This window comes from Nicotiana tabacum, chromosome 8, assembly GCF_000715075.1.
Source record: "Nicotiana tabacum cultivar K326 chromosome 8, ASM71507v2, whole genome shotgun sequence".
Taxonomy (NCBI): Eukaryota; Viridiplantae; Streptophyta; class Magnoliopsida; order Solanales; family Solanaceae; genus Nicotiana; species Nicotiana tabacum.
Window position 1 is genome coordinate 1,465,814 of NC_134087.1, and position 72,089 is coordinate 1,537,902.

At 35.6% G+C, this 72,089-nt stretch overlaps 1 protein-coding gene and 1 pseudogene across 1 annotated transcript; both read right to left on the reverse strand.

Moving 5' to 3' along the window:
* Positions 1 to 2,722: 2,722 nt before the first annotated feature.
* On the reverse strand, positions 2,723 to 40,055 carry LOC107811490 (immune-associated nucleotide-binding protein 9-like; annotated as a pseudogene).
* Positions 40,056 to 42,070: 2,015 nt separating this feature from the next.
* On the reverse strand, positions 42,071 to 46,466 carry LOC107764722 (FACT complex subunit SPT16-like). The gene is made up of 2 exons (XM_075218877.1): positions 46,125 to 46,466; positions 42,071 to 45,539 (listed from the first exon to the last, which is right to left on the reverse strand). Exon 2 carries the CDS (start codon positions 45,510 to 45,512, stop codon positions 42,324 to 42,326), a length of 3,189 nt encoding a protein of 1,062 aa, XP_075074978.1. The 5' UTR covers positions 45,513 to 45,539; positions 46,125 to 46,466; the 3' UTR covers positions 42,071 to 42,323.
* Between the last annotated feature and the right edge of the window lie 25,623 nt (positions 46,467 to 72,089).

Below are 72,089 nucleotides of genomic sequence, written 5' to 3' on the forward strand. Positions count from 1 at the left end.
CTCCGAGACATCCTAGGACCCTTTTAAAACCTTAGGCTCTGATACTAAGTTTGTCACGCCCCAAAATCGAGGGGCGCGACCGGTGCTCGACCGGGCAGACCCATACAAGCGGACCTGGGTGCCTTTCCCATTTCACGTGTTACCCCGCGTTTCCATTTCCCATTAACCAAGTGAAATAGCCATTTATAAATTTAAACACATTCTTACGAGATTTACATAGCATACATAGTTACTTAGCGTGGTTTACAAGTTATACTGCCCGAAATACATAAGTACATAACCCACATTTCCTGTCTACGGAGCCTTTAGGGATACAAAAGAGTGATACAATACTTGCCGGTAACAAGGCTCCGGCTATACCTTACACCAAAAACCAAAACAAGACTCCAAAATAAAAAGCGGCATGAGCCACGCAAGGCCCGGGGAGGAAAAGGGCTCACCAATGCTTCTGGCAGAAAGTGAAGGGGAGCAACGGTCGGTGGACTGGAGTACCTGCTATGGATCCACCTACAATCATAATACGAATGTAGCGCCCCCGGCAAAAGGGACGTCGGCACATTTGAATTGTACTAGTATGTATGAATAAACTTGCCCTAAGTAAACTCAAACCATACACAAGTAACAAGTAGTAATGGAACCAACAATCAAATACACATGAAAGAAAACCATCAAGCCAAACAAGTTACAATCTCTCCATTTCCCCTTCAACATTTTTACATCAATGATTTCACAACTTTTTCATATTTTCATTTCAATAGTGATTTCGATCAATTTTCCACCCTTATTACCTCAGCCACCCTTATCACCACAACCCACACCTTATTACTTTGTGTTGCAGCGCGCAACCCGATCCCACCGAACAATCACAATTCACAAACAACACAACAACAACAACAACAATTCACAAAGAACAACAACAACAATTCTCAAAGAATTTCTATAGCCATCAATACTATTTCCATCATATTCAACAACTCATATGCATTTTATGTCAACGCGATAATTGCCAATACAAGCCATATATGTTATTACCACAGTTGTTCCAACTGCATCATTTACGATTTTCTTCCATCATTTGTTTCTCAACTCTTACCACATAACACATTCACAATCACACATTTGGTTTATTGCCAATTATGTACACCATTATATCGGGAGACTTAACCGCGAACAATCAAATCATACCAATCACAAGAATTCCACAAATAATCCACGTAGATATCACATACCAAATATTCGTACACCAAAAAAAGTGACTTTACAAAGGTCAAAGTTAGCCATACATATCTCGTTTGAGCTTTCCTTAAGTTACTACGACGTTTCGAAAATTCTAGCAATCCCAATCTACTTGAGACATAACAAAATTAACACAAATTAGGAAGGTATTCATGGTTTCAGCTCATTTGAACATTTTATCAAACACTAGTTGAGCATCTTGATTTTAAATTCCTTTTACAAGATTTTCTTCTTTCCCCAACCCAGTCTTTACTTATTTATATTCATCAATCTTCCCACAAACCTAATTTGTACATGCATGTATACATAATACTATTACCCCAAGAATTATACCCCAATAACCCACCTCACAATCTCTACAATACCAACACAACCTAGGTTAGGCACCTATGACTTCCAATCCCCATCCCATGAGTTACAATACTTAATCCATACTCATATTTCCATAATAACTCCATATATGTAAGTCTAAGGTGTAGGATTACCTCTTGTAGACCAAATCTTGAAAGTCAAATTTGGGGTGTTCTTGAGATTTTGAAGAAACCCAATCAAAATCATGTTGTAACTAGTGATTGAGAAGTGAAATCACCATGAAAACACACTTAAAAACTCACCTTAGATGTGCAATTGGATGCCTTGGTCGAGTTGGGGGTGTAGAGGAAGCCCTAAGCTTGAGAAATGACTTAAATTCTCTTATTTCCGCTCTTTAGGATATTTAAAAACCTTCCAGGCGTGCGAGCTCGCTCTATGTTCGCGCGCGGGAGGCTGAATACTCAGCATAATGCGCGACTTCGCGCTAATGTTTGTGCTAGAGACACCTGCCCAGTAAAATGGTCATAAATTTCCGTATATACCTCCAAATGACGAACAGTTTATTGCGTTGGAACCTAGACCCAAAGGGCTTTAATTTGATAGGTTATGCATCACACAACTCCGTATATAACTGGAGATATGATCGTTCAAAGTGGGGTCTTGTGCTCACTCATTTACAGATTTCGTCTTAATATGAAACTTTTCTAACTTGGCTTAGACTTAGGCCTCTCCTTAGACCTCAATTCACCTCTAATATGACTTATACACTTCTTAACATATCCAATTGATATCCATAATATCCTTAATCCTCATTTGCACGCAAGATAAAATATTTGGCCTACCTTGGCACCACGAAATCTTAAATTACTAAGCAAATTTTTTTCTGGGGCTTTACGTTCTCCCCCGCTTAAGATCATTTGTCCTCGAATGAGGATCAAGTTTCATCCATTAGCCATCCTTACGTAACTTCTGCTTTTTCACATTATGAAATATATCATCAGCCCCAAATTTGGCTAACTCCTTAAATTTCCGAGAATTTCGCCAGAGTAAGATCCCAAAAACAGAAAAGAATCAACGCCGTTTTCATCGACCCTCCCCCCCCCCCCCAACGTCTTGTGCTTCATCATACCCTACGAATTAACCCCTAAAACCCAACGACCCCACCTTACTTCACTCAGCACCAGAAATTCCTCATGGATTCACTCCAAAATCTACAGCCGTAGACCTGAATTAGCATCGCAGAACACCCATCGTTGCCTTTTCTTCTCTTCAACACCTCAGCCGTTGAACACACAACAGAGAAGGCCCCCATCTTATCATCTAATGCTTCAACCATCTCTAACCTTGGACACCCCTGTTTCATTAAAAACAACCAGCAGCGATACACACAAGCAGCTGTTGTTGTTGTTGAGTTTTGTCACAGTTTCGGTGAGTTTCTGAGGTCTGGATCGGAGGTTCCGTTTCTGAGGTCTCGAAAAAAACAACGTTTTGTTTGCATCACGTGCATTTGATTTTGGGGACTCAACACAGGAGTTGGGTCCGTCTAGGACAGGTGTACCCAAATTGAAGGACTATCCTGGTGCATCTTATGTGCTACTTGCATATCTGTCTGTTTCAGCTTGCATGTTGACTGGCTTCTAGAATAGGGAAAGAAAAAGAAAAAAGAAAAAGAAAAAAGGAAATGAGAAAAAAAACAAGAGCGAGTAATAGGTATTTGAAAATTTTCGAAACTCTGCCAAATTTTGAAAAAAAAGAAGAAAAAGAAAGTAAGTCAATATTTTCAAAAGTCATGTTTCCTCTATTCCGTCAAAACTGCTAACTACGTGGGTCTGATTCTCACCGGATGTGAGATACGTAGGCAAACCTCATCGGTTCCGGTCCACAATTTTCAAAAAATCCAAAAATATTTTTCATTACTTGCATTTAGACCCCAATTTTTTATAAAATACAAAAATATTTTCTTTTAATTTCTTCTCACAATCCAAAAATATTTTCGTTTTTCTTTCAAAAATTGAAAAGAAAATTCAATATTCAAAAATAATTTCTTTTTTCTTTAGAAGTATTTCTTTCATAAATTCAAATAAAAGTCCAAAAATTCAAAAATATTTTCTTTCTTCTTTAGAAGTTTTTCTTTCGAAATTCCAAAAACAAAAAGTCAAAATTCAAAAAAAAATCATTCTTCTTTAGAAGCCTTTCTTTTCAAAAATTCTGGAAAAAAAAAATCAAAACTAAAATCCAAAAATATTCTCTTTCTTCTTTATAAGTCTTTCTTTCGAAAATTTAAAAGAAAAAATATTCAAATTCAAAATCCAAAAAAGAAGATTTAGTTTATTCCCTTTATTCTTGATCTTCCCGAACTACGCAAGATCTGATTCATGTTCCTACATGATACGTAGACAACCCACATCAGGTTCGATCACCATTAAAAAAAATAAAAAAATGAAAAGAAAAAAAATGAAACAAATGATGATAATAATAAGGACTGACTGAGTCCATTCTAACGTGTCTTTTATTTTGAATTGTAAATAAAGTTTAAGGTGGTTGGTTTTTGGTAAGCTGGCAACAAAAGATCCAAGAAAAAAATGTCAATGACAATTGACATCGAAGTTGTTACATATGCTTAAGAGACTCAGGGTCAGAGGGTTCAACAAGAGTCTACTGTGGTTGAGAAAAATAGAATACTAAAACAACAAATGACCAAAATGTGTCAAGTATGGGCCAATGGCCAAGGACATCCTTGTTATGAGTCACAATTTGCTACCCAGCAAGAGCAGTACCACTCTCCTGAGTACCACTCGTACCTATTTGATCTTCCTGCAAACATTGAGAAGCCTACCCGGAAGATGGCACAAGAAGAAATGACCCAAAGACTGAAAAGCTGAGAAAAACAATTGAAAAACATACAAGTCTTGGCAGGCCAAAAGAGTATTGCCTTCAAGGATCTATGTATGTTCCCCGATGTTCGTTTGCCACAAGGTTTCAAGATCCCCAAATTTGAAAAGTATGATGGACATGGAGACCCCATAGCCCACCTGAAAAAGTATTGCAATCAACTAAGAAGTGTGGGAGGAAAGGAAGAATTACTGATGGCTTATTTTGGGGAAAGACTTACGGGTGTGGCCTCCGAATGGTTTATGGATCAAACAGTTCCAATACAACATCGACATTGCCCTAAACCGAAATTCCCTTTCAAACCTGAAGCAGAAACCAACTGAAAGTTTCAGAGACTATGCCATTAAATGGAGAGAACAAGCAGCTAGAGTTAAGCCACCCATGGATGACCACGTACTAATCACTGTCTTCCTTCAGGTTCAAGAGCCAGATTACTTCCAAAACATGATGTCCGCAGTTGGAAAATCCTTCTCGGAAGCAATCAAAATGGGAGAAATGGTAGAGAATGGCCTTAAGACGGGCATGATTATAAGTCAAGCAGTTCTCAAAGCCGCAACTCAGGCTTTCCATATTGACTCCGATAATTTTGGTAACACGAATGAGAAGGTTGAAGAAATCATGATGACATCAGGGTCGAGAAGAGGTCCCAGGAGAACATCTCGAAGGTATGAGCAGCCTTCTCAAGTTTTCCATGACTCCCCTAAGTACTATTAGCCACCTCAGAACCCTCAATACTCTGTTGCTTCACCTCAGTATGAAAACACCCTAGAAGGCGAGCACAAGCACCGCAAAATCTCCTCCAGCCTCCACAAAATTTTCAAGTACCCTATAAGCCACATCCAAGCCAGGGATATAGAGCGGAACAAAGGTTGAAAGATAATTTTATACCAATAGGAGAGTCTTATGCAAGCTTGTTTGAGAAGTTAAAGCATTACGACATGATTGCACCCATTCCTCCAAATCATGTGGACCCACGTGCAAGAAGTTTTTACCCTTCTAAAAGGTTCAAATACCATTCCAATGCCCAAGGGCACGATATTGAAAGTTGTCGGGATTTGAAAAGAGAAATAGAAAGGATGATCCAGAAAAAATTGATTGTGATCCAAGACAGTAACACCCAGAATATCACGCAGAATCCTTTACCTGTACATTATGATGCACACTTTGTGGGGATTATGCCTAATGACATGGAGTATGAGAATCCTCTCGGGAACTTGCCGACTAAAATCAGAGAAGACCATGGTGATTCTGATGAGAAAAATTTGTGGCTAAATGTCAACCTTAACAATTGAAAAGTCTTTCTCTCATCACTAAGAAGGAATCTTGGTAGTTTGTTTTGATGTTTTTTCTATTATCTGGGTTATTTCAGGGTTGTGATCCAGATTTTATTTGTTTTATTGAGTCAAACCCTTCTATCTCTTTATTTCGTTCGTGTGAATCTTGTCTGCATGTTTTGTAGCTATTTTCATTTGCCGAGTTATTTTAGGTCTATAACTCGGATTTTAGGTTGTTTATCTTGTTGTTTACTCAATAAAATAGAGTTTTTCCTTCTATGTCATTCTATGCTCAGTTCTTTTCCCGCTAGTTCTAATGACATGAAATGCATGCAGAAATTTTGGCCAGATCTTAGAAACTGATTTAACCTGGAATTGGATAACTGAAAAAAAATACTTTTGAGGATGAATAAAGAGTTGAAATTCTTTAGAATTAAGGTCATGTAAAATAAACCTTCAACTCATTATGAAGATCGGACTTGAGGATGTTTAATCAATTAAAGTTTGTGGAAAAGTTTGACATTAAGGGATGGAAAGTGTCTTGTGACCACGACACACCAATAAACATGTTCACCAATACTGTGATCACAAAAGGATACCATGATTGACATTCCCGAGGCTAGGAGGCCCTTTTTCTGCTACCCAAACACTTTATACCCTTTGTCACCCCTTTGAGCCTGTGTTATTTTCTTTGACCACCCTCTTTTGGAATCAAGTTTAGAGTCAAAAGTCAAAAAAAATAAAAAAAAATGAAATAAAAATAAAAGTCCATGCCCCAAGAGTACAAACTAGGGCAGCTTTTAGAAAGTTCTAAGTGAAAAAAAAAAAAAGAAAAGAATTGTCAAAGGTCCATGCCCTCAAAAATAGAAGCTGAGGCAAACAAAAAAAGAGAGAGAAAAAACAAAAAAAAAAAACAAAAAAGAAAAAAAATAGAAAGAAAGATGAAAAATAGTTTAGGTCAGATGTTTGAACTACGTTCGACCTGATTCCTTAAAAAAAGGATACGTAGGCAGCCTCACGGTTCGGTCCAACTAAATAAGAATTCAAATAAATAAATAAATAATCACAAAAAATCCCCAATAGCTGAAACTGGGACAGAGATTTTATTTCACTTTTGAAAGAGTCGATTCCAATAGTTGTAAGTCAACAACCCTTTACTTTTAATCTATTTTGAGCCTTCATGACGTCATTTCTTTCCAACTCTATCCAAAATCCTTCCAAATAAAGACCTCCCGATATGCCTTCAATAATGCCAAAAGAAACATGCAATGAGCAACGGTTGTCATGCAGCATAGAACACTGTTAAGTTGCTCAAGAAAGCAATAGAAAAAAGTGAGAAAGAAAAAATGAGAGTCTTGCTAGTGAAAACCTTCACGGGCACTGTAAGGCGATGGTAAGCAGAGATGAACAAATGAGAGAGACTTTTTGGTGAAAATCCCTCGGGGCACCACTAGTCGAAAGTGAATCGTGAAGCTAATGCAAAGGATCGGCACGAACAAGCCCAACTTCAAAAGGTCATAAGAATAGTAAAAGGGAAGATTGGATTAGTTTGGTAGATCGGCCATTAAGTCCAAAATGCATGTCATAATCATTAAGGCTAGTTATTGAAAAAAAAGGAAAAGAAAAAAAAAAGGAAAAAGAACTCTTCCTTTTGTCCTTCCGACATGGGCATTTCTTGTTAATACTTGTTTTTTGACATCATTCTGTCCTTCACTCTGAGTCAGTCCTTGTCAAAAGAAGCGAGAAAAGATTTCAAAATCTGCTACCAGGTTTTCAGTTGCACAAAGAAAATTTGGCCAGCACACTTAGTTGTTACTGTCAACATGCCTTGAAGATTCATGCAAAGGCTTCCCCAAAATACTCTTGTCAGCCTACTTGGTGCAAGCAAAGATAATTGGTGATTCTCTCTGACAGACAAATTGCTCAAAAAGCAGGAAGTCATTCAAGATATCAGAAAAGGTCATCTAAGCAAAGATATCCAGTTGGAATAAGGCTGATTGAGCCACAAAACAAATGGTACTGGGTGTGAAATAATTAGGGTTGATACAGAGCAAAAGCCTCTTGAAACCGACTCAAGCTAATTGAACAGAAGCCAAGCTGCCTAAGACTCAAGTCCACAAACCGACCACCATTTTCAAAACTGACAATTTTTTATTTCTATGAAACAGGAACAAAGCAATGCAAGGAAAGTGGTTCAAAAAAAAACAAAAAAAAAAACAAAAAAAAACAAAAAAAAAAAAGAAAAGAAGAGAAGAGCCGACAAAAGGAAGTTTCTCAAATCATTGTCTTTATTTGTCTTGCTATTGTGCATAAAATCTTGCCATTGATCTTCACATTTTTCCCCCTAGGATAAAAATTCCTAGTCTAATGGATTTTTCTCCCAATAAAAATCTTAGTCTGATGAATTTTTCTCCAAAGATAACAAAAATAGGACATAGTCTGATGAACTTTCTTCTAGGATCAAAATCTTAGTCTAATGAATCTTTCTCCTAAGATAGGAAACCTAGTCTGAGGAACTTTCTCCTAGGATAGAAATCTTAGTCTGATGAATCTTTCTCCTAAGATAACAAAAAAATGACTTAGTCTGATGAATTTTCTCCTAGGATCAAAAGCTTAGTCTGATGAATCTTTCTCCTATGATAGAAGACCTAGTCTGATGAACTTTCTCCTAGGATAGAAATCTTAGTCTGATGAATCTTTCTCCTAAGATACCAAAAAAGAAAGAAAGAAAAAACGACCTAGTCTGGTGAACTATCTCCTAGGATCAAAATCTTTGTCTGATGAATCTTTCTCCTAAGATAGAAAACCTAGTCCGATGAATTTTCTCCTAGTATAATAATTTTTTTTTAAAAAAGGGGAAGTCTGAATTTGAAAAAAATAGGAGTTAATTGTTAGTTTTCTTAAGTTATCAATGTTTAGTTTTCTTGAAATCAGGGGGCCCGCCTGGATAATAGGGTCAGTCTTTACTTTAGTCAAGCTTAGTTTATAGTTTTCCGCAAGCTCAATCACTTTTAGGAGACGCACATCCAAGTCGAGTCATTAATTTTACTCTCATCATTGCATCCTTCATCAGCTGCGTAAGTGATTTATAGTTTTGCTAACAACTCACAAATCTTCCTAGTACAAACTGGGGCAGAAAAGTTTCTTTTGTCTTGTCTGTTTTATTGTAGTAGCAGGCGCCCACCTGGAGAACAAGGGAACTCATTTCAGAATTCATTTTAGATTCATTTGAAGTTTTAAGTCAGTAGCAGACGCCCACCTGGAGAACAAAGGGAAAGCAATTCAAGTATTAGTAATCAGGCGCCCACCTGGAGAACAAAGGGAAATAGTTCAAATCTCAAGGAGAAGCAGTGCAAATGTTGGTAATCAGACACCCACTTGGAGAACAAAGGGAACGCAACAATGTTCAAACGAAGACATCTATCAGGAGCTCACCTGGAGAACAAAGGGAAAACAAGTCAAGTTTCGAGGAAAAGCAGTGCAAGTATTGGAAATCAAGCACCCACCAGAAGAACAAAGGGAAAGCAGTAGTGTTCAAAGGAAGACGGTTCAAGTTCAGCAATCAAGCACCCACCTGGAAAACAAAGGGAAAATAATTCAAGTTTCAGAGGAAAGGAAGACAACTCAAATGTTGGTAATCAGGCGCCCACCTGGAGAACAAAGGAAAAGTAGCATTGTTCAAAGGAAGGCGGTTCAAGTCAGCAATCAGGCGGCCACCTAAAAAATTAAGGGAAACAGTTCAAGGAAAAACAGTGTAAGTATTGACAATTAGGCGCCCACCTGGAGAACAAGGAGAAGGTAGTCCAAGTTTTGAAGGAAGACAGTTTGAGTATCGGCAATCAGGCGCCTACTTGGAGAATAGGGGAATTCACCTCAGAATGCAAGTCAAGTCAGCAACAAAAGAAGCTCGCGGCAAGAATGCGAGTCAATAGTTCGAGATGATCAATAGAATTTAGTCACAATCCATATAAATAAAAAAAGAAAGAAAGGCAAGAAGTGAACCCAAATGCAGAAGTTGATGAAAGATGTGAGCTGCTCAAGACATGACTGAAGTCACAAGTATGGTGTGGTGTCCGATTTTGATCCGAAAAGATGAAGAAGAATGAACTAGTACCTGCAACTAGCAAGCGTCAAGGTTCAAATCGAAAGTCTGCATGAATGACCATTCAAGACTCAAGATCAAGCTTCAGAAGACTTATAGATGGGAATCTTGTAACTCGTAGCTGGTAGGCTTAGTTAGTCTTTTTCATTTTTGATTTTGATGTAATAACAGGACCACGGACCGGAACCTCGACAGAACGGCACCTCGACCCACTCTCCAGCTCAGTATACTCCATCACCTCATTCATGTCTGAACTACACGTGGCCTGATTCCTTTATAGCCAAGGATATGTAGGCAGCTGAGATACCAGGGCTCGGTCACATTCTCCTTCCTCATAGTTTTGGTCTCCCTAAATAAGGGTCGGGTCAAAAAACTTGTCAAGTCGTTCTTTGTCTGAAAACTCTTCGTATTTCCAGTCAAAGAGGGGCAGCTGTAGACATGTAATTTTTGACCTTCCCCGAAATTTTATACTTTTTAGTGCATAGATGTTGGTTTTAGGCCTAATAACACTATTTTAAATTTTTTTTTGCTTTTTGCCTTATTCAATCTTAAAAATTAATAAAACTACAAAATATTTCCTTTTATTTTAGCTTATTGATATTTTTATAAAAGATAAAAAGAGAAGTTAAAAAAAATATTTTTACTTGGCTTAGTGTGATTTTAAGTTGTACATATTTAGTAAATATTGAGTAGTATTTAAATTTTTTTTAATTATTCCTTATTATTTTAGATAAAACTAGTATTTAGATTCATTTTTAGAATTAAAAATATAAAATATAAAAGGATGAAAAATGAAAAAAAAAACAAACAAGAAAAAGGAAAAGAGGCAAAAGAAGAGAGGAACGTGAAAATCAAAAAAGTGCAACGAAAATCAAATGAAATGTGGACCCCATCACCTTATCTCTCCATAACAAACTCCACATGCATCCCATTTTTTTAATTCCCACTCACTTTTTTTGCCAAGGGCCCCCCACAATTTCTCTTGGAAGATTCTCTTTCTTTCCAGAGAAATGAATATATACACACACACTGATATATAGACGGGAGAGCTCACAAAGAAAGATAAGAACAGAGAAAAGAGCTAGCCTAAAAATCTGGAAAAAACAGCCAAAACGGAAGATCCCAAAAACAGAAAAGAATCAGCGTCGTTTTCATCTTCATCATACCTTGCGAACAAACCCCTAAAACCCAACGACCCCGCCTTACTTCACTCAGCTCCAGAAATTCCTCATGGATTCACTCCAAAATCTACAGCCGTAGACCTGAAGTAGCGCCGCAGAACACTCATCGTTGCCTTTTCTTCTCTTCAACACCTCAGCCGCTGAACACACAACAGAGAAGGCCCCCATATTCTCCTCTAATTCTTCAACCATCTCTAACCTTGGACACCCCTGCTTCATTAAAAACAACCAGCAGCAACACACACAAGTAACTGTTGTTATTGTTGAGTTTTGTCACGGTTTCGGCGAGTTTCTGAGGTCTGGATCAGAGGTTCCGTTTGAGTTGCCGAGTTTCAATTCGTTGGAGGCTCTGTATTTAGACAAATATAGAAGAAATTTACAACTACTTGAGAAATTCTGTTGCAGGTGATTTGGTTCGTTTCTGTTGCTGGATTTTCCTGAATAATAAAGCGGTTGGTTCATCTTCTTGGTATATTGGGAAAGGATGTCACGTTACCTTTGTACTTGTAAAGAAAAGCATATATTTCATCTCGTAGATATTTGGGAAGAGAATTTTCTTTGCTAACATTCCTTTCCATCAGTATGTTTCTCTCTCTTCTTACCAACATTCATCCTTGCAAAAAATGATGAGTGGCATACCTTAAAAGATGTAAATTTGTCACTGCCATGATTTTGTACATATATGTGCTAGTAATAATATAGACGCTTTCTCTCTCTCTCCCTCTATATATATATATATATATATATATATATATATATATTATTGATATCGTTGTTTGCTTTAGGTGCGTTAATTAGATAATTATCATGGCTATGGGTATGGTTCCCGTGACGTAGTTATGATTTGTAATTAATGAAACTCGGGTGTATATTTTATGTGACCCGATTCTAATTTTCAACAAGGTTAAATAGAATGTGTCGGGAACCACGAGTGCATTTCATGTAGCGTGACTTACGATGTATTTTAAATAACCTTGAATTAATTCCTTAAATGAATAAAAGTGGTTATAAAGTTAAAAATGCCCAATAGGTTTACAACGAGTAATAAATCAGGTAATTAGGCCAATAATAATAGCTGAGCGACCGTGGTAAAACCACGAAAACTGGGAATGCCTAACACCTTCTTCCGGGTTAACAAAATTCCTTACCCGGTATTCTGTGTTCGCGGACCATAAATAAGAGTCAACTTCCTCGGTTTAAAATCGAAGGATTTTAAACCGGTGACTTGGGACACCATAAATTATCCCAAGTGGCGACTCTAAATTTCAAATAATAATCCTGTTTCGATTGTCACTTAAATTGGAAAAAACCTTCTTATACCGCAGAACTTTTGGTTTTTATAGAACTGTATAAAAACCAAAACTTTTGGTTCAGGGTTCAGAATTCGAGCTTAGAATAACTGTTATAGTTGGTTTTTATTTATTATCTGATTTTTACGTGTTTGAGCCTAATGTTCTAAATGTCGTTTTTTACCGCTTTGATATTGTTGGAATTGTATATAAATTGTTACGAAACCCTCCTCTCTCTGAGTCTTCTAAATCATCTGGGAAGTGTGCACTTCGTGTGACTTCTTTTTTGTTAGAGTCATATCCCAATTTTAGAACGAGGTTCGGACAAGTTGCAAAGCCGGTGAAGCTTCTGTATTCCCGGTACGCTGCCCCCTTCGGCTCGAGCTGTCCAATCGGGTAAGGTAGGTCTAGAATAATACACCCAGGTTTTAAACCTAGAATAACATAGCCTCATGCTGGATCCCTAGTAGGAACGTTTTGTTTGCATCACGTGCATTTGATTTTGGGGACTCAACACAGGGGTTGGGTCCGTCTAGGACAGGTGTACCCAAATTAAAGGACCATCCTGATGCATCTTATGTGCTACTTGCATATATGTCTGTTTCAGCTTGCATGTTGACTGACTTCTAGAATAGGGAAAGAAAATGAAAAAAGAAAAAGAAAAAAGGAAATGAGAAAAAAAAAGAGCGAGTAGTAGGTATTTAAAAATTTTCGAAACTCTGCCAAATTTTGAAAAAAAGAAGAAAAAGAAAGTAAGTCAATATTTTCAAAAGTCATGTTTCCTCTATTCTGTCAAAACTGCTAACTACGTTGGTCTGATTCTCACCGGATGTGAGATACGTAGGCAAACCTAATCGGTTCCGGCCCACAATTTTCAAAAAATCCAAAAATATTTTTCATTACTTGCTTTTAGACCCCAATTTTTTATAAAATACAAAAATATTTTCTTTTAATTTCTTCTCACAATCCAAAAATATTTTCGTTCTTCTTTCAAAAATTGAAAAGAAAATTCAATATTCAAAAATAATTTCTTTTTTCTTTAGAAGTATTTCTTTCATAAATTCAAAATAAAAGTCCAAAAATTCAAAAATATTTTCTTTCTTCTTTAGAAGTTTTTCTTTCGAAATTCCAAAAAAAAAATCATTCTTCTTTAGAAGCCTTTCTTTTCAAAAATTCTGAAAAAAAAAATCAAAATTAAAATCCAAAAATATTCTCTTTCTTCTTATAAGTCTTTCTTTCGAAAATTTAAAAGAAAAAAATTTAAATTCAAAAACCAAAAAAGAAGATTTAGTTTATTCCCTTTATTCTTGATCTTCCCGAACTACGCAAGATCTGATTCATGTTCCCACATGATACGTAGGCAACCCACATCAGGTTCGATCACCATTAAAAAAATAAAAAAGAAAAAGAAAAAAAATGATGATAATAATAAGGACTGACTGAGTCCATTCTAACGTATCTTTTGTTTTGAATTATGAAGAAAGTTTAAGGTGGTTGGTTTTTGGTAAGCTGGCCACACAAGATTCAAGAAAAAAATATCAATGACAACTGACATCGAAGTTGTTACAAATGCTCAAGAGACTCAAGGTCAGAGGGTTCAACAAAAGTCTACTGTGGTTGAGAAAAATAGAATACTGAAACAACAAATGACCAAAATGTGTCAAGCATGGGCCAATGGCCAAGGACAACCTCGTCATGAGTCACAATTTGCTATCCAGCAAGAGCAGTACCACTCTTCTGAGTACCACTCGTACCTATTTGAGCTTCCTGCAAACATTGAGAAGCCTACCCGAAAGATGGCACAAGAAGAAATGACCCAAAGACTGAAAAGCTAAGAACAACAATTAAAAAACATGTAAGGGTTGGCAGGCCAGAAGAGTATTGCCTTCACGGATCTATGTATGTTCCCCGATGTTCGTTTGCCACTGGGTTTCAAGATCCCCAAATTTGAAAAGTATGATGGACATGGAAATCCCATGGCCCACCTGAAAAAGTATTGCAATCAACAAAGAAGTGTGGGAGGAAAGGAAGAATTACTTATGGCTTATTTTGGGGAAAGCCTTACGGGTGTGGCCTCCGAATGGTTTATGGATCAAAACACCTCTCACTGGTATGTCTGGGATGACATGGCCCGAGCCTTTGTCAAACAGTTCCAATACAACATTGACATTGCCCCAGACCACAATTCCCTTTCAAACCCGAAGCAGAAACCAACTAAAAGTTTCAGGGAATATGCTATTAAATGGAGAGAACAAGCAGCTAGAGTTAAGCCACCCATGGATGACCACGAGCTAATCACTGTCTTCTTTAAGGTTCAAGAGCCAGATTACTTCCAAAACATGATGTCCGTAGTTGGAAAATCCTTCTCGAAAGCAATCAAAATGGGAGAAATAGTAGAGAATGGCCTTAAGACGGGCAGGATTATAAGTCAAGCAGTTCTCAAAGCCGCAACTCAGGCTTTCCAGATTGACTCCGATAATTTTGGTAACACGAATGAGAAGTTTGAAGAAATCATGATGACATCAGGGTCGAGAAGAGGTCCCAGGAGAACATCTCGAAGGTATGAGCAGCCTTCTCAGGTTTTCCATGACTCCCCTAAGTACTATTAGCCACCTCAGAACCCTCAATACTCTGTTGCTTCACCTCAGTATGTTCGCCAGCCACCAAAACACCCTAGAAGGCGAGCACAAGCATCGCAAAATCTCCTCCAGCCTCCACAAAATTTTCAAGTACCCTATAAGCCACATCCAAGCCAGGGATATAGAGCGGAACAAAGGTTGAAAGCTAATTTTATACCAATAGGAGATTCTTCTGCAAGCTTGTTTGAGAAGTTAAAGCATTACGACATGATTGCACCCATTCCTCCAAATCATGTGGACCCACATGCAAGAAGTTTTGACCCTTCTAAAAGGTTTGAATACCATTCCAATGCCCAGGGGCACGATATTGAAAGTTGTCAGGATTTGAAAAGAGAAATAGAAAGGATGATCCAGAAAAAATTGATTGTGATCCAAGACAGTAACACCCAGAATATCACGCAGAATCCTTTACCTGTACATTATGATGCACACTTTATGGGGATGATACCTAGTGACATGGAGTATGAGAATCCTCTCGGGAACTTGCCGACTGAAATCAGAGAAGACCATGGTGATTCTGATGAGCATATTTGTGGTTAAATGTCAACCTTAACAATTGAAAAGTCTTTCTCTCATCACTAAGAAGGAATCTTGGTAGTTTGTTTTGATGTTTTTTCTATTATCTAGGTTATTTCAGGGTTGTAATCCAGATTTTATTTGTTTTATTGAGTCAAACCCTTCTATCTCTCTATTTCGTTAGTGTGAGTCTTGTATGCATGTTTTGTAGCTATTTTCATTTGCCGAGTTATTTTAGGTCTATAACTCGGATTTTAGGTTGTTTGTCTTGTTGTTTACTCAATAAAATAGAGTTTTTCCTTCTATGTCATTCCATGCTCAGTTCTTTTCCCGCTAGTTCTAAAAACATGACATGCATGGAAAAAGTTGGGCCAGATCTTAGAAACTGATTTAATCTGGAATTGGATAACTAAAAAAACACTTTTGAGGATGAATAAAGAGTTGAAATACTTTGAAATTAAGGTCATGTAAAATTCACCTTCAAATCATTGTGAAGATCGGACTTGAGGATGTTTAATCAATTGAAGTTTGTGGGAAAGTTTGACATTAAGGGATGGAAAGTGTCTTGTGACCACAGCACACCAATAAATATGTTCACCAATGTTGTGATCACAAAAGGATACCATGATTGGCATTCTTGAGGCTAGGAGGCCCTTTTTCTGCTACCCAAACACTTTATACCCTCTGTCACCCCTTTGAGCCTGTGTTATTTTCTTTGACCACCGTCTTTTGGAATCAAGTTTAGAGTCAAAAGTAAAAAAAATGAAATAACAATAAAACTCCATGCCCCAAGAGTACAAACTGGGGAAGCTTTTAGAAAGTTCTAAGTGAAAAAAAAAGTAGAAGAAAAGAATTGTTAAAGGTCCATGCCCTCAAAAATAGACGCTGGGGCAAACAAAAAAAGAGAGAGAAAAAAGAAAAAGAAAAAAGAGAAAAAGAAAAAAAAAACAGAAAGAAAGATGAAAAATAGTTTAGGACAGATGTTTGAACTACGTTCGATCTGATTCCTTAAAAAAAAGGATACGTAGGCAGCCTCACGGTTTGGTCCAACTAAATAAGAATTCAAATAAATAAATAAATAATCCCAAAACAATCCCCAATAGCTGAAACTAGGACAGAGATTTTATTTCACTTTTGAAAGAGTCGATTCCAATAATTGTAAGTCAACAATCCCTTTACTTTTAGTCTAATTTGAGCCTTCATGATGTCCTTTCTTTCCAACCCTATCCAAAATCCTTCCAAATAAATACATCCCGATATGCCTTCAATAATGCCAAGAGAAACATGCAATAAGCAACGGTTGTCATGCAGCATAGAACACTGTTAAGTTGCTCAAGAAAGCAACAGAAAAAAGTGAGAAAGAAAAAATGAGAGAGTCTAGCTAGTGAAAACCTTCACGGGCACTGTAAGGCGATGGTAAGCAGAGATAAACAAATGAGAGAGACTTTTGGTGAAAATCCCTCGGGGCGCCACTAGTTGAAAGTGAGTCGTGAAGCTGATGCAATGGATCGGCACGAACAAGCCCAACTTCAAAAGGTCATAAGAATAGTAAAAGGGAAGAGTGGATTAGTTTGGTAGATCGACCGTTAAGTCCAAAATACATGTCATAATTATTAAGGCTAGTTATTGGAAAAAAAAAGGAAAAGAAAAAAAAAAGAAAAAAGAACTCTTCCTTCTGTCCTTCCGACATGGGCATTTCTTGTTAATACTTGTTTCTTTGCATCATTCTGTTTTTTACTATGAGTCAGTCCTTGTCAAAAGAAGCGAGAAAAGATTTTAAAATCTGCTACCAGCTTTTCAGTTGCACAAAGTAAATTTGGCCAGCACACTTAGTTGTTACTGTCAACATGTCTTGAAGATTCATGCAAAGGCTTCCCCAAAATACTCTTGTCAGCCTACTTGGTGCAAGCTAAGATGATTGGTGATTCTCTCTGACAGACAAATTGCTCAAAAAGCAGGAAGTCATTCAAGATATCAGAAAAGGTCATCTAAGCAAAGATATCCAATTGGAATAAGGCTAATTGAGCCACAAAAACAAATAGTATTGGGTGTGAAACAATTAGGGTTGATACAGAGTAAAAGCCTCTTAAAATCGACTCAAGCTGATTGAGCAGAAGCCAAGCTGCCGAAGACTCAAGGCCACAAACCGACCACCATTTTCAAAACTGACAAATTTTTCTTTGTATGAAACAGGAACAAAGCAGTGCAAGAAAAGTGGTTCAAAAGAAAAGAAAAAAAGGAAAAAAACAAAAAGAGAAGAAAAAGAAAAGAAGAGAAGAGCCGACAAAAGGAAGTTTCTCAAATCATTGCCTTTATTTGTCTTGCTATTGTACATAAAATTTTGCCATTGATCTTCACATTTTCCCCCCTAGGATAAAAAGTCCTAGTCTGATGGATTTTTCTCCCAATAAAAATCTTAGTCTGATGAATTTTTCTCCTAAGATAACAAAAAAAATACATAGTCTGATGAACTTTCTCCTAGCATCAAAATCTTAGTCTGATGAATCTTTCTCCTAAGATAGAAAACCTAGTCTGATGAACTTTCTCCTAGGATAGAAATCTTAGTCTGATGAATCTTTCTCCTAAGATAACAAAAAAAAAGACTTAGTCTAATGAATTTTATCCTAGGATCAAAATCTTAGTCTGATGAATCTTTCTCCTAAGATAGAAGACCTATTCTGATGAACTTTCTCCTAAGATAGAAATCTTAGTCTGATGAATCTTTCTCCTAAGAGACCAAAAAATGGACCTAGTCTGATGAACTTTCTCCTAGGATAGAAATCTTAGTCTGATGAATCTTTCTCCTAAGATACCAAAAAAGAAAGAAAGAAAAAACGACCTAGTCTGGTGAACTATCTCATAGGATCAAAATCTTTGTCTGATCAATCTTTCTCCTAAGATAGAAAACCTAGTCCGATGAATTTTCTCCTAGTATAATAATTTTTTTTTAAAAAGGGGAAGTCTAAATTTGAAAAAAAGAGGGGTTAATTTTTAGTTTTCTTAAGTTATCAATGTTTAGTTTTCTTGAAATCAGGGACCACGCCTGGATAATAGGGTCAGTCTTTACTTTAGTCAAGCTTAGTTTATAGTTTTCCGCAAGCTCAATCACTTTTAAGAGACGCACATCCAAGTCGAGTCATTAATTTTACTCTCATCATTGCATCCTTCATCAACATCGTAGGTGATTTATAGTTTTGCTAACAACTCACAAATCTTCCTAGTACAAACTGGGGCAGAAAAGTTTCTTTTGTCTTGTCTGTTTTATTGTAGTACCAAGCGCCCACTTGGAGAACAAGGGAACTCATTTCAGAATTCATTTGAAGTTTCAAGTCAGTAGCAGGCACCCACCTGGAGAACAAAGGGAAAGCAATTCAAGTATTAGTAATCAGGCGCCCACTGGAGAATAAAGGGAAATAGTTCAAGTCTCAAGGAGAAGCAGTGCAAATGTTTGTAATCAGGCACCCACCTGGAGAATAAAGGGAAAACAGCAATGTTCAAAGGAAGACATCTATCAGGAGCTCACCTGGAGAACAAAGGGAAAACAAGTCAAGTTTCGAGGAAAAACAGTGCAAGTATTGGAAATGGGGCACCCACCTGAAGAACAAAGGGAAAGCAGGAGTGTTCAAAGGAAGACGGTTCAAGTTCAGCAATCAAGCGCCCACCTGGAAAACAATTCAAGTTTTAGAGGAAAGGAAGACAACTCAAATGTTGGTAATCAGGCGCCCACCTGGAGAACAAAGGAAAAGTAGCATTGTTCAAAGGAAGGCAGTTCAAGTTCAGTAATCAGGCACCCACGTAAAAAATAAAGGGAAAACAGTTCAAGGAAAAACAGTGCAAGTATTGACAATCAGGCGCCCACCTGGAGAACAAGGAGAAGGCAGTCCAAGTTTCGAAGGAAGACAGTTTGAGTATCGGCAATCAGGCGCCTACTTGGAGAATAGGGGAATTCACCTCAGAATGCAAGTCAAGTCAGCAACAAAAGAAGCTCGAGGCAAGAATGCGAGTCAATAGTTCGAGATGATCAATAGAAGTTAGTCACAATCCATAATAAATAAAAAAAGAAAGAAAGGCAAGAAGTGAACCTAAATGCAGAAGTTGATGAAAGATGTGAGCTGCTCAAGGCATGACTGAAGTCACAAGCATGGTGTGGGGTCCGGTTTTGATCCGAAAAGATGAAGAAGAATGAACTAGCACCTGCAACTAGCAAGTGTCAAGGTTCAAATTCACAGTCTGCATGAAGGATCATTCAAGACTCAAGATCAAGCTTTAGAAAACTTATAGATGAGAATCTTGTAACTCGTAGTTGGTAGGCTTAGTTAGTCTTTTTAATTTTTGATTTTGATGTAATAACAAGACCGCAGACCAGAACCTTGATAGAACGGCACCTCGACCCACTCTCCACCTCAGTATACTCCATCACCTCATTCACGTCTGAACTACACGTGGCCTGATTTCCTTATAGCCAAGGATATGTAGGCAGCTGAGATACCAGGGCTCGGTCACATTCTCCTTCCTCATAGTTTTGGTCTCCCTAAATAAGGGTCGGGTCAAAAAACTTATCTAGTCGTTCTTTGTCTGAAAACTCTTCGTATTTCTAGTCAAAGAGGGGCAGTTGTAGACATGTAATTTTTGACCCTCCCCGAAATTCTATACATTTTAGTGCTTAGGTGTTGGTTTTAGGCCTAAAAACGCTATTTAATTTTTTTTTCTTTTTGCCTTATTCAATCTTAAAAATTTTAAAAACTACAAAATATTTCCTTTTATTTTAGCTTATTGATATTTTTATAAAAGATAAAAAGAGAAGTTAAAAAAATATTTTTACTTGGCTTAGTATGATTTTAAGTTGTACATATTTAGTAAATATTGAGTAGTATTTAAATTTTTTAAAATTTTTCCTTATTATTTTACATAAAACTAGTATTTAAATTCATTTTTAGAATTAAAAATATAAATATAAAAGGATAAAAAATGAAAAAAAAACAAACAAGAAAAAGGAAAAGAGGCAAGAGAAGAGAGGAACGTGAAAAGCAAAAAAGTGCAAAGAAAATCAAATGAAATGTGGACCCCATCACCTTATCTCTCCATAACAAACTCCACATGCATCCCATTTTTTTAATTCTCACTCACGTTTTTTGCCAAGGGGCCCCACAATTTTTCTTGGAAGATTCTCTTTCTTTACAAAGAAATGAATATATACACACACTAATATATAGACGGGAGAGCTCACCAAGAAAGATAAGAACAGGGAAAAGAGCTGGCCTAAAAATCTGGGAAAAAGCAGCCAAAACGGAAGATCCCAAAAATAGAAAAGAATCAGCGTCGTTTTCATCAACCACCCTCCCTCCCCCCAACATCTTCTTCTTCTTCATACCCCGTGAATGAATCCCTAAAACCTAGACCCCGCCTTACTCCACTCAGCTCCAGAAATTCCTCATGGATTCACTCAAAATCTACAGCCGTAGACCTGAAGTAGCGCCGCAGAACACCCATCGTTGCTTTTTCTTCTCTTCAACAGCTCAGCCGTTGAACACACAACAGAGAAGGTCCCCATATTCTCCTCTAATGCTTCAACCATCTCTAACCTTGGACACCCCTACTTCACTAAAAACAACCAGCAACGACACACACAAGCAACTGTTGTTGTTGTTGTGTTTTGTTACGGTTCCGGCAAGTTTCTGAGGTCTGGATTGGAGGTTCCGTTTGAGTTGCCGAGTTTCAATTTGTTGGAGGCTCTGTATTTAGATAAATATAGAAGAAATTTACAGCTACTTAAGAAGTTCTGTTGCGGGTGATTTTGTTCATTTCTGTTATTGGATTTTCCTGAATAATAAAGCGGTTGGTTCATCTTCTTGGTATATTGGGAGAGGATGTCACGTTACCTTTGTACTTGTAAAGGAAAGCATATATTTTATCGAGCAGATATTTGGGAAGAGCATTTTCTTTGCTAACATTCCTTTCCATCAGTATCTCTCTTCTTACCAGCATTCATCCTTGCGAAAAATGATGAGTGGCATACCTTAAAATATGGAAATTTGACACTGCCATGAATTTGTACATATCTAAAAAAATAAAATATATATGTATATATATATATATATATATATATATATATATATATATATATATATATATATATATATATATATTGAATTTCGTAGTACGCTTTAGGCGCATTAATTAGATAATTATCATGGCTACGGGTATGGTTCCCGTGATATAGTTGTGATTTGTAATTACTGAAACCCGATTATACATTTCAGGTGACCCGATTCTAATTTCCAACAAGGTTAAATAGAATGTGTGGGGAACCATGGGTGCATTTCATGTAGCGTGGCTTACGATGTGTTTTAAATTACCTTGAATTAATTCCTTAAATAAATAAAAGTGGTTATAAAGTTAAAAATGCCCAATAGGTTTAAAACGTGCAATAAATCAGATAATTAGGCCAATAATAATAGTTGAACGACCGTGCTAAAACCACAGAACCCGGGAATGCCTAACACCTTCTCCCGGGTTAACACAATTTCTTATCCGGTCTTCTGTGTTCACGGACCATAAATAAGAGTCAACCTTCCTCGGTTTAAAATCAAGGGATTTTAAACCGGTGACTTGGGACACCATAAATTATCCCAAGTGGCGACTCTGAATTTCAAATAATAATCCCGTTTCGATTGTCACTTAAATTGAAAAAAACTCCCTTATACCTTTTCGGGTGTAGGAAAAAGGAGGTGTGACATGGGTAATCGGGTTTTAGTTCGAACCTATTGTTTTGACTTTATAATATCTATTTTTATGCATTAGAATTGATTCATTTAGCATTTAGTGATATAGTTAAGTAACTTATGGCTAGATACGAGTGGATTGGTGGTGGAATCAAGAGGTAAAGCGATAGTTGAGACTTGAATTGTGTTCGTAGCATCGAGGTAAGTGTTTTGTCTAATCTTAGCTTGAGGGATCCGGAGTCGTGTCCTATTTTCTATGTGTTATTTGTTGAGTACGCCGTATAGGCATGGTGACGAGTATCTATACGTTGGTGTCAAGCATGTCCATGAGTCTTACATAATGATTATTTTGACTCCGTTTGTATTGTTCATGCCCTTTTGTGATGATTTCTATTATTTTAGACAAGAGGGGTTGCTCTGATGGTAAGCAACCTCCACTTCCAACCAAGAGGTTGTGAGTTCGAGTCTCCCCAAGATCAAGGTGAAAAGTTCTTGGAGGGAAGGATGCCGGAGGTCTATTTGGAAACAGTCTCTCTACCCCAGGGTAGGGGTAAGGTCTGCGTACATACTACCCTCCCCAGACCCCACTAAGTGGGATTATACTGGGTTGTTGTTATTGTTGTAGTAAAGTTTGTGGAAGAAATAGTGGTATTTGAGTATTAAAGAGCATTGGCTCAAGTTGCATAATGAATTGTGGAAGTATAATTGGCAATTGAACCTTATAGAGCATTGGCTCAAGTTGTGGAGAGAGTTGTGAAGTAAAAGTGAAAAAGAGAAGAGAATTATTATATTGTCTCCCTTGCCAGGATGTTGTTGCTTTTAATGTTATCTCCCTTGTCGGGATGTTGATGTTTTTGATATTGTTCCCTTACCGGGATTTGATTGTTGAACTATTGTTCCCTTGCCGAGATTTTATTGTAATTTCATTTATTTCCTTGTCCTATTGCTTGTGATTGTTGTTTAGGTGAGGAAGAGTGTTAAAGAACGAAGGGTAATGTCGTACATTGCTTTGGTAGGAGAGTGTTAAAGCACGAAGAGTGATGTCGTGTATGATTTTGTGAGGAAGGGTGTAAAACACGAAGGGTGATGTCGTGTCGCATGATGTACAATTCTGTGCCGATTATATTGATTTTATGGTGAGGATGAGAGTAAAAGCACGAAGGGTGATGTCATGCAGTTTATATTGATTCTCATGGTGAGGACGAGAGTAAAAGCACGAAGGGTGATGTCGTGCACTTGTTTGATTTCTGGTTCTTGATGATAATTGAGATATGGTGTTCCTCGTATTTACTTGTTGTCTTTCTATTCTTAATTGATGTTTCCCCCACAACATGCTTCCCCCTCCCATTATTAACTGTACATTCATGCATTTACTTTCCGTTGTATATACTTTAACTGCACAAGTTTACTTAGTAGTCTGGTTCTAGCCTCGTCACTACTTCGCCGAGGTTAGGCTAGGCACTTACTAGCACATGGGGTCGGTTGTACTGATACTACACTCTGCACTGTGTGCAGATCCCGGTGCAACAGCTTTTGGACCTTAGCTTTGGGTGGCTGCCTTCAGTCCATACGAATATCTAAGGTAGTCCTGCAAGCGTCCGCAGGCCCTAGCGTCTCCCTCTATCCCTTCATCCTGTTTCATTTACGTATTTCAGAAAGAGTGTATTATTTATCTTTCAGACTTCGTTTGTAGTATTCCTAGACCGTGTGTGAAATTTTGACACCAGTTCTGGGTAGTTTTTGTTTAAGAAATCGTATTGGAATTATTTTAATGGTTTAATTATTTCATCCGCTTATTTAATTTTCGTTATTTATAAACTGTTGATTCACATTTGTTAAAGAATTAAAATGGGGAAAGGGTAATTTGTTCAAATGGTTGGCTTGCCTAGCTTTCATTAGTATGTGCCATCACGACTCCCGAGGGCAGAAAATCTGGATCGTGACATTAGGCAAGGTACTTATCTCAAAGAAGCTAGACCGACACTCAAAAATGACCTTCTCGTATGAAACAACATCCGAATGGCTCAAATCTAGCCAAAATAATTTCATAACATAAATAAAACTCACAAAAAATAATTCCGGATTATCAAATTCTAAAATCAAATCGCCCTTCAAATCCTCATTTTACATTTTTGATTTTTTTTTTATAAAAATCCTATTTTCTTCCATTCAATTCACCAATTAATGATGTAAATAAGTATGAGATCATAAAATATAATCAATTTTGGATAGAGAATACTTACCCAAAATCAAATTCGTGAAGAACCCCTCCAAAATCGTCCAAAACCGAGGTCTACAACTCTAAAAATAATAAAATCCCTCAAACCCCCGAATATATGATTCTGCTCAGGTTATGCGCATTTGCAAACAGAGACGCCGCATATGCAGCCTCGCATTTGCGAGGAAAAGTTTGCATCTGTGAACCCAACTTACCAGGCCAGGATCCGCATCTGTGGAAAACACAGTCGCACCTGCAACAACACAGAAGGGTCAAACGAGCCGCAGAAGCGAACAGCTTCGCATATGCGATCATTGCGCCGCAAAAGCGGCCATCGCACCTGCGTGCAAAACTCCGTAGAAGCAAAGATTCCTGCCAAGCCTTAATCATCGTAGAAGCAATTACACTCACGCAGAAGCGGAGCCGCACTTGCGCTCTAAAATGTCGCAGATGCGAAGCACTAGAACCAGACTTGCCCAAAGCATGAAAATGATCTCAAGCTCGTCCGAAACACACACGGGGCCCTTGGGAACCCGTCCAAGCATACCATCAAGTTCCATAATATAACACAGACTTACTCGAGGCCTCAAATCACATCAAACAATGTCGATACTACGAATTGCACCTCGAATCAAACTTATAAACTTCCAAATCTTCCAACTTCCAAAACTCGTGTCGAAACATATCAAATCAACCCGAAATGACGTCGAATTCTGCATGCAAGTCCGTGATGACACAACGGAGCTAATCCAACTCTCAAAATCGCAATCCGACCCAATATAGTCAACTCCCGGTCAAACCTCTCAACCTTTCAAAACTTCAAAATATCAAAACGCCATTTCGGAGTCATCTGTACAAAAGTCAAACTCCGATCAACTCTTACCGCTTAAGCTTCTAAACAAGAATTCTTCTTCCAAATTGATCCCGAATAATCCGAAAATCGAACTCGATCACACATACAAGTCATAACACATAATACGAAGCTGCTCGAAACCTTAAGCAGCCGAACGAGACGCTAAATTTCGATTATTTTTTAAATAGTGGCTATTTTTCAATTACGACGTGTAAATCTGACTATTTTTGAATTTCACTTTAAGTTATGCCCAATATCAGATAAGAAATTTTGAGATTTTGTTGCATATATAATCCGGCGAAAAAGTTATTTTTTTATAGTTCTTTTTTTAATAAGGTCAAAACTTAAAAGGTGACAAATGAAAAAAGAATATATAAATCATTTGTGCAAGGGAGAAATTCAAAAATAGCCAGATTTACAAGTGGTCATTCAAAAATGGCCACACTTTCAAAAGTTATCGAAATTTAGCCACTGTTCATGTAAATATAAATATGAATGAAAACACTGTTCAAAGTCCGAAAAATACTCCTGCATAATATACCGAAATTCCAGTATAATATAAAGGAGTTCCAGCAGAGTCTCGTATATTATACTGGAGTTCCAGCAAAGTATACTAGAACACCATAATATGCCGGAAGTTTATACACAGGTGTACCGAAATCTAGTATATTATACTGGACCAGTCTTTGTTACAGTAAAACAGTGACTATTTTTCAATGACTTAGCAAATATTGATTATTTTTGAATGACCAATTCGAAAACTCGCTAGTCAGTACTATTTTAACTTTGTGCAAATCCAGGGGAACATGCAGTTGATACTTGTGGAAGGATTGGTTTAGCGTGTAGATGAACGGTGCTCCTTTAGTCATCAAGGAAACTTTGACTGGGTCCCTTTTTTTAAAAATCCTAAAACAATTTCGTCATCTGAAGTGCCAAATGAACGAGCCCAAAGTTCGCTGGATTCAAAATAAATTGGGCCTAAATGGATCAAATACGGCTCATAAGGGAGAAATTCAAAAATAGCCAGATTTACAACTGATCGTTCAAAAATAGTCCAATTTCAAAAGTAATCAAAATTTAGCCACTTTTCATGTAAAGATAAATCTGAGCAAAAACACTATTCAAAACCCAAAAAATACGCCAGTATATTATACTGGAGTTCCAGCATAAGTATGCTTGAACTCCAGCATATTCTACCGGAGTTCCAGGATAAGTATGCCAGAACTCCAGCATAATATGATGGAGTTCCAGCATAAGTACACTAGAACTCCAGCATAATATACTGGAGTTCCAACTAGTATAATTGTCCAGTATAATATACGGGAGTTTGGAGCACCGGTGCTCCAGTCTCCAGTACATTATACTGGAGTCAGCAAAGTATACCGGTCCAGCATAATATGCTGCAGTTCATACACAGGTGCACCGAACTCCAGTATATTATGCTGGATCAGTCTCTGTTGCAGCAAAATAATGGCTATTTTTATTGACTTCGTAAACACTGGCTATTTTTGAATGACCTGTCCGAAAACTGGCTATACCGTGCTATTTTTACGGCTCATAATCCTCCAAAATGACCGAACCCATTTTGCTTTTCAAAAAGAAAAAGGAGGTGAAAGTGAATACATTTCTCTAAACTATTAGGATAAAAATTGTGTGGAGAAGCCACTTTTTAAAATGGTATTTATTTTTTATCCACTATTTTCAATGCTTAGCAATAGTAGCCACTAGTCTATTAAAATTAATATGAAAAGACTTGTCACCCTTTCTTCTATCTCTTTTCATGTTAGGGAGAAGAACTGTGAAAAACTTATAAGTTCTTCGTTTTCGTTCCAGTCTTTCGCTGTATGAAGATCTATAAGTTCTTCGTTTAAATTTCCTGTGACATCCATTTAATGTAGATTTTTCATTCCAGTCTTCCGCTATACAAAGAACCTACAAGTTCTTCATTTTTTTTTTCTCTACATAAAGAACCTAATTTCTTGTGACATTCATTCCATATAAATCTTGAAGATTAGGTCAACAGATTAATTCATTAATTGAAGCTGTATTTTTAAGGTTATTATATCCTACATTTCCATCATATTCTTTTCTTGATAAGACTTGCGATATAGGCCGGAGTTCCTACTGTAGATTTTGGTTGTGAACGCAATGTTGCTGACTAAACAATGAAATAACACCAGTCAGAAACTGAATTAAGAAATACAAATGACGTTTTGTTTTCTGCTACGTTATGGATCCTAACTTACAGTTACAAGTTCAAAAGTTAAGGACACTTGGTCCTGAACTTCGAGTTTCAAGTTCAAATGTTAAGGACCCTTGGTCCTGAACTTAGAATTACAAGTTCAAAAGTTAAGGACACTTGGTCCTTAACTTAGACTAACAAGCTCAAAAGTTAAGGACAATAGGTCCTGAACTTACAGTTACAAGTTCAAAAGTTAAGGACAATAGGTCATGAAGTCATGAGCTTAGACTAACAAGCTCAAAAGTTAAGGACAATAGGTCCTGAACTTAGGCTAAGAAGCCCAAAAGTTAAGGACAATAGATCCTGAACTTAGACTAAGAAGCTCAAAAGTTAAGGATAATAGGTCCTGAACTTAGACCAACAAGCTCAAAAGTTAAGGACACTTGGTCCTGAACTTACAGTTACAAGTTCAAAAGTTAAGGACGTGTAGTGCTGAAGTCCTGAAGTTAAGTTCAAAAGTCAAGGACATGTAGTCCTGAAGTCCTGAACATAGAGTTACAAGTTCAAAAGTTAAGGACATGTTATCCTGAAGTTAAGGACATAAGCAGAAGGGTATTTTCGTCCGGGCAGTTAAAGTTTATTAAAGCAGTGACTAAAGAAATTTTAAATAGTGACTTAAAAGTAAATATATGTATTATTAGTGGCTAACTGTGCACTTCCCCCACTGTTAGGTTATACCATTTCGACCCAATAGTTTGATGAGTCAATTCAGTTTGGGGTACTATCAATTTTTGATTGCGTCAAAAATTATATACATTCGATAGCCGAAAAAGGTATTCAATATATATAACTTTTGTATATAACATACAATATATACATACATATAAATAAAATAATATTTTTTCGGTTAATATTTTGAGAGCGGCTATACATTGTCTAACATGTAAGTTGGGTTGAGTCACCAAACTAAACGGGACAATGAATTACAAACACAAGAGTAGACTTGATCACATATTATGAAATAGAAGAATGGTACCCTTACAACAGTGGGGCATGATGGAATCCACTAAGAAGAGAATTAAAATACTCATCAAATGAAGCTATCCTCTATGTATAATAAGATAGTGCAAATATTTAACTTTCAAATTAATGTTTACTACATAACAGTTTTTTCCAAAAGCCTCTAAAAATTGTAACAGAATTCGAAAGACTTCTAACTTGTAAATTGTAGTATCATGATCTTAACGACAAAAGCTAATGCTTTTGTTTCAAATAAAAGCATATGCTCTTTCGGCGTCTCTTTCGCTTGTCCAGTAACCTCTTCTTTTAGGAACCCGGTCTTAACGTCTCGAGCATTTATTGAGGTAGTAAAATATTATGTTTCAGAAGGATCTTTCTTAGTATTAAAGTCTTTAAGACAAAATGCCGCTGGAAAAACAAAAAAACAAAACTGCATATCGTGATGTAGTCTTTAATAGTCGTAACCTATCAAACATGCAAATACACAGACCTTAATTCTTGCACTCGCTCCGCTACAAAAATATTGCTGAATTTGATGTTTCTAATATACCAAGAAAAACCGACCAACTTTGGTCGGTTTCCTTTGGCGCAAAAATGCGGGAAAATATTTTTGAGTCTCACAATAGGTTATTTTTGTGCGAAAATACAATTAAAGAGTATAAATAAAAAAATAAGACAATCTTAAAATAAAATGCACAAATGGTCTAGTGGTAGAATAGTATGTTGCCACAGTACACACCCCAGTTCGATTCCCAGATGGTGAATCTTTTGATTACATAATTAAAATACCGACCAACTTTGGTCGTTTTTTTTTTTATATTTTTTTGAATTTAATTGACCGACCAATGTTGGTCGGTATATTAAAACGATCATCAAAATACCGTCCAAGCATATTTGGTTGCATTTTGGTCGGTAATTGGCATAACCGACAAAGTTGGTCGGTTTTTTTGATCGGTATTTTCCGGATTTCTAGTAGTGAATCGGGATCTAATCAGGATTTACCTAACAACAGATTTTTAAAGAATTTCTGAAGTAAAAGATTATCAGTAAAACTATATTGGGAGCAGGGAGAGTTGGAAATAATATCAGCAATTAATGAAAGCTAAGAAGCAATCTGCAACAGCATGAGAAAATCAAGCCATTTCTGATAAATATGGAATCTATTATCAACTTACTCTAAACAAGCTAGAGATACACATTCAGATACAAATATCAAATACTCATTTTCCATGGACAAACAGATGTTTTCATATAGAAAAAAAGCAAAAGTTTTTCAGCAATATAATGATACTTACCACTTCAGTTAGTCGCGTAAATTTCTCCTCATAATACTTGGGAATTGGTTCCGTCGACTCATTTTTCCCGTTCTCAGCATCACCAATCAAGGAACTAATCTTCATGGCCTGATTATATATGAAATTTCATGTTCAGTAAATGGGTTAAAAGTCACCTTCCTTGTGTAAAGTACTAACAAGGATAGTTAAGAATATAATCCAATCGAACTATATTAAATACAAACCTGTAATTCCTTGAACAATTCATTTGTATATGGTACACCATCATTCTTCTCCAAAACCAGATTCACAAGCGAAAGAAGTTCTTTCAATTGGTCGTCTTTCTTTGTTGGATCTTTAGTCTTGTTGTCAAAAAGCACTTTCCTATTATCACATAACTTAAGAGTTTCCTGTAAAGGTAATGCAAACAATACTTCAGAACAACACTTTTCTCAATCATAAACACAGTCAACAACAACAACATCAACAACATAGTGTAATCACACATGTAGGGTTTGGGAGAGTAGCGTGTACGTATACGTTACCCCTACCTTTAAGAAGGCAGAGAGGTTGTTTCCGGTAGAACCTCGGCTTAGAAACCATATGCACAATCACAGCGTGAAAATGCTTGGCATTAAACTTCAAAGATAAAGAACTCGCCAAAATAAGGGAAATAGCCAAAAATGAATCATAATTCAGAAGGCTAGGGTGCAAATATATTTGACAAAACAATGTCTGCACATAATCTTACCTTTAAAGGCTCAGGGCAGTCATGGCCTAAGTAACCGTCCAAAGTCTCACCACTATCTTCAAGCTCATCACCTCCAGTGAAAACTACAATCATGTAATCACTAATTTTGTTCCCAAAGAACTCCTGAAAGCTCTGCACTGCAGCTAGTTCTTCTCTTGAAAACCGCGTTCGCACAGACAAAACTAAAAGAACAGCATGGATCCCATCCTTGGCCAAATCCATGCACTTAACAATTTCTTTTCCAATAACCTCAGGCTCACCAGAAAAGTCAAACAACCCTGCAATTCCAACAACCTTCGCGATAAGTAATATCATAGATTTCAACCTCAGCCCCAGATAAACCCTGCAATGCCTTAATAGGTAGAATCTCTTGGAAAGATATCTTTCCCTTCTTTCACTGCGCCTTTTCACTCTTTAACTACTTGAACGAGGAGGGCAAAGGGGTGCTATCATATATAAGAAAAACTGCTGCATTTTGGCAGCAGTTAGCTCTCTCTCTAACTAGAAATTTGATAAGAAAGGTGCAAAATGATTGCAGGCTAGATTCAAGGTATGCCAGTAGTCCACGAAACTTTCAACATTGGTTGAGTTTTAAGTGTACTTTAGTAAGAGTATGAAGGATATAATGGATACTGGAGAAAGACTCCTATCTGTGCTAACTATTTTTGTTTGGTTTTATTTGTTACGTTTCACTACTAGAAATCCGGAAAAAAGAGACCAAAATTTAGCGACCAAAATTGGTCTGTGGGAAAAAGCGACCAAAGTTGGTCGCTAAACTAGCGAAAATAATAAAATAAATAAAAGAAACAAAATAGCGACCAAGGTTGGTCGCTACTTGGTTGCTATATTAGTCAAAATGTTGACTGGACTGGTCAGACTTTCTTGGTCAAACATTTACTGAGATTAGTGACCAATGTTGGTCGCTAAAGTGGGACCCACCTACAAAATTTTAATAATTATATTATTATTTTAAAAAAATTATAAAATATAAATATATATAATATAAAAATGGCGACCAACGTTGGTCGCTACTTAAAGGGTAGGCAGATACCGACCAACTTTGGTCGCTTAAATGGGGCCCAGTTATACAATTTTAATAATTATATTATTAATTTAAATATTATATGAAATATAATTAAATCTGATTTAAATATAGCGACCAACTTTGGTCGCTAAACTAAATTCTTGAATAAATAGCGACCAAAGTTGGTCTCTATTCAGGTCAACAATGGTCAAAATTAAAAATCACTTTTGTATTTACTATCTAAATAATATAAATATAAGTCGTTAATACTTTTGTAATACAAGGGATGAATAGTACTATGAATCGTGCGTTTCTCTCTCTCTCTCTCTCTCTCTCTCTCTCTTATATATATATATATATATAAAATATATACTTACGCTATATTATGCACTGAGTATAAGTCTATTAGGTAATATTATATCGAATATAGCTTACATATATAATATATATACTTACGCTATACTATGCACTAAGTATAAGTGTATTAGGTAATACTGTATCGAATATAGCTTATATATATACTTACGCTATACTATGCACTAAGTATAAGTGTATTAGGTAATACTGTATCGAATATAGCTTATATATATACTATATATACTTACGCTATACTATGCACTAAGTATAAGTGTATTAGGTAGTATTATATCGAATATAGCTTATATATATAATATATATACTTACGCTATACTATGCACTGAGTATAAGTGTATTAGGTCATACTGTATAGAATATAGCTTATATATATATATATATATATATATATATATATATATATATATATATATATATATATATATATATATATATATACTTACGCTATACTATGCACTAAGTATAAGTGTATTAGGTAATATTGTATCGAATATAGCTTATATATATATATATATATATATATAGCTTAAATTGAATTAAAATCCTAAATTTATACTACATATGTACATAATTTTAAATTGTATTATACACACACACACACACACATATATATATATATAGCTTAAATTGAATTAAAATCCTAAATTTATACTACATATATATATAATTTTAAATGAATTAAGAGTAATATAATTTTTTTCTAAAAATTCAAAACTGATTTACCTACCAAAATAGCTACCAACTGTGGTCGCTATTTTTAATTCCAGAGTGTCAAAACCGGGATCCACTCCCATTCTTTCTAAAAATTTCCCAAAATCTCTCTTTTCTCTCTCACACTCAAACCCCCCCTCCCCCCACCAACGACCACCGCCCAGCTGCCGTCGTCGCCTCTGCCTCTGCTGCGTCTCTCTCATTCTCCACCTCCTAAAAATTCTAGGTTATAATTACAATTTATATCTTTTGTGTAAGCTTATAATGTTTTGTTTATTAGCTATGATTTAGTTTCAAATGACTAGTGTTTCAATTGATTATTTAACATTGTATTTTATAGAAACCTAGGGTTTAGGTTGTATTTATCATTATTTAACAATTTATAAAAATTTAGGGTTTATAGAAATCTAGGATATAAATTGAAACTTTTAGGATATGAGTTGAATTTTTAGGATATGAATTGAAACTTTTAGGATATAAGTTGAATTTTTGGGATATAAATAGAAATTTAAGGATATGACTTGAACTTTTGTGGATATGAATTGAACCTTTAAGATATAAATTGAACTTTTAGTTTATGTTTAAACTTGTAGGATAAGAATTGATGAACTTTTAGTTTTTAGGTTTTGTTCTTGTGAATTGAACTTGTACGATATAAATTGAAGCTTTTATGTATGACTTGAACTTTTTACGATATGAGTTGAAACTTTTAGGATATGAGTTGAACTTTTAGGAAATAAATTGAACCTTTAGGATATGTATTGAACCTTTAGGATATGACTTGAAGTTTTAGTTTATGTTTAAACTCGTAAGATATGAATATAACTTTTAGTTTTTAGGTTTTGTTCTTGTGAATTGAACTTGTAGAATATAAATTGAAACTTTTAGGATATGAGTTGAATTTTTAGGATATAAATAGAAATTTTAGGATATGACTTGAACTTTTGTGGATATGAATTGAACCTTTAGGATATAAATTGAACTTTTAGTTTATGTTTAAACTCGTAGGATAAGAATTGATGAACTTTTAGTTTTTAGATTTTGTTCTTGTGAATTGAACTTGTACGATATAAATTGAAGCTTTTATGTATGACTTGAACTTTTTAAGATATGAATTGAAACTTTTAGGATATGAGTTGAACGTTTGGGAAATAAATTGAACCTTTAGGATATGTATTGAACCTTTAGGATATGACTTGCAATTTTAGTTTATGCTTAAACTCGTAAGATATGAATATAACTTTTAGTTTTTAGGTTTTGTTCTTGTGAATTGAACTTGTAGGATATAAATTGAAGCTTTTAAGTATGACTTGAACTTATTAGGATATGAATTGAAACTTTTAGGATATGAGTTGAACTTTTAGGAAATAAATTGAACCTTTAGCATATGTATTGAACCTTTAGGATATGACTTGAACTTTTAGTTTATGTTTAAACTCGTAGGATATGAATATAACTTTTAGTTTTTAGGTTTTGTTCTTGTGAATTGAATTTTTAGGATATGAATTGAAAGTTTTAGGATATGAGTTGAATTTTTAGGATATAAATAGAAATTTTAGGATATGACTTAAACTTTTGTGGATATAAATTGAACCGTTAGGATATAAATTGAACTTTTAGTTTATGTTTAAACTCGTAGGATAAGAATTGATGAACTTTTAGTTTTTAGGTTTTGTTCTTGTGAATTGAACTTGTACGATATAAATTGAAGCTTTTATGTATGACTTGAACTTTTTACGATATGAGTTGAAACTTTTAGAATATGAGTTGAACTTTTAGGAAATAAATTGAACCTTTAGGATATGTATTGAACCTTTAGAATATGACTTGAAGTTTTAGTTTATGTTTAAAAGGAAATAAATTGAACCTTTAGGATATGTATTGAACCTTTAGGATATGACTTGAAGTTTTAGTTTATGTTTAAACTCGTAAGATATGAATATAACTTTTAGTTTTTAGGTTTTGTTCTTGTGAATTGAACTTGTAGGATATAAATTAAAGATTTTATGTATGACTTGAACTTTTTAGGATATGAATTGAAACTTTTAGGATATGAGTTGAACTTTTAGGAAATAAATTGAACCGTTAGCGTATGTATTGAACCTTTAGGATATGACTTGAACTTTTAGTTTATGTTTAAACTCGTAGGATATGAAAATAACTTTTAGTTTTTAGGTTTTGTTCTTGTGAATTGAATTTTTAGGATATGAATTGAAACTTTTAGGATATGAGTTGAATTTTTAGGATATAAATAGAAATTTTAGGATATGACTTGAACTTTTGTGGATATGAATTGAACCTTTAGGATATAAATTGAACTTTTAGTTTATGTTTAAACTCGTAGGATAAGAATTGATGAACTTTTAGTTTTTAGGTTTTGTTATTGTGAATTAAACTTGTACGATATAAATTGAAGCTTTTATGTATGACTTGAACTTTTTACGATATGTGTTGAAACTTTTAGGATATGAGTTGAACTTTGAGGAAGTAAATTGAACCTTTAGGATATGTATTGAACCTTTAGGATATGACTTGAAGTTTTAGTTTATGTTTAAACTCGTAAGATATAAATATAACTTTTAGTTTTTAGGTTTTGTTCTTGTGAATTGAACTTGTAGGATATAAATTGAAGCTTTTATGTATGACTTGAACTTTTTAGGATATGAGTTGAAACTTTTAGAATTTGAGTTGAACTTTTAGGAAATAAATTGAACCTTTAGGATATGTATTGAACCTTTAGGATATGACTTGAAGTTTTAGTTTATGTTTAAACTCGTAAGATATGAATACAACTTTTAGTTTTTAAGTTTTGTTCTTGTAAATTGAACGTGTAGGATGTAAATTGAAGATTTTATGTATGACTTGAACTTTTTAGGATATGAATTGAAACTTTTAGGATATTAGTTGAACTTTTAGGAAATAAATTGAACCTTTAGCATATGTATTGAACCTTTAGGATATGACTTGAACTTTTAGTTTATGTTTAAACTCGTAGGATATAAATATAACTTTTAGTTTTTAGGTTTTGTTCTTGTGAATTGAATTTTTAGGATATGAATTGAAACTTTTAGGATATGAGTTGAATTTTTAGGATATAAATAGAAATTTTAGGATATGACTTGAACTTTTGTGGATATAAATTGAACCGTTAGGATATAAATTGAACTTTTAGTTTATGTTTAAACTCGTAGGATAAGAATTGATGAACTTTTAGTTTTTAGGTTTTGTTCTTGTGAATTGAACTTGTACGATATAAATTGAAGCTTTTATGTATGACTTGAACTTTTTACGATATGAGTTGAAACTTTTAGAATATGAGTTGAACTTTTAGGAAATAAATTGAACCTTTAGGATATGTATTGAACCTTTAGGATATGACTTGAAGTTTTAGTTTATGTTTAAAAGAAAATAAATTGAACCTTTAGGATATATATTGAACCTTTAGGATATGACTTGAAGTTTTAGTTTATGTTTAAACTCGTAAGATATGAATATAACTTTTAGTTTTTAGGTTTTGTTCTTGTGAATTGAACTTGTAGGATATAAATTGAAGCTTTTATGTATGACTTGAACTTTTTAGGATATGAATTGAAACTTTTAGGATATGAGTTGAACTTTTAGGAAATAAATTGAACCTTTAGCATATGTATTGAACCTTTAGGATATGACTTGAACTTTTAGTTTATGTTTAAACTCGTAAGATATGAATATAACTTTTAGTTTTTAGGTTTTGTTCTTGTGAATTGAACGTGTAGGATATAAATTGAAGATTTTATGTATGACTTGAACTTTTTAGGATATGAATTGAAACTATTAGGATATGAGTTGAACTTTTAGGAAATAAATTGAACCTTTAGCATATGTATTGAACTTTTAGGATATGACTTGAACTTTTAGTTTATGTTTAAACTCGTAGGATATAAATATAATTTTTAGTTTTTAGGTTTTGTTCTTGTGAATTGAATTTTTAGGATATGAATTGAAATTTTTAGGATATGAGTTGAATTTTTAGGATATAAATAGAAATTTTAGGATATGACTTGAACTTTTGTGGATATAAATTGAACCGTTAAGATATAAATTGAACTTTTAGTTTATGTTTAAACTCGTAGGATAAGAATTGATGAACTTTTAGTTTTTAGGTTTTGTTCTTGTGAATTGAACTTGTACGATATAAATTGAAGCTTTTATGTATGACTTAACTTTTTAGGATATGAATTGAAACTTTTAAGATATGAGTTGAACTTTTGGGAAATAAATTGAACCTTTAGGATATGACTTGAAATTTTAGTTTATCCTAAAAGTTTATCCTAAGATATGAATATAACTTTTAGTTTTTAGGTTTTGTTCTTGTGAATTGAACTTGTAGGATATAAATTGAAGCTTTTATGTATGACTTGAACTTTTTAGGATATGAATTGAAACTTTTAGGATATGAGTTGAACTTTTAGGAAATAAATTGAACCTTTAGCATATGTATTGAACCTTTAGGATATGACTTGAACTTTTAGTTTATGTTTAAACTTGTAGGATATGAATATAACTTTTAGTTTTTAGGTTTTGTTCTTGTGAATTGAACTTGTAAGATATAAATTGAAACTTTTAGGATATGAGTTGAATTTTTAGGATATAAATAGAATTTTTAGGATATGACTTGAACTTTTGTGGATATGAATTAAACCTTTAGGATATAAATTGAACTTTTAGTTTATGTTTAAACTTGTAGGATAAGAATTGATGAACTTTTAGTTTTTAGGTTTGTTCTTGTGAATTGAACTTGTACGATATAAATTGAAATTTCACGATATGACTTGAACTTTTTACGATATGAGTTGAACCTTTAGAATATGACTTGAACTTTTGTGGATATGAATTGAAGGTTTAGGATATGAATTGAACTTTTAGTTTATGTTTTGGAATTTTAGATTGCTGGAGGATTATTAGAAGAGGTTGATGACGTTATTAGACATGCAATAGAACTTCCACCAAGAATAACTAAGACACAATACCTGGCAAAGTGTGCCTTAAAGTGTTCTTCTCATTAGCGACAATGATGATGAGAAGGCAATGGCATGTGTTTCAAATAGTGATGGTGTAGGTAGGAATTAGTATTTTCTAAGTAGATAAAAGAAGAGCTTATAGAGTAATTCTGTACTTCATTTTCCATGAGGAAAAGATGTTTAATTGAGAGTGACAAGGTTGATGAAAACGGAATGTATTTCGTTGGTCATGGCAGTTCCCATAGAATAGGGATCATAAGACTCTATGATGACAGAGATTATAGGAAGTTTTGTTCTAAATTTTCTTTCAAGTCTGATCCGTACAAGCTTAATGTGATATTGGTGATATTTCTTCGGATTCAAACAATGATTTGACCGACAAAAGTATGGAAATGCTCTTAAAAAGAATTAAAGGTAAAAACTTTTCAGCATCCTTCTCTACCAAGAAAAACATTTTACCTTTAATTCTTTTTAAGAGCATTTCCATACTTTTGTCGGTCAAATCATTGTCTGAATCCGAAAAAATATCACCAATATCATATTAAGCTTGTACGGATCAGACTTGGAAGAAAGTTTAGAACAAAACTTCCTATAATCTTTGTCATCATAGAGTCATATGATCCCCATTCTATGGGAACTGCCATGACCAACGGAAAACATTTCGTCTTCATCAACGTTGTCACTATCAATCAAACTTCTTTTCCTCTTGGAAAGTGAAGTAGAGAATTCCTCTATAACCTCTTTTATCTACTTAGGAAATGTTAAATCCTACCTATACCATCACTATTTTGAAACACATGTCGTTGCCTTCTCATTATCATTGTAGCTATAAAGATCAACAATTGATCAAAGACACACCCTGTCAGGTACTGTATCCAAGTTATTCTCTGTATCCAAGTTCATCCCGAGTAATAGTACCACGAGGATAATCACCAAAGCCACCAGACAGCTTTATGATGCCAATGAAGCAAGATGAGCTATTCAATGAAACTCGTATTATAAAGAAGAAGAAAGAGACTGATTCAGAAAGGAGGGTCGAGCCTCGACTATATACATGTAAGTTTTTTACTTTTCATCAAGTATTTTGATTTACTTTTATATAAATTTTGAAATACTAATTCAATATATATAATTTTTCATATAGGTTCGCTTCACATGCAGCTGACGTGGGGGAATTCATACGCAGTCAATCACCTAATGAATCGGGCGAGGCAATCCAACTTTCGGACGAGGATGCTGAAAGAACACTCCTTGAGTACTTTATATACTTTGAACTAGACAAAAAAAATTAGTTCTATTGTGTTAGTTCTTTTTAGTTCGAATGGGCTTGTAATAAGCGTTAACTTAGTTTTGTTAGCTTAATGTGTTAGTTCTATTGATTGTTGCTTTTAATTGTTGTTGTTGTTGTTGCTGGCATAAAATGCCTGTTTAGGATGTTTGGTAAGCTGGCAGGTGGTGTAGCTGCCAAAACAGGCAGTTTCTGACAAAAATACACCAAGAAAAGCGACCAACTTTGGTCTCTATTTGGTCGCATTTCACTATAAAAAAAAATAATTTTCTGGGCAATAGCGACCAACCTTGGTCGCTACCTGCCCATATTTCTATTAAAAAAAATACAATTTCTGGAAATATAGCGACCAATGTTGGTCGCTTATCTTTAAAAAAAAAATTAAATTCTTGAATTTAGCGACCAACTTTGGTCTCTATTGTCCAGATTTTAAAATATAATATTTGGATTAGAGACCAAAGTTGGTCGCTTTCTAATGATTAATGATAAATTAAAAACAACGTATTTCATATATAGAGACCAACTTTGGTCGTCAAATTTGTATTATTAAATTAATATAGCGACCAAAGTTGGTCACTAAAGTCAAAATCAGAATATTTAGTCATTTTACCTTAGAGATCAAAATTGGTCGCTAATTAGCGACCAACTTTGGTCCCTAAAATAAAGGGACCAGCAATATTGCGACCTGGCATGTTTGGTCGCTTTTTGGTCGCTTTTTGTGGTCGCTTTTTACCGAATTTCTATTAATGTTTACATGTATAGTATGGTCAAACCTATAGTGTAAAATGTTTACCACTTAATGCTATGCTAATAGAATAATTAAAACAACTTACTCCCTAAATGACAACTCTAACTTTGTCCAAAAAAACTGGAACAATGCACAACTTCAGGAACCAGATATTGCAAACATATAAAATTGCTAATCAAGAACCTTGTATATAGGAAAGTAGTTGACTATACCAGGGGTATCGATCACACCAATAGTCAGTCCATCATCAAATTGTGTACTATTAAGTTCACAAGTAGTTGTAACACCAGAAGAGCTATACTTTGATGTGAACACTTTTCCCCCAAGAATGCTATTGCCTGTAGCACTCTTTCCGTTACCGGTGCGGCCCAACAGAACTAGTGTCCGAGCTTCATTTTTTTGTAAATTCCGAATCATCATTAACTGAACTTCCACCCATTTTTCTTGTTGAATCAAATAACCTACGACAAAGGACAAGTTCAGAGCAAAGGATAAAACAGCAGAAACAAACATGCAGTTGAAGAAATACAGCATTCACCGTAAAACATCATGTATAGTATTTACATTTTCTTGGCATTTTCAAAGCTCCAGACTAGAACCAATTCAGTATAATATATGTAGACCAACAACAAAAGAGATAAAACTCTAGCTAAGAATCAGATGTGAGAATCACAACAACAACAACAACAACAACCCAGTATAATCTCACTAGTGGGGTCTGGGGAGGGTAGTGTGTACGTAGACCTTACCCCTACCTTGGGGTAGAGAGACTGTTTCCAAATAGACCCTCGGCACCTTCCCTCCAAGAACTCCCCACCTTGCTCTTGGGGTGACTCGAACTCACAACCTCTTGGTTGGAAGTGGAGGTTGCTTACCATCAGAACAACCCCTCTTGTCTTACTACAACAAACCTAAAACAAACCTCAGATGTGAGAATCCTGATGTTAAAATAGGCCTACTTACTACAACAAACCTAAAAATAAATTCAGCTTAATCTAAAACGGCACGGTAAGAAACTCAACCCCACAAAAACAAAACACTCAACCAAAAAGAAAAACGAAAATATCATACTAGGTGGTAAGTGAATATGGGCAAGGAAGACACTAATTACAACTTACCACCAAACTTGAACCTCCATGCAAAAAAAGAAATGCATTCAGAGTACGACATAAAGTTATACTAGCATTCAGGTTATTTGACTTTAAAAAAGAAGATAAGCATACACGAGCATAGCATCAATTAGGAAAACAGAATCTATAGCAACCTCATGCATGGTTTAATAGGGTAGAAAAACAAAAACAAAAAGAAGCAAAAACAAACAGTATGTTGACAAGCACAAATTTTTAAACATTAAATCATGTTTTATACACTAATGAAATAGGCCAAATCATCCAAAAAAAAGACCTGTTTCTCCAACAAATAGAAATAAGAGTTTGAGCAAAGAGACTGCAGTTTGGAATAGAGAGAGTTTGAGCAACGGATGAGAATAAATAACAACTTAATTTATTGGTAAAAGAGAGTGTTTGTGGCTTTTCATTCTCCAATCCAACAAGTTCACTTACCATTTACGTAAACAGTTTCTACCTCGGGACACTTAATAGTCGCGCTTTGGAGCTAATGATGATATGCTTTATTGAGTTCATTGCATGTTTTCAATTATTTTCTTTTAACAGTATTTATACATTCATTATATAATACTTATTATACATAACTTATTATAATATTGCATAATATTATATATAAAAATTCGGATATCGTCGAATAGCTGAAATCTTCACGTAATAATAACTTTAAAATTTTAATCACAACTTTCAAGTAATATCCCAACCAACCTTAATCATCAATTTGTCAAAAACTTCAACAAATCATAAAGCTATTTATGATTTTTCAAGCTTTTATCAATCACAACAATGGATTTAAATTTTTTAATTTAATTCAACCAATAATATTTAAATTTGTAAGATAAACATGACACTCTCATATCAGTTTCTAACACAGTTCTTTATACATTGTTAATAGGTGTAAAGAAGTTTCAACGTTTATACAAAATAGGCTAAATTGGGTAAGAAAAAATAATATAGGCTAAAATTGAGTGTACGAAACCGTGTGTCTTCTTTCTTTTTGGCTTATTTCTTTTTTAAAAGTCATATTTTTATTTATATTCTTTTAATTGTTAATTAAAATATTTTTACACTCTTAATATTCTTGTTTATTCGATGCATACTTAACTATTTGGTCATGATCACGCCTCAATTTGGCAGTCGCTCTCTTTTAGACGTATAACAAATTGGAAAATCAAGTTAGAAGTGAAATCAAGTTAGAACCTAAACAAAAACTCCTGACCACAAAGGAACAGTTTGCCATTGGCATTAAGATGAGATGTTTGCTCACGCACACCACCATATACCTCCAGACAACACATGCTATCTAGCTACATAAGCGTAATCAGAAATGTTGGACCAGTTGACAAAATCATGCTCCAAGCACCCAAAGTGGAGTGCGAAGAAACAGTTTAGAAGTACTTGCGATACACTAAGGCTACAAATTTACAAGAAAAAACTAAACTACCGTCCTCTTGAAGCGCAAAAACAAATAAAGAAAAGGGAAACGAACCAACATTCTAAATAGATTCTACTCTAAATATGCTATATAATTGTTCTAAAACAAATCGCTTCAGCAATCTAAGGCTCCAAATTGGAAAGCTCTTCCATCAAAACTACCTGAACTTCGTTCGCTTAGGAGCAGCAGAAGTTGGACCAGCTCGTGACTTCCCAAAGTTCTTCTTTCTCCTCCTCTCGTCCTCACTATCTGATTCATTCCCCTTCTCCCTATCTGCATTGCTTGCCTCCTTCTCCAACTCCTCCCATGTTTTGCCTTTTTCATCCTCTGAGTCTTCCTCATCATCCTCTTCCTCTTCTTCCTCAGAATCTACAAGAGATTCACTATCAGAGTCATCGTCATCTGAATCCGACTCAGGTTCGGCATCTGAAGGTTCATAACCTTGATCTGATTCCTCTGAATATCCAGATTCTGAGTCAGAAGCATCTATATTTAAAAATTCCCAGCCACCTTCATCTATAAATTTTTGAGGGTCACTAGTTATGGTCTTCAATACTTCACGCCAATTCAGATTCATCTTACTCTCATAATATTTGATGTCAGTTGTGTCAAGCCATTCCTTGATGCCATCAAGTGCAGAGGTCGGGATGGAATCTATGCGCATGACATCACGCTTGAAGTCCTTGAAGACAATTGCCATATCAAAATTCTTCTGCCCAAACCCAACTCTCTCCAAGTTCACAATCTCAATTTCACTTAGGGTTATCACAAGAAATGGGGTCTCTATCAGCTCAACCAGACAGCTTGAGGTTGGCACAATGAATGCTGACGATTTATAGGGGACTCCATGGAACCCAAGTTCTCTCAGAGGTTGATCAAACTCCAGGTCGAGTCCTTTAAACTGGGGCTGGCTCCACATATCATTCACCCGGTTCACAAAATTTTGGAAGTCCATGTTGATTTTGTTCTTTCGATCTCTTTCTCTCTGTTCTTCCTCAATCTCATCTGGGTCATACGCAGACCGCTTTCCACCTCCAAGTGTCTGGACCACATCCATTACCTCAACATAGAACTGCACATCCTTGGTTTTCTTGTTTCCTACCATTATGTGGTTATGTAGATGGACGTGAAGAAGGGTAATCATTTCCTTCTCTGCTGGCTGAAAAAACGCATGCTTGATGTTGCCAAACATGATGTCAACCCGCTCATCTGGTCTTGAGGTTGAGTACCGGAAACCATTGACATGAGCTTCCAATGTACCTGGAAGCTTTCTTGCACGACCACCAAAAGAGGGGCGAATCCATAAGTCGGAGAGCCTAACTGGCTTGAATTTATTCCCTGCAAGTACAAGTTTTTCCTGAGTCACCAAAGTTGCCCTTTCGGCTCTCTCAGACTCCCTGGCCATAACATTCCGTCTTAGAGTTTTAATCATCTGAACTACTTCACTTATGTGCCTTGGATCCTTAGAACGAAAAGAAACTTCCTTCAGGTAAATGGCACCCTGATTCTTCAAAGCATTTGCATCAACAGGTGTAAAAGGGGCACCAGGAACATTGAAAATGATACGGATGTAGCAGTTGCGGTTGGTATCCTGCTGGCTCGACACAGTCTTAACAGTAGCCACATGGAAAGGAACCATAGTACCATATATCGGTAGAAGAATGGCTTCATTCTTCTGGTCAACCTGAATAATCATCTCCCTAGGAGGTGGTAGGTCATTAATGCTCTTATAGGCAACAAGGTCAGTTGAGGTCCTAGCAGCACTCCTATTGTTCCCAGATAAAGCCCCTCCACCAGCAAGACGACGCGCAGTTTCTTCATTCTTCTGACGGGCAAGTTCTGCCTGGTGCTGCCTCCGGAGCTCTTCTTGGTTGTTTGATCTAAGTGTTGCCTTTGAATACAATGCCTCCTTCCTATTTGACTCAGTTTTCACCTTAACCCCCTCCTCCTCCTCCTCTTCCTCCTCTTCATTGAATGAATAGGCTACGTCCTTCAAGGCTTTGGAGCTCAGCTGAGTAACCACCTCACGGCCATCGTTTGTGACAATAACTGTATCTGCCAACAAAAGTGAAAAATTCCTACTCTTTTCTTTGCTGGTCTCAGTTTGCAAATTCTGGAAACCTAGTGATACATTGAAAATCATTCCCTCCCTCAGCACCTTATCATTCTTAGCATTAAGGATCAGCCCCGACTCCCGGAACTCGAGACCAATCCCAGTCCCAGCAGATTTTGTTAGGTTGTTAATCAATTCTGGAGCATTGCTCTCAACTACTGCAAGAGCTGCTTGATACACGGCACTAAGCTTGTTTCCCGCCTTCAATGCACCAATTGCTGCCTCATGAGCTTTAAGAAGAACCTCATAAGCCTTGGTCTGCTTCAAAGTTGAATCAATAAGAAATGATCTGGCAACATTTGAACAGTAGCTGTTGTACCGCGATCCAACTGCACATATGATCACGCTGGCAGAATCATAGTACAAATGGTCATCATTGCTTGTAGCACTAGGTCTAAGATCGAAATTCCCACCACTCTGGAAGATCGGAGGGTAACATATGTCAACATTCTCAGCTTTCAGCTTCACCTTAATTTTAGCAGGTTCCAGAATAGCCTTTTCTGTATCATCCATTAATAAGGAATGAGTTACTTTCTTCTCCTCATCAATAATTTTCTCAAGCTTTGGAACAACATAGTTCTTCATTGCAGAAGCAGTCAAATATGCAGCTTTCTTCACGTTTATTATCTCACTCTGGTCCTTCACGGCAAAGAGGTTAGCCAGCCCATTTGTGATATCACTAAGAGGAAGGCTTGAATTTCTCATCTTATCGGTCCACATCTCCAAGAGTTTTCCTTCAGGCGCCTCTTTTGCAATATATCCAATGACTGAGGTATCACGACCATCTGACTTTGACTGCATACGGATAGCCCGGAGCACACTTTCCATTTGAGCAGTCCCATCTTCACCTTTCCCCTTCACGTGCATGACAACCTCCACATTCACAGCCTCTTTAGCAGCGGATTTCACAACATTGAGCAACGATGCCTTCTTCTGGCTACACAAAAAATGTATCTCCTTGTCTCCAAAAACCATAATTGTCTCAGGGAACTCGTACCCTAGCAACCAAATATTGACAGCTGAGGACTTCAAGTATCTCAAGTCCTCCGAAGGTGGCGGTGTAGCTATAGCAAGTACATCAGAAGAACCCCAAAAGTCATCTTTATGTTCGCGCCAGTGTGAATATAGGGCCTTCAGTCGGCTACTGAAAGTATTCAAGTCAATTGTATAAGCATTTCCACCTGCCACACTCCCATTTGAAGGTGGTCCATTTCCATTTCTCTCTTCAACCATGGCTGCGTCAATAATTCCTTCACTAATCTAGACAAGAAAAGACAATCACATGCAAGTTAGTAACAACGAAGAGGCAACAAACCATACAACAACAACAACTATGCCTCAGTACCAAACAAGTTCGGACAGGCGATATGAATCCTCATTCCTTTCATTTAGCTCAACTCAACTCATAATCATTATCAAAATAAATAAAAGAGCAAGTATGTCTTTTCAAAATCATAAGAAACCTAATAAAAAGGGGAATGACTTCAAGTGGTTAACACCTTCACCGCAAAAATTCATGGTCCGGAAAAAAATTAGGGCTTTTCAATATAACTGTGCAAACACCCAAATTAAAAACATGACACAAAACTTAGTAAGCACATTTCCATCAAATATACCTAAGGTGCAACAAAATTAGGGTTTTCAAAGCTAAGAATAACCCAACAGCCTTCAAACCAAACTTAAAATATCTAAAAATTTAGAACATTCCTCGAATAAAATCAGAAACCCCAAAAAGATTACCAGCCAATCATACACTTCGGTTCCAACTCCAAATTAGGGTTTCTGAAGTCGAATGAATACAATAATAATGTACAAATTGTAGAAACAGAGGGGGAAAAAACTCACAAATTTAAGTCGGCCTCGTAAACTTTGGATCCGAGAATCCGCCAATTAGGTCTAAACTCCGATAAATTAGGTGAAATATAAGCTGTTTGCGGCGGCGCAAGAAGTCGGTTGAGGGTTTCAGATACTCTTTAACAATAAATAAGCAGGAAAAATACAGAATTATTGAAACAAAAAAATCAATTGAATAGCTGGAAAGTAAAGCAAAGAACGAAAAGAGGGTTCACAAATCGAAGAACGAAAGGCAAATGCGAAGGGAAGAAAGGCCGAACGAGAGAAGAAAAGAGAAGCTCTGGTTATATGGAGGGAGAAGAAATAACAGAGCGAATGATTTATTTGAAATTCGGCGAGTCTAGAAACTTCAGTATTTTTATTGTGGAGTTATATGAAATAAGGTTTGTAGTTTCATGGAATTACATGAATGCCACCAATATTTCAACATAAAGTGACAGTTTCGTCCTTTCATGATATTTTGGTCTGACGAAAATATCACATTCATCGGGGAAAATCAAAGGCTGGATGAAATCATAACAGGGGTATTAACGTAATTTTACAACATTAAATGAGAAGGCTAATCTAGATTAGAAGGGTAATAAGGTACTTTCAGCTGTCTAGGAATGTCTTCCTTTTACTAACGGAGGCGTTAAAGTGTGCTCTAGTTCCCTCCAAAATCCGCAAATGCTCTTTTCTGAAAAAATATGAAACAATTATAGGCATACTTTATTAGACATAAATTGTTAAAATGGTTCCTTAAACTTGACAAGAGGGGTTGCTCTGATGGTAAACAATCTCCACTTCAACTAAGAGGTTGTGAGTTCGAGTCTTCCCAAGAGCAAGGTGGGAAGTTCTTGGAGGGAAGGATGTCGGGTTTCTATTTGGAAACAGCCTCTCTAGCCCAAGTACTGGGGACTAAGTGGGATATTGGAGAGAAGGATGTCGAGTTTCTATTTGGAAACAGCCTCTCTAGCCCAGGTACTGGGGACGTCATTATCTCACTTGAAAAGTTGAAATGCTCTTATACGTTTCTTATTAATTCATCAATATCTTAAGTATTAACGCCATATCAATTTCACCAATATCAAATTAAAAAAATTATTTAGGTTTTTCTGTTTTGCGTCACTTTGTATTTTCAAATAATGAAAAAAATTAGCTTTCACAAAATTTAACCATAAGTTTTTTCAATAAATTCACCAGAAGCTTTTATTTTAAATTTCAACATTTCTTTAAATTATTATGTCCTAGCATTTATCTTGGACAATTTAATTTTCTAATTGTTTGATCATACTCATCAGTTTTAAGACATTCTCATGTTGTTTGTCCCTTTGCTTATTTTTTCCAAATTTTCTCATAAATATTTTATATGAAATATATCTTCTTCTTGTTATGAAAAACAAATATTGCATTAAACAGTAAAAGAGTTACATATAGGGAGCATCTAAGGTAGTTCTACATCTACATTATACATTACATCAATTCCATCCCTATTTGGTTCTATCGCTTTTAAATATACAATTCTTTTCATTCTCAATTTTTGCTCTTCAATTTAGCTCCAAATCTTTTCCAAAAGCTTCAAACATGACTCAACACAAGAGCACTCCAATAAATTCTCTTCTTTTTTTTTTTTGGTAGGAAAAAATTATTGTATTAATTATAAAGATGCATTCATACAGAGAGGATGGTGTTGCTACTAGTAAAATTGTTACTAACATCTATTGTGGAGTGTTGATCCAAAGGATCAGTACAAAAGGGAACTAAGTTAAAATTAATTGCTAATTATAATTCATGAAAAAGCGCATGTAATTCTACATCCATGCTATTTTTTGATGTTATATTACCAGCAAACCCCGTAATCCAATTTTTGTGAGCATCACGAATGAACCCTACGATGCCAGAATTCTCACTTTGACAAAAGACTGCTCTATCAATATTTAATTTATAATAATTTGGTTTTGGAGGAATCTATTTGATAGCAATTTATATTGTAGGAGTTTTAGCAAGAGACTTTGTCGCACAATAAGTAAATTATATTGCTTGATTGATTATATGTTGTATAGAGACATTATTTTTCTATGTTTAAAAGAGTTTGTATTATATTCCGTGTAACCCAAATATTCCATAAACCGAACGAAAAGAATTTGTGTAAGTGGAGGTCGTGGGGCATATAGTTTTTTCTTCTCTTGAAAAGTAAATGAAGCCATTAAGATGGAGTGGGAAATCGATTCAACGTATTAGAGATAGATAGTAAACCTAGAGTTTTCTAATAGGTTTAAACGTCAGGACAAGTCAGGAATATGTGATTGAGTGTTTCATTAGGGTCTTGACAATATAAACAAATTGCCTCCGATAGTAAATCTATGTGGTGGAGATAGTGGCGAGAAGGTAGACGGTTATGTGTAAGAGTCAAAGGAAGGACCTAATTTTTGTGGTTATGTGGAGCTTCCAAATCCATTTGTATTAAGGTTGATATGCATTAGTTGATGGCGCGTGATTAAGGAGAGAAGTGTACATGGATTATACCGAGAACAAACCATTGTTGGTCAAAACCCAGAATGCACTATCAATATTCCTTGTGTATATAGGGAAGTGGGGATTTTGCTTAAGGGCCTTGATACATTAAGGTATTTCAAAAGGAAATTTTTGCCAATTTCAACCTGAGTAAGTACGGTATGATGAAATTGGGAGGTTGAGGTCTTCTTCTGGCAAGGGTGCAGATATGGTTGAGCGCATGGTGGTTGTAGCTCCAACCCAAGCATCGGTCCATAATTTAATATGTTGACCCTTGCCTATGCGCCATTGTAAGCCTAATTAGCAGTGCGACCAGCCTTGGAGAATGTTCTTCCAGGTGTGGAAGAAAGTTGCAGCAGACGAATGTATACAAAGGTATTTGTAAAGTATTATTGTTGTCCGAAGTGCGGATGGTGTATGGAATAGCTTCCAGGAGAGACAAGCAAGTAAAACATCATTTTTAAGAGACATTATTTGTATGCCTAATCCTCCAACGTTTGGGGAGGGGGGGGGTTATTTTTTTTCCATTAGATTAGATGGAGTTTTTTTTTTTGCGAAGGTTGCCCCAAAGAAAATTTCGTTGATATTGCTCTATTTTATTTAATATGGATTTATGAATAAAAATGTATTGCATTACGTGATTAGGAAGTCTACTAAGCATGAATTTCATTTGAGTTGTTCTCCCTGCTTGGATATAAACTTAGTCCTCCGGCATGCAAGGCGAGCTTTGAAATTGTATATGAAAAATTAAAAGTCAGATTTTTGTGGTTGCTTAACGAACATAGGTCTTATCACCGTCTGTACTATTCTTTAAGAAGAAAACCTATGACTTGAAAATTTATTTTCAATCTTGAGAGTGTGTTAAAGTGAGTAAGCGTGTCAATTATGGCATGACAATTTTTGTTAGTTGCTTTAGACAGGAGAATGCCAACAAAGAAAAGATACGAGAGTTCAGGTCCACTTCGTGAAATTTTAATAGGCTTTCAGATAAGACAGTCTACCGACATGGAGATGCTACACGGGAGCATTTTCATACATATAATAATAATGTAAGGGGAGAGGGGATCGCCTTGGCGAATACCTTGAGACGGTTGGGAAAAAATTGTCTTTATGCCATTAATTAGTATTGAAGTTGAGGTGGTCGTGATGCAGGATATGATTAGAGTAATTATTGAGGGTGGGATATTAAAAAAGTGGAGTGTACGACGAATGAAGGACCACTCTAATCTGTCAAAGGTTTTTTCTAGATCTAGTTTTAGGAGCATGTGGCTTTGTTTACCCCGTATTTGCAAAAATGGGTGAAAATTTCTCGGAGATGATTGTGTTGTCCGAGGCACGCTTTCCTTGTTGAAAACTGGACTGAACAGATCCTATAATTTTATGTAATAGAGGCTTTAGCTGATTGACTAAAATTTTTGTAATTAACATATAGTAGTGTTGCAAAGGCTGATCAGTCGAAATTGAGCAATCGAACAACAATTTTTTTTATTTTGAGTATAAGGCACAAATAAGTTTGATTTATTTCAGGAGGGATGGTGTTATCTTCAAAGACTTTGTGACAAAAAATAGTAACATTAGAACCCACTTTCAACGAGTAATCTTTAAAAAAATAGGGGTATAAGCCATCAGGGCCTGGACAATTTGAAAAGTTTAAAGGAGGAGAGGGCTTGAGTAATTTCAATGTCCTTGAGAGAGAGGAGGATAAGAATTACATAACAATTATTCGAAAATATATTTGAATTATAAGTTAAGAATAAAGAAAACAATTCATGTTTTGAAAAAACGATGAGTGCTTTGGCTTTGTATGTTTATACTTTGAAGCTTCATACTAATATATTTAGGTTTACTAGCTTTAGTGTATGCGCGCTCCGCATGTACCCTGTATAAATAAGAAAAAAAAATTGTATTACATTTCTGTTTTCACTGTCTCGATTCAGCCTCGAAGCCAAAGAATCTGATAACTTGCGATCTTAGATAAATAAGGATAATGATCGTCGTGTGAACCTCTATAAGAAGTTAAAACAATCCTGTAAATGAATTTCTTTTTTTCTTTTTTCTTTTTAATTTTTTTTAGTTCGGTTAGAGTAAGCTTATTTCTTTTGTCATTATAAATAATATTTTTTTGTCGATTGAAATTGAGATCATTCTGATTTCTTTCAACTTCATAACGTATTTTAGGTATATCAATTTTTATCTCGTGTTGGCGCAATCAATCATGTAGTTATATATTTTATTCATATATTTGGTTCATAACATATCCTAACTTCGAATAATATTTTTTTTGTTTAAATTTGCATGCAGTAAAAATATAATATGATTGTTCTTTGTACGATCACGTTTGCTTTGAATATTCTTTTCTCCCTTTCCTTTTCTATTTGTATTTTTTTTTCATTGCTTCCATTGAATTCCGTGTTCTATAACGACAAAACCTTTTATTTTATTGATCCTCGAAATATAAAATTCGGGCATTTCCTTCAATTGGGTGATTTTCCGTTTTTCATTGGAACTCTAATAAAACTAAAAAAGAAATCAAGTTTGCTTATCTCACTTAACTTGATTGAATCCATTATGGATTAAATAAATCTAAATAAATTGTAATTTTATTTTCCACTTAATTTATTCTCTCATCTATACTTTTTTGTATCTGTTTTATTTGGATTAGATTTGTAGTGTCAATCTAACACAAGTCCTTTTTTTAAATATGTTTTATTGTTGTCAATTGAATTTTTTTTTCACTATTCAATATTTATATTGACAACAGTGTATCGAACAAATATAATTCATTGTGATAAGTGAAGTGGATCTATTTAGTTTTATTTTATGTTTTAAATTAATTCAAAAATGTGAATGTATTTTTTTAGATAATATAATTGTTAAATTACTTCACATCAACTATATTTTGAGTGAGCAATCAGATTGCTTCATGTATTGTTATTTCGTGTCTAGTATTTTGGGGTATGCTCCTAAACAAATCATCATCATCAATAATAATAATAATAATAATAATAATATATTATTATTATTATTATTATTATTATTATTATTATTATTAAACAAGTACACTTTCGTAGTCGTATCAATGATGGCAAGGTTTTGTGGCCTCAGGTTTTGTGACTTTCTAACTTCGTGTACATTTGGAGCTTTAAAGGATTTGTTATATTGCCTAACTTCGTAATTGTCCTTGTGGTTGTTGTTGGATTTGAAATGCTAAATATTAGAAAGTTAATTTAAGTTACGCTTTATCCATTTTTTTATAAGATAAAAAAGATAAATGATATTGCGTTAAGGGACTTCGTGCTTTTACTATAGTATATATCTATATTATTATAAAAGCATGAATAAAATGTTGTATTACAAAAATATCCTTTTAATATTAAGCATAATAACTTACAATAAAAGGATATAATCGGAATTCTAGACATTAGCTTTGTAATCCTATTAGTGTTAGGACATAATACTATACGTTCGGAATCCTTCATGATTACCTTTATGAATTAGGTTTTATTCTTTTTATTTAAAAAAATCAATGTATGTTGCTACTAAAATTCATATATAAAAGAATCAAATTTACACTATGCAATGTCAGCACACTATTATGAAAAGTCCAAGAATCCCCTTAACAGGACGTTTCGTAAATGTCCAAAAGTCACTTTCTTTTATTTTAATATAATTAAATAAGGTACATTGCAATTATTTATAAGGTTATTTCAATAATTTATGCTATTTCAATAATTTAACTTTTAACTTTTGGAATTCCAACTTTTATAATGACACGTGATGGTTTAAATATTTATTTATATGAATGAACAATAAAATTTAATTAATGATTTAAATATTTATTTATATGAATGAACAATAAAATTTAATTAAAGAGATAAATTTATATATATAATAATACAACAATCATCTAAAGTATAATAACTCATAATAAAAGGACATAACCAGAATTCTAGACATTAGCCTTGTAATCCTATTAGTATTAGGACATAATACTACACATTAGGAATCCTACATGATTACCTTTAGAAATCCCATTAGTGTAATTATGTTCGGGCATAGATATATAATACTACATGTTAGCATGTAAACCTAATAAATTTAGGAACATGTTAGATTTTCTATTAGTATAATTACTTTCGGGATATGGATATATTTTTAGACATGTAATCCTATTACTTTTACGATATACTTCTTAAAAATTCTATTGCTAATTTAATTTGAAAACGTATTATATTGTCTAAATTCATTTAGAAACAGGAGAGCTTATATTATTATAAAAGCACAAATATAATATTGAATAGAACAAAATAACCCTAAAATATTAAACAGAAGAACTCACACGGAAATGACATAGTTGTAATAACTTATTTTTTTGAACTACAATAACTTCTATGTTAATTTTTTCAATATTTAAGATTTTAAAATTAATACAATCTTATCTATTGGATTCTTATTAAAAATATGAAGGAAGGTTTAACAAAAATAAATTTTCATAAGAATCCTCCATAGTGGTGGTAATACATTACCACTCTATAATATTCAATACCAAGAAAAATAAAAGAAATACTAAAAGGATTGTATAGAGCGTTGAAATTGAGAAAAAAAATTCCTGCAATAATATATTATTATATTATATCTGAACTGTTTTCTACTCAAATAATATTTTTTATTATTAATTTTTCGTGTAATGTAGAAAAATATATCCAATTATTAAAGAACAACTAAGAAAATTTTTAAGAATATAAATGTGTGAGAGAAAAAAAAGATTGGTAAGAGTCAATACTACTAATGATTTGCAAAAATAAAGATCTAAAAGTGGAATGTCAAATTGATCTTTTTACTCTTTAAAAATAAATTTATGGTGGATAAAATTATAATTACGGTTAAATATTCAAATATGAGATGAACTATTATTAAGAATGTAAATCAATAGAAAATAAATTATACTTTATGTTAAACCAAATAATCAAAAAATTTAATTAATTATTTAGCAAGAGAATCCAATTAGATTATTTTTTAAATCTTCATATGAGTAAAATTATTTTTCAAGTTAAAAAAAGATTTTAGGGAGGTGATTTCTGTCAAGTACGAAAAATTGACGAAATCAGAAACCGTAAAAGCTAGCTTGCCTTAATTATATTATGACCTCAAATGAAAAATATTCAAATGATAAGAAATATAAAAGTAAGAACAGATTTAACATTTAGTGACTTCTTGCTTCGTGTCGGAAACGAAGAAGAACATCCAATAAAAGATGATTTGGTTCTTCGAGAACACTTGGTTACCAACCCCAATGGTAATAGTAGTGCATTTAATAAGGAGAATATTTTCATTATTAGATTAAAAAGCAATTTAGGAGAATTACATGATTGAAATTAAAGAGCTATCTTAGATAGTAGGAATGAATTTGTTGATCAACTAAATAAAATGTTGATTGCTAAGTTTTATGGTAAAAATAAAATACTTTTTAGTTTTGACTCACCAGAAGATGATACCAACAGTTATTACCAAGAAGAATATTTAAATACTTTAATACCAAATGGTCTTCTAACGTACATGTTTGTTGTCAAGTTCATTATTTCTTAAGTATGTTACTGTGACCATATATATATATAGGCTAAATTAAAATTGATCTTTCATTGCATATAGGTTGATTTTGAAGAAAAATATGTCAGTCATGCTACTGCAAACTTAGATCCGCTGAATAGCTTATGTAATAGTACACATATGGTATATAGAAGTTTTGACAATAACGTCATACATGCAAAACTTATGATACTAATCAATGTGCTCCTAAGTATGTGTTTATCCCCGAATTTAACTTTCGTCTTCCGAAACTAAAGAATATCCTTCTAAATTTGTGTAAAAATAATTTTCAGTATGTTTATATTTTGTAGTTATAATAAATAAAGCACAAGGGCAAACATCCTAAATATTGGACTATATTTACCATAATATATTTTCTTATGCGAATAACTATATGTTGCACTTTCAACAGAGATATCAATATCGACAACATGAGTTCTGATTATGACAGAAATAACCAAAGTATTATAAGGAAACATATACAAAAAAAATATCGTCTATAAAGAAGTGTTCGGTAAGATGCCATCACATTAGATACCTTTAAACTACAATACGTAATTATCTACTTAACATGACTAAAATTGATCATTTATGTAAGTTCCGATGATGTCCTTTCCTTTTGAATTCACGTATTATGCTAATGTAATAATATTTTTCGGTATTTAGATGATTGTTGTAGTATTATATATAAAATTTCTCTCATTAATTAAATTTTATTGTTCCTTTATATAAATAAATATTTAAACCATCATATGTCATTATTAACATGCAACACACATTTATAGATACTAGTAACTTTAAATAAATATGGATAGATAGATAAATAGATAAATAGATATAGATTTGTATCCGGGAAAAGAAGCGCACCATAATTGCAAAGTTAATTATACCTATTTAACGTGGCGCATATTTTTTCTTTTGAAATTAAGATTATTTTTTCGATATGAAAAAACATCCTCAGAATTACATGTTAGTAGTGTTAATTTTAACCTTTACACATATGGTACTTATCCTAGACCAATCAATAACATGAAAATATTAGTAGCTCGGTTGGTTAGTTACCTGAATTTTTCACCTTATTAGTGAGGATTTGATTCCCCGTCTTGTAATGTACTCCACCATTTTCCCTTTGCCTACCCCTAATTTTTTTTTCTAAATAAAAAAAATCAATATATGACATGCAATTTTGAATTTAATCTCTTAATCAAGATAAATTAATATCTAATATATATTTTCTCATAAATTTATCATTTTAATTATGATAACCGGACGTGGTTTCATGCAAGCACCATAAGCAAAATCGATCTTAATATATACTACTCGTAGTATTTCTGTTACCTCACGTGGATAGCACGTGCATAAAGTTTTCGTAGTTTTGGGTTTATCCAAAAATATTTCAAAAACTAGTAAAATTTATTCGCTCTTCGCGCAATTATAATAAGTGAGTATACAAAATATTCTTTTGTGAATTTAATTGAGATAGAATAAATTTTAGTTTTATTTATAAGCATATGAACATTGATTTTGTAAGTTTGTTAACTATAATATTTTATCTTTGTAGACAGCTTATCAACTTGCCGCATGATGTTATTCACTTTCATTTTAATTTGTGCAATAATTGAGTTTGGTATTGGAATTCCACCGAAGTTGTAACTCTTCCATTATCTTTGTTAAGAGGTCGTCTATATGCTACTTAAATACTGTAAGCCTTAGTAATTTAACGCAGATCACAAAAATTAGTTGAAAAAGTAAGCCACACTTTTGGAATTTCAACTAAATTGTTGTTTTGGAGGTTTAAAATTTTTAACCAAGCAACATTGGTGAGAAAAGTTGTTCCAACACATTATATTGAAGAAAAAAAGATAATGAAAATCCCCTAGACTTTCCAAGCTATTTAATTGTCATTAGTCATTACTGATATTTATTAGTAATCGTATTTAAAGATTTTGTGGCGTGTGAGCACGTGAGTTTTGCCTCACGAAAACTACTCCAAAATAAATCAAAAATAAAATTAATTTCTTTTAGTGTGCAATTTTAGAAATTGTGTTGCGTTTATTATTGGTGTTGTCCGTAAATGTTTGCTTTGTTATAATTAAACAAAATAAAAATAAAAATATATGTTGCATGCATATCTAGGATTTAATTATGCATTTAATAATTGATTCAAAAAATAAAATCACAAAAATATGTGTCTGTTCTAGTTTTAATATTTCACTGCGTGATTAATGTTTTATCTATGTGTTAAATAATTGTTATAAAGTAATTAATATTTTTGTGAGGTTAAAATTATTTTATAATTAAAATTAGGAATTTGAATTAGAAAATGGAATAAAATATATATATATATATATATATATATATATATATATATATATATATATATATATATATATATATATATATATATATATATATATATATATATATAATCGGACCTGGATTAAAATCCAGGCCCAAATCAAGTTAATGAGCCCCACAAGCCCAGTCCAAACAAGCCTGTCCGGTCCAATTTACACGAGCCAAAACGACAGCGTTTGGTCACGCTTCATCAAAGACCGTTGGATTGAATCAATCCAACGGCGGAGATCTCACCCCCTTACCCGTAACCCTTTACCCGACCCTTTTGACCCGATCCAGCCTGACCCCGAATTTCAACCAAACGACAACGTTTGGTTAAGTGGATTGATCTCAACCGTGCATCTTAATTGATCCAACGGATGAGATCAATCCACCCCACCCCTATATAAGGCCCAAACCCCTACCCCGGCCCCTAACTGAACACCCCCCTCCTCTCTACTGTTCATCATCCCTTCCGAAACCAAACCCCTAACCCTAGCCGCCCTTATTCCCCACCGCCTGAAACCCGGCGGCATCAACGCCGCCGGTCACCACCTTAACACCCCAGAACCCCCTGAACACCCTCTATCCGAATATGTTATCCGCTTGGCTCGAATCTCCCTGAAGGTTCTCGAATCTTCATTTGAAGATTCGAGCCAAACTCAGATCTAAACCAAACAGCCCCTAGTTAACACCAAATCACCTCTAGGCTTCCCTCACCCTTGTGTCGTCTTTGTTTCCCTTCGAATCTACCCGGAAATGTTCAGATTTAAAATCCAAGATCTGAAACCCTAAATTTCCAATCTTGGAATCTTTTTCAATACAAATGAAGGATTGAGGTTTAATCGACCTTAGTCAAAGTATTTTCAGTTGAAAATACTTCGACTAAGGTCTGTTTGATTTCAAAAAAAAGTCAAGTGGAATTCTAGTCTGAATAAATTTGAAGGATTCAGAGGTATTTTTCTATTTCTTTTGTGTATTCTACGTGTATTTTTGTTTGTTTTAGTAACCTGTTAATTTTTCATATTTTTGTTTGATTAATTCTGTCATTTTTGTCTCATACCCGTATGTCTGATCAAATAAATGAATTGTTTCTGTTGGTTATGTTTGTTCACAATGTGTGTAATCGACTCGATTAAATTCGTCGATTAGTTACATTATGAATTCCCGTTTGTGATAATACTGATTGAAATAATCTGTTTCTATAGACTGTTTGTTGACAATTGTTGAAGATAATCAGTTTGATTAATACTCATCAGATTAAATCATCCTCGATTATATTTCAATAAGTCTGTCAAAAGAATGTTGCGTGTATGTTGAATTTTAAACCAGTTGGTTCCAGGGCATTGTCAGTATATTGACAATGCTCCTGTATTTGTTTGCTTTTTAGTTCAGTTTTGAATTTCAGTTGAAATAATCCTGCATGTTCTGTGTAATGTTAGTGTGTTTTATTCAGGTTCAGTATTCAATTGAGAATCCTCTGTTTAAATTCAATTCTTGTGAATAAATGTGATATATTGTCTCAAATCATAGGATTGGTTATAGCTGTGAGAACAGATTGTAGAATCTGTTCTGATTTTTTCGTATAAAGACAGTAAAAAACAGTAGGTCAGGGGCATTTCTGGGAATGAAACAGTAAAAACAGTGTGTTAGTGCTAGTGTATTATAATAAAATGTTAGTGGCTATAGTTTAAGATAATAATGGGGAACAAGGGATAATGGGGCTGCTTAAAATCAGGATAAGATCATTAAAGTATTCAAAAGCAGTTTTTAATGGAACTTTCTGATCTTAAAAGAAGAAGGGGGTCCAAGAAGCACTAAAAGGAAATAGGACAGACCTGTATAAGTACAGGGACTGAAAATTTGAAAAGGGATCAGATTTTAAGAGGGAATTTGGAGAGAGAAATCAGTTTTCAGACAGAGATTTTAGAGATCAGTTTTCAGAGAGATTTAAGGAGATTTAGATCAGATTTTAAGAGGGAATTTGGAGAGAGAAATCAGTTTTCAGACAGAGATTTTAGAGATCAGTTTTCAGAGAGATTTAAGGAGATTTAGATCAGATTTTGAGAGAGATTTTAAGAAAAAATACACCTAGAGTGAGATAAAAAGAAAGAGAATCAAGCAGAAAATCAGAAATGAAAATCTGAAGAGGAAGAAGAAACAGAAAAGAAACCAAAAGAGAACATTCACACACACACACACAATCTGACACAGATACAACAGCAGAAACCGAAAAAATCAGAAATAGGAATTTGAAACAGAAAAGAAACTGAAATCTGAAATATTGTTCTTTCGTTGAATCTGTTCGGATTTATTTGATTCCATTGTTCAGTTAAAATCTGAAGTTTCTTTAAAAATACTGTTACTGTGCATCTGGGTTCCTCGGGTCTTATTATTGCTCAAATCTGTGGAAGTACTGATATTCTGCCAGTATTTTGTTATTGCTGCAACTGCTGAAATTTACTTCTTCTACCTTCATTTCCAGGTACTTATCTTTTAAATTCTATGTTGGAAAGAGATTCAGCATGACAAATCAATGAAGCTTGAATTGCAATTCTATTTTTCCATTTATCTAAGTTTGTTATTATAAATTTCAGTTTTGTTTCATGTTGTTTAATATAGTAGTATGCTTGACATGTTAATTATCAGCTGATCATTCTCTTTTGAAATTCATATAAGTGTTGTAATAATATTATCTATTCCAGAATTTCATTAAAGTATAGTTATGATTGAATTGTCAAGATAGGGAATATGGCATGAAGTTGGCTATTAATTAAGTTTTACGACATTGTTAGGAGGTATAAAGTATTCTGGGAATATCAAGAAAATGCGTGGTTAGTGTATTTCGATTATTTGGTTGTGGATTAAGGCTAGATGATGATTGGTTGCATTTTATCCATATATGGCGTAATAGTGATTATGGTTAACATCAATAGTCGAAAGTGGCATTAGTATATTCCGCTATGTTTGCAAACGTCAAAATATGACGAATAATGTTGTATGCAATATCATCTTATTAAGTCAATTATGTAGATTTGTTCTCTCTCTTAATAACAAATGGCCTGGGAATTTTACAATGCGAATGTTAGTGTTTAGCAATGATTCACATAAATTGAGAATCAAATCGGTTAGATTATATATATACCTTACGTTCAACCATAAGCAGAATTAACAAAATAATTAGGCCTATTAGATTAAAAGCAAGTATATGAGAATAAGATGAGATGTACAAGCACAAATTGCAACACTTTATATCAATGGTAATTAGAAATAGAATTTGCACTAAATAAATAATGAAAAATTGTTCAAAAATACTTCTTCCCTTCATAAATCATTTTTGTTAGTTTCATATACAATTCATTCTTTGGCATATATATATATGTTGTATTTGCTAAAAATCATATTTTTATTCTTTTCTTTGAATTTGAATAGTTGGGATGAATATAATTTATACTCGGAAATTATAATCGACGGGCAACATTTAATAAATTGTGAATTCTTTTAAAAGAATTTAAAGGCATCCCTTAAATGTGAATTTCTCAGGAATTTCATATAAAAAATGTAGATATAATAAACAATTCGTGGAAAACCCATAATACCATTAAGAATATTTGGCGTAATTAGGGATACGTTCGCGTAACCTGATTATATTGATAAAAGCAATTCGAATTATGCGTACGCGCAATATCGAGCGAATATTTAATAAAAGGGATTTCTTCGAGGATGTAAAAAATAATTTCATATAACCCGGGATGTGCAGTTCACTGTTTAAATATAAGGGTGGTGACGTTCTTAATTCTATTTTAAATCACGAACATATGAATTTGTAATAAAGGATATAATATGATCAATTATATTGTGTACACGTATGCATGACATGATCCCCGTAATTATGAAAGGTATATAATACGAATATACGTACGCGTAATTCGTTTATATAATTGTAAACAATAAGTAAAAGCGGTAGTAAAATCATGCAATAAAAACGTATTTAGTAAAAATCAAGATAATTAAGCCAATAATAAAAATAGTTGAGCGACCGTGCTAGAACCACGGAATTCGGAAATGCCTAACACCTTCTTCCGGATTAACAGAATTCCTTACTCAGGATTTCTGGTTCGCAGAATAATAAACAGAGTCATATTCTCCTCGATTCAGGGATTAAAACCGGTGACTTGGGACGCCTTAAAATTCCCAGTGGCGACTCTGAAATAATTAAATAAATCCCGTTTCGACTGTCCTTCAATTGGAGAAAACTCCCCACGCGCCCCGTGGGCGCGGTAAAAAGGAGGTGCGACAGCTCTGGCGACTCTGCTGGGGATAAAAAACCCAGAATCTCTGGTTCAGGGTTTAAAGAATTCAAGCTTAAAATAACTGTTATAATTGGCTTTATTTATTGTCTGATTTTTACATATGCTCAATATGCTAAATGAAATTTTTACTGCTTTAATATTATTTGAATTATGCATATACAATTCTACGAAACCTCCTTCTTTCTGAGTCTTCTGAATTTATGGTGCACACGTGCGCGTGGCCCACCTTTCTGTTAAAGTCATACCAAATAAGACGAAGTTGGGACAAGTAACTAGGCCGGGTAGACTTTCGTGCTCCCGGTACGTTGCCCCCGCTTCGGCTCAAACTGTCCGTTTGGGTAAGCCAGGTTTAGAACAATCAACCTCAGGTTTTTCACCTAGAATAACTCAGCCATGTACCGGATCCCTAGTAGGAACGTCTATTTGCATCATGTACATTTGGCCTTGGAGACTCAACACAAGGGTTGGGTCTGTCTAGGACAGGTGAACCCGAAACAAAAAGACCATCCTGATGCATCCTACTTGCTACTTGTGCATTCATTTGCCTCGAACATGCTTGTTGACCAGCTTAAATGAAATCATGGTGAGAACCGAAGAATAAAATGGGTTGTTTTAAAATTTTCCAAAAAATAGTTTTAAATCTTGAAATAAAGGTATTTAATAAATAAAAATTTTTGAAAATGATTTTTAGTGTATATTTTCAAAATGAGTCTTGACTTTATTAAATTAAATTTCAGATACAAAATGAGCACCACGCAAAACCCCCCATCCACGAATACAGAAGAGTTTCTATTTCAGCTTCAAATGTGGTGGTATGATTTAGGCGAAGATGGTCAAAAATGGGTCGTCAAGCATTTGGGAAATCTCACGGATATTATGAAAGTTAAACCCCGTGATGATCTGATTGCGGCGTTAGTAACTTTTTGGGACCCTGTTCACAATGTCTTTCGTTTCTCTGACTTCGAGCTTACTCCTACATTAGAGGAGATAGCTGGATATGCTGGTTTTGACGGAAGTCTAAGAAATCAAAGCCTGATATTCACAAAGGCTCCTTCGGTACATCGATTCTTCGGTCTTCTGAACATCAGCAGTCAAATCAGGAAAAGCAATGTCATCAATGGATGTTGTTCCTTCAACTTTTTGTATTCAAGGTTCGGAAAGTCAGATGGGTTCGAAATTCATGAGAAAGGCCTTACTAACAAGCAAAACAAAGACACTTGGCAGATTCACCGTCGCTTTGCCTTCATGGTGGCTTTTCTAGGAATCATGATCTTCCCAAACAAAGAGCGAACAATTGATATTCGCCCCGCGAAAGTTGTGCAAATCCTCACCACCAAAGAAAATCACACCCTTGTCCCCATCATTCTCTCAGACATTTACCGGGCTTTGACTTTATGTAAATCAGGAGCAAAAGTCTTCGAAGGATGCAAAATTTTGTTGCAAATGTAGGTGATTGAACATCTCCAACAGCAGCCCAAGATCATACAGTATGGGTCAAACAATGATAATTACATCGAGAGTTATGAGGAAAGAATAAAAAATTATCAGGCTCCAGAAGGGATAGAAGCATGGGTATCTCATCTAAAGGCTTTAACGGCAAATCAGATTGAATGGACTTTGGGATGGCTCCCGATGAGGGAAGTGATACACATGTCAACCTCAAATAGTTATCTGCTACTATTGGGATTGAGAAGCATCCAGCCGTATGCGCCACTAAGAGTCCTAAGACAACTAGGGAGATATCAAGTAGTTCCTGATGATGAAGATTTGAGTATGCAAGTAATCGAATTACACCCAGAAGCCACTATTCCCGAGGCTCTACTTCAACAGATGTGGAATGGATGTCGATACTTGAAAAGTGATACTCAAGTCCCAGACACTACAAAGGGTGAGATAAATCCTGGATATGCAAGGTGGTTTGAAAAACGGTCTCGCGTGGATGATGTACCAGAGCTTGAGCTAAGAAGGCCAACAAAAAGACCCCATTTTCAAAACTTCAATGATAAAATCCAAGAGCGGTTGATCTGGGGAGAAAAGGAAAAAGGGTACAAAGCAACTATCCATGCCCTAAAAGAAAATCTGAGAAGCCTCAGTTTGGAGAAAGATTTGCAAGCACAAGAAGCCGAAGGCGAGAAGAAGAGTCTAGCTTGTGAGAATGAAAATCTTCATGCTCGATTCCAGAAAATGAAAAGAGTTTCTGAGACACCAAAGAGGAGCTGGAAGGATCAAAAAACCATCGCCAATCTTTTTGAAAGAATGCAAGATTATGATTCCATTCTTGCGGAAAACGAAAGGGCGTTGAGCAAAGCAAAAGAAAGGATCCAACAATTAAACGAAGAGGCCAGATCTAATAAGGAACGCCAAGTAAGGCAATCCGAAGAAGACATGGCACAATTCAAGAAGGAAAAAGACCATTGGATACGATCAGAAGATCAGCTTCGTGGAAGAGGCAAGAAGATGCAACAGAGAACATCAACAAGAAGACATCGATAGGGAAAGAGCGCATGCAAGATTAGAGCAGGCCAGACTCCGAGCTCTATTAGAGTCAGCTCTAGATCGTGAAAACCGTGTCAGAGATATAGCCACCACTCGCCAGCAGCAATTGCAGGACCAAGACCAACGTCTCCAAGATTTTAGGGCACAAATCCACGACCTGGCGGTCTACACCTCTCAAAGTTACGTAAACTGCCAAGGAATGGATTATGAAAGGTTTACAGAGCATGCACCCATTTTTGCCCGTCATCTAGCAATGGAGTTGGAAAGGATGTACCGTACGCTGGGAGGTCATCCAGGTCAAGCCCCACATTGAGCAAATAATCTATTAATTTACAACACAAGTGGAAAGTGGGGCACGTTGTGAGATGTTAAGATTTGTATCTTTTATTTTGATTTAAGTGTGTGTGTTTCAAGCCATTTTCTTACAAAGTTTTCAAATGTAATGTATGTTCATCTTTGTATAATGAATAAAAGTGTTTGCCTCATGTCCGAACTACGCAAGGTCTGATTCATACGGGGACATGATACGATTCGACCACCACAATAAGGAATATAACAAATAAAGTAAAAGTGAGTAACAATAAAAATTTTAAGAAAGCTGGGACGACACAAGCAGTCGAGCAAATGCATAATAGAAAGGGGATATTTGTCTAGGAGCATTGCATCTCAACGTGTAATTATATATGTGTTAAACTCTCAAGACTAACAAGTTTGTTCATTTCCAGAATTCAAGCAGTTAGTTTCTCTAAAGAGTATACTGGCATATTATCATTATCACACGAGATCAAAAGGACCAATACCCGAAAGTATGTCTATCCCAGATGTTGACACAGGTATGGAGCTAGAGGAGATGGATGTCGGGAAAATGAAAGAAGAGATGTTTAAACTCAAGCAGCAAATGGCTGAGATGTACCAAGCCTGGTCTACAGGACAGTTACCCCCGTCTTACCCAACTAACCCTGCTCCATTAATAACCCAAACTCAGGATAATATTACCACTGAATTATCCCCAAATTTCCCCATTTACCAGCACTACCGAGGCACCACCTCTCAGACACCGCAGTCTCCACCTCCGAAACCAGTTCCATACTTTCCTCCGCCTGTGACTCCTGTTTTCGTAGCACCTCCCCCGGCTACATTCCACAAATCTCCTAGTGAGCCTATATTCCAGGCCTAAGACAACCAACATTACCCCCCGGAGCCCACCCTCAAAGCCTCCGAAATCCATTCAACTGCTCCTCGTTTTGATCTCCCAACCGAAATTGACAAGCCAGCCAAAAATGCTGAACAAGAAGAGATGTTCAGGAAGGTCAAAAGTCTAGAACAATCGTTCAGAGACATGCGAGGATTAGGCGGGCAAGTCAGTGTAGCATACAAGGATTTGTGCTTATTCCCAAATGTACAATTACCAGTTGGTTTCAAGATGCCTAAATTTGACCTATACAACGGGCACGGCGACCCAGTAGCCCACTTAAGGGGTTTCTGCAGCAAAATGCGAGGAGCTGGGGGAAATGACGAATTATTGATGGCTTATTTCAGTCAAAGTTTAAGCGGATCAGCTTTGGAGTGGTATACACGCCAGGACCATGGGAGATGGTACACCTGGGATGACCTGACACAAGCATTCGTATACCATTTCCAATACAATCTGGAAATCATCCCAGATCGACTATCTTTGACAAAGTTTGAGAAGAAACACAATGAAAGTTTCAGAGAGTATGGCTTTCGGTGGAGAGAACAGGCAGCAAGAGTAGATCCTCCTATGAAGGAGAGTGAAATGGTAGACTACTTCCTCCAAGCCTTGGAACCAACTTACTATGCCCATTTGGTTTCAGCGATTGGGAAATCATTCAACGAAGTAGTAAAGATGGGAGGTATGGTGGAAGAAGGCCTCAAGACAAATAAAATCATGAGCTATTCAGCGATTAAGGCGACTACTCAAGCTATTCAAGGCGGGGTAGGAGGAATCGGAAGAAAGAAGAGGGAAAAGGCAGCAGTAGTTGATTCAGGAATTTGGTCAGGACCAAGAGGTTCACCGCCTTACTATAATCAACATCGACCTCACCAATCAACTCACCACCACAATTCATCTCAACACTACTATCACCCTTCGGAACCTCATTTTTCCATTAACCATGCACAAGCATACAATCAGCCACCTGTTCACGCTAATTGGCGTGCTCCTACCATACCAAGTACTTACCCACGAGCCTATCCCGGGCCAGGTTTCAGGCCGAGGCCAGCATTCAAGGGAGAAAGGGAACAGAAAAAGAAAACTTACACCCCATTGGGAGAGTCATACACCAGTCTGTTCCACAGGCTGAGACAACTGGACATGCTAAGACCAATACAATCCAAGCTACCCAATCCTCCTCCAAAGAATCTGGATTACACCATTAGCTGTGAGTATTGCTCCGGTACACCAGGCCATGATACGGAGAAATGCTGGCATTTGAAAAATCCAATACAAGAGCTGATTGATACTAATAAAATCGAGGTTCAAACCCCCGAAGCTCCCAATATCAATAGAAATCCAATGCCAGCCCATCAAGAGGCCAATATGATAGAAATCATACAAGCTGATGGGGAGACAAAGAAGCCATCACAAACTATCATGATGATCAAGTCTCATGAAGCCAAGCCAGATAAGCAGTTAACAGAGGAGAAGTCGGTACCTAAGCAGAGCAGAAATGGTGATGAACCATCTATGATAGTCGAGGAGGGATCATCGAGCAAAGTTGCCACAAAACAAGAAAGGCCGAAAGTGATAGTACCAGGGGTTGCTAACAAACCCATTGTATTCGTGGAAGGAGCCCGTACAGATCGGGTTATTATCACACCTGTAACCCAGCTGCCAGTCATCAACAACAAAGCCATCCCATGGAACTATGAACGGGTGACTGTAATGTACAAGGGAAAAGAAGTCAAGGAAGAAGTGTGTGAGGTGCAAGGCTTGACTCGTTCGGGAAGATGTTTTACGCCCGAAGAGTTAAGAAAAACTAAAAATAATCCAACACCAATAAAGAGAGCTGTGACGGAAGAAGAGGCAGAAGAGTTTTTAAGAAAAATGAAACTCCATGATTATTCTGTTGTGGATCAATTGAAGAAGACGCCCGCTCAAATTTCATTGTTGTCATTACTGATCCATTCAGAGGAGTACCGTCTGGCTTTGATGTAAATCCTGAATGAAGCTCATGTTCCTGAGAAAATCTCTGTAAATCATTTGGGAAGAATAGCCAACAGAATCTTTGAGGCAAACAGAATTACATTTTCTGATGATGAATTGCCTATGGAAGGTACTGAGCACAACAGAGCTCTTTACCTCACCGTGAAATGTGAAAACTCCATAGTAACCCGGGTATTGGTTGACAACGGGTCAAGTGCAAACATCTGCCCTCTCTCCACTTTAAGTAAATTAAAAATTAAAGAGGAGAGGATCCAGAAGAATAGTATCTGCGTACGGGGGTTTGACGGTGGAAGCAGAGATTCATTTGGCGACATAGTGTTGGAACTAACAATAGGGCCAGTTGAATTCACAATGGAATTTCAAGTGTTGGACATAACTGTTTCTTACAACTTGTTGTTGGGTCGACCATGGATCCATGCTGCTAAAGCAGTCCCGTCAACACTACATCAGGCTGTCAAGTTTGAATGGGATCATCAAGAAATAGTTGTGCATGGGGAAGAAAGTTTAAATGCTCACAGCAGTGCCATTGTACCGGTCGAGGGAATAGAAAATGACCAGGGACCATGGGTATACCAAGTGTCCGATACAGTGTCGGTAGAGAAAATTCCAGAAGGGAAGTACCTTCCGAATCCAAAGATAACCTCTGCTTCAGTCATGGTAGCCTATGAAATGTTAAAAAACGGTTTTATACCCGGCAAAGGTCTGGGCTCATCTTTGCAAGGAATTATACAACCAGTATCTCTCCACGAGAACTGGGGAACATTTGGTTTGGGATTTATACCCACTATCACCGATGTGAAAAAGGCCAGAAAGCTGAAACACAAGGCATGGGATCTTCCAAAACCAGTCCCACCTCTATCAAAGTCTTTTGTCAAGACCGGTGCTAAAAATCGCCCGATAACAACAATTCCTAAATCCCGGGTCAATCCTGAGGAGGAATTGATTGAAAGATTCGAGAAATTGTTTGATGATGTGAATATGTTGGAAAGCGGAGAAGGGTGTAGCAACGCAGAAGTTCAATTCATTGGGCCAGAAACAAAGCTTAATAATTGGAAAGCCACTCCTCTCCCCATTCGAAAGGAGTCTTGGTAGTTTATTTTGATTTTCTTTCAAGTTTGTTTGGGTTACTTCAGGGTTGTAATCCCAAACTTATCTTACAGTTTGTTTGAAGTGTGCAAAACCTTGTTATCTTTCATCATCCAATAAAAAGCAGTTTCCTTTTTATTATCATTCCTGATAGTTTTCTTTTCTTTTTCTTCTTTCCTGTACAGTTCTTTTTACGCTGGCTCTAGTGATATGACATGCATGAGGAATCCTCAGCCCAGTCTTAAAAATCAATCTGGTTCCGAAATATTAATTCAAGAAATATATTGTGATTATGAATCAGAATATGATGAAGATGAGGTTTTTGAAGAGATTAGTAAAGAGTTAATTCACTTTGAGGAAAAAATCAAACCTAACTTGAGTGATACCGAGGACATCAATATAGGGGACACGAGTAATATCCGGGAAACTAAAATAAGTGTCCATCTCGAACCAAAGATCCGAGAAGAGTTAATTAAAGCACTCATAGAATTCAAAGATGTTTTTGCATGGTCATATGACGACATGCCGGGCCTGAGCACTGATTTAGTGGTTCACAAATTGCCCACCGATCCAACGGTGCCTCCTGTCAAGCAGAGGCTGAGAAAATTCAAGCCTGACATGAGTGTGAGAATTAAGGAAGAAATCACCAAACAATTGGAAGCAAAGGTCATTCGAGTCACTCGATATCCTGTTTGGTTAGCTAATATCGTTCCTGTACCAAAGAAAGACGGCAAAATTAGAGTATGCGTCGACTACCGCAATCTCAACAAAGCAAGTCCAAAGGATAATTTCCCATTACCCAATATCCATATTTTGATCGACAATTGTGCCAAGCATGATATGGGATCTTTCGTGGATTGTTATGCCGGGTATCATCAAATTCTAATGGATGAAGAAGATGCAGAAAAGACGGCATTCATCACACCATGGGGAACTTATTGCTACCGGGTAATGCCATTCAGTTTGAAGAATGCCGGAGCAACCTACATGAGAGCGATGGCCACAGTGTTTCATGATATGATACACAAGGAGATTGAGGTATACGTGGACGATGTGATCATAAAATCAAAGCATCAGGCTGACCACGTTCGGGATTTGAGGAAATTCTTCTTAAGACTTCGCAGGTACAACCTCAAGCTTAACCCTGCCAAATGCGCATTTGGAGTTCCATCTGGAAAGTTGCTGGGATTCATAGTCAGTCGACGAGGCATCGAGCTAGACCCATCAAAAATCAAAGCCATCCAAGAATTGCCACCTCCAAGGAACAAAACTGAAGTAATGAGTTTGTTGGGAAGGTTAAATTACATCAGCAGATTTATTGCTCAGCTCACAACAACCTGTGAGCCAATTTTCAAATTGTTGAAAAAGGATGCTGCAGTTGAATGGACCGATGAGTGTCAAGAGGCGTTTGATAAGATAAAAGGATACCTGTCAAACCCACCCGTGTTGGTCCCGCCAGAGCTAGGAAGACCTCTGATTCTTTACTTGACGGTCTTGGAAAATTCATTTGGTTGTGTATTGGGGCAACATGACATCACCGGCAGAAAAGAACAGGCCATCTACTACCTTAGCAAGAAGTTCACAGCTTATGAGGTTAAGTATACTCATCTGGAGAAGACATGTTGCGCCCTGACTTGGGTAGCTCAAAAATTGAAACACTATTTGTCATCCTACACTACTTACCTCATTTCTCGTCTGGATCCATTGAAATATATTTTCCAAAAGCCGATGCCAACGGGAAGACTTGCGAAGTGGCAAATTTTGCTCACAGAGTTTGACATCATCTATGTGACTCGGACTGCAATGAAAGCCCAAACACTGGCCGATCATTTAGCCGAAAACCCGGTCGATGAGGAATACGAGCCGTTGAAAACCTATTTTCCTGATGAAGAAATAATGCATATCGACGAGGTGGAGCGAATTGAAAAACCTGGCTGGAAACTTTTCTTTGATGGAGCCGCTAACATGAAAGGAGTCGGGATAGGAGCTGTAATCATCTCTGAAACAGGGCATCACTATCCTGTTACGGCTCAACTGCGATTTTATTGCACCAATAATATGGCTGAATATGAAGCTTGTATTATGGGTTTAAGGCTAGCCGCAGATATGGGTATCCAAGAAATCTTAGTCATGGGAGATTCAGATCTTCTGGTACATCAAATTCAAGGAGAATAGGAAACCCGAGATTTGAAGCTCATACCATACCGACAATGTCTACATGATCTTTGTCAGCGGTTTCAATCAGTGGAGTTCCGGCATATTCCAAGGATCCATAATGAGGTCGCCGATGCATTGGCTACCTTGGCATCAATGTTGCACCATCCAGACAAAGCTTATGTGGATCCACTACATATTCGAGTCCACGATCAGCACGCTTATTGCAATATGGTTGAAGAAGAATTTGATGGTGAACCATGGTTCCACGACATCAAGGAGTATATCAGGATGGGGATATATCCCGCTCAAGCCACAGGAGGTCAAAAGAGGACCATTAGGCGATTGGCAAATGGATTCTTCTTGAGCGGAGGAGTTTTATATAAAAGAACACCAGACCTTGGATTATTAAGATGCATAGATGCCAGACAAGCTACAGCTGTCATGTCTGAAGTACATTCTGGAGTTTGCGGACCCCACATGAGTGGATATGTGTTGGCAAAGAAAATCCTCTGAGCCGATTACTATTGGCTTACCATGGAGTGAGATTGTATCAGTTTTGTGCGCAAGTGTCATCAATGCCAGATACACGGAGATTTGATTCATTCTCCACCATCCGAGTTGCACACAATGTCGGCACCATGGCCCTTCGTTGCCTGGGGCATGGATGTGATTGGACCAATTGAGCCGGCAGCATCCAATGGGCACAGGTTCATTCTGGTAGCCATTGATTATTTTACCAAATGGGTTGAGGCCAAGACATTCAAATCGGTGACCAAGAAAGCTGTGGTCGATTTTGTCCACTCAAATATCATATGTCGATTCGGAATCCCAAAGGTGATCATCACAGATAACAGTGCTAATCTTAACAGCAACTTAATGAAGGAAGTATGTCAACAGTTTAAGATTACACATCGCAACTCTACCCCATATCGGCCCAAGGCGAATGGAGCAGTCGAGGCAGCCAACAAAAACATAAAGAAGATACTTCGGAAAATGGTAGAAGGTTCAAGACAATGGCATGAAAAATTACCATTTGCATTATTGGGATACCGCACTACTGTTCGCACTTCAGTAGGAGCAACTCCTTATTTGTTGGTATATGGCACTGAAGCAGTAATTCCTGCAGAAGTTGAGATTCCTTCCCTTCGGATCATCGTCGAAGCAAAGATTGATGATGACGAATGGGTCAAAACCCGTCTGGAATAGTTAAACTTGATTGATGAAAAACGATTGACCGCAGTATGTCATGGTCAATTATATCAAAGAAGAATAGCAAGAGCATACAACAAAAAAGTGCGTCCACGAAAGTTCGAAGTGGGTCAACATGTGCTGAAACGTATTCTTCCACATCAGGTTGAGGCAAAAGGCAAATTTGCCCCGAATTGGCAAGGACCATTCATTGTGACCCGAGTATTATCGAATGGTGCACTATGCTTAACAGACATTGAAGGCAAATGCATAGACATGGCGATCAATTCTGACGCGGTAAAGAGATATTATGCATAACTTTTTGAATGTTTGTATTTAGCATTACTTCGAAGATTGGAATGACACAAGCAATTTATTCTGCTATCCAAACACTATACCCTTTGCTTCCCCTTTGAGCCATATTTGTTTCTTTCCTACCCTCTTTTGGAATCAATGAAAATCAAATATGAAATAATAATAATAAAAAAAAGGAAAAAATCACTATTATTTGGTGAACTACGTTTGACCTGATTCATCAAAGAAGGATACGTAGGCGCCTCACGGCTCGGTCATAGGGTGCACAATATGCATAATGTGCACAAAAGAAACATCAAAAGACCCCAATCAAGAAAACTGGGGCAGGAGTTGTATTGGAAATAAGAAAAAGATTCCAAGAGTTGTAATTTTAAACCCATACCAAAACTGTTTAGTTTTTGATACCTTTCCATTTCCCACCACATACCAAAAAGACCTTTCGACCAATCTTAGAAAAATACTGAGTCAAACAAATGAAGATGGTCCATAACACTCTGGTACAAACAAGAAAAGAAAGTAAAAATGAGAGAGTCTTATAGGTGAAAACCCACACGGGCACCATAAGGCGATGGAAGTTGAGAGAAAGTAAAATGAGAGAGTCTTATTGGTGAAAACCTTCGTAGGCACCATAAGGCGAAAAAGAAGTAAGAAATGAACAAATGAGGAAGGTTTATCGGTGAAAACTCTTTGAGATATTGCAAGTCCAATAGGTCTGTAAAATGAAAAATGAAGTTGGATTACGGAAATTTTGGGGAAAACAAAAATGAGACAATTGAAAGGAGATTGATTAAAAGACTG

Excerpts from the sequence above, each read along its gene's own strand:
- LOC107764722 (XM_075218877.1), bottom strand. The coding sequence starts at position 45,512 with ATGGTTGAAGAGAGAAATGGAAATGGACCACCTTCAAATGGGAGTGTG.